At 46.1% G+C, this 71,887-nt stretch overlaps 1 protein-coding gene across 1 annotated transcript; it reads left to right on the top strand.

The window, feature by feature from the left end:
• Positions 1–40,129: 40,129 nt before the first annotated feature.
• AP2S1 (adaptor related protein complex 2 subunit sigma 1) lies at positions 40,130–59,020 on the top strand (the record flags this gene model as incomplete). The annotated part of the gene is made up of 5 exons (XM_080703632.1): positions 40,130–40,213; positions 48,704–48,853; positions 57,186–57,299; positions 58,660–58,719; positions 58,884–59,020. The coding sequence occupies 5 exons, from the start codon at positions 40,130–40,132 to the stop codon at positions 58,983–58,985; spliced, it is 510 nt and encodes a 169-aa protein (XP_080559758.1). The 3' UTR covers positions 58,986–59,020.
• Between the last annotated feature and the right edge of the window lie 12,867 nt (positions 59,021–71,887).

Here is a 71,887-nt window from a genome sequence, read left to right as displayed (position 1 = left end):
TCCATGCCAGTCTGGTATGGAGCTGTACCCATCCTCTATATTTCTATCTTTTAATAAACTTCTTTAAATCTTCAGCAACTGTCCAAGCTATGCATATTTATTCTTAGCTTAGGACAAGAACCCGCGGTAATTTTCTGGTTTTGGTCATTTTGGGTTTTGTTGTGGTTTGAGGGAAATTGCATCCGGGACCCTAACAGGGGTCCCCGGGAACAGTTTCCCCATGACCAGACTCTCCCCAATCCGTAATATAAAGTATAAAATAGGCTTGGAGGTAGAATGCCTCTGCCCCTGAGTCCCATCCCCAGTACCGTAAAAAATAAATAAATAAATAAAAATAAAAGATAAAACAAAGAATAAAAATAGGGCGGGGGGTATAACTCGGAGGTCAAATGCCCCTGGGTTCCTTCTATCCCCAGAGCTGCGAAAATAAATAAATAAATAAAAATAAAACTAGGCTGGGGTGTAGCTTGGAGGTATAATACCTCTAGGTTCAGTCCCTAGTACAAAAAGCAAGCAAATAAATAAATAAATTGCTGAGGCTGCTCTCCTACCTGTGACCCTCCTGTCTCAACATCCCAAGTACTAGGATTACAAGGATGTCACTACACCCACAAGGAGATAACCTGCCTCTAGAGTATTATAATGAACAATTTTAATTTTAGCATCAAAGTTACCAATAGTGGTTCCATACCCATAAGATAGTCAATTAAGCCAGGTGTGGTGGTACATGCTTTTAATTCCAGTACTAGGGAGATTAAATAGGAAGATCACAGATTTTTAAGTCAGGCTGAGCAATTTAGTGAGGCTTCTAGCAACTTAGGGAGTCTTCCTTTCTTTTTTTTTTTTTTTTTTTTTTTTTTTGGTGGTACTGGGGGTGGAACCCAGGGGCTTTTCTACCTCCGTGCTATACTCCCAGACCTTTTTTATACTTAATTTGGAAACAGGGTCTCACTAAGTTGCTGAGAGCCTCTAAGTAGCTGAGGCTGGCTTTCGAACCTGCGCGATCCTCCTGTCTCAGCCTCCCAAACGCTGGGATTACAAGCATACGCCACCATGCCCGGCTTGGGAGACCCTGTTTCTAAATTTAAAAATAGAAACTAGGGCTAGGAGTGTAGATTAGAAGTAGAATGCCCCCCTGGGTTCAATCCCTGGTACCAAAAAAGAAAAAGAAAAAAAGATAATCAATTAACCAATTCTTAAAATACACTTTTTTAAAAAATCAGGAACTTTAGTTAAGAACCTTTACCCTACCCTAGTCAAACTATGTAAAAAAAAAAAAAAGGTAAAAAATATAAACTGGCCATGGTGGTACATACCTATAATCCCAGTACTTGGAAGACTGAGAGAGGAGGATTGTAAAAGGCTCAGCAATTTAGCGACATCGTTTCAAAACAAAATATAAAAAGGGGAGCCAGGCATGATGGTGCACACTTGTAATCACAGTATTTGGGGTGGCTAAGAGAGGAATGATCACAGGTTCACTGCCAGCCCCAGCTACTTAATGAGGCCCTCTGCAACTCAGTGAGACCCTGTTTCAAAAAAATAAAAAGTAGGGCAAGGGGTGCAGCTCAGAGGTAGAATACCCCTGGGGTCCATCCCCAGACCCCCCCCCAAAAAAAAGGAACTGGAGATTGAACCCAATCCAGGGGCATTCTACCTCTGAGCTACATGCCCAACCCCTATTTTTTCTTCTTTATTTTCAAACAGGGTCTTACCAAGTTATGGAGGGCCTCACTAAGTAGCTGAGGCTAGCTACGAAACTGCTATCCTCCTGTCTTAGTCTCCCATGTACTGGGATTACAAGTGTGTGCCACCACACCTGGCTCTGATTTTATTTATTTGGGAACAGGTTCTCACTAAATTGCAGAGGGCCTCGCTAAATCACTGAGGCTGGCTTTGAACCTGCGATCCTTCTGTCACAGCTTTCCAAGTGCTAGGATTACAATAGTGCACCACTACTCCCAGGCCACAGTATCTTCTATCATAGCATAGTCCTGTACGGCAGGTAATACTTATATGCTCATTTTACACATGAGAAAGCCAAGCCCTGACCAAAGCTAGACAGAATGCGGCAGAGATAGGTTTGGAACTCTATTCTGACATCCCACCAGGGAACACTATATTGATTACTGGGAGAGATCACAAGATATGGCCAAACAGACACAACCCAATCATCTTCATCTTCTCCTGGAGCAAGTAAACAGTCCCGTCCAAGGGTCCAGGTCAGTGTCACACACCCTCTCACAAGTCCAATAAATGCCTGTTGAGTAGTTAAGGACACATTTGTCCATAAAAAAGCAGAAAACAATCAGTAGTCTCCATAAAATGCTCAATGTGAAAGTATATGTCACAGCTAGGGCCTCCGTCACTGTGCTGTTTCCAAATGGACCACTCCATTTTGGCAATGGCCCTAACTAAGCACCTATTCTGTTACACTCTGGCAGGCAAAGGTTTGCAACATATCAAAGAAGTAATAAGTCAACAGTAAAATTCCAATAAAGCATAGAATAAGCCTAGATAACTCCCCCTTCCTTAGTTCTTACTCTCACATTCCTCATGTAGGTTTAAAAGGTTTTTTGTTTTCTTTGTTTGTTTGTTTGTTTGTTTATGTACTGGGGATGGAACCCAGGGGCATTCTATCTTCAAGCTATACTCCCAACCCTATTTTTTATGTAGTGAGACAGGGTCTCATTAAATTGCAGAGTTTCACTAAGTATCTGAGGCTGGCCAGGAACATGTGACCCTCCTGTCTCAGCTTCCCAAGTACTGGGATTATAAGCATGGGCCACCATGCTCAGCTAAATTTAGATTAAAAAAAAAAAAAAAAAGTTGGTCATGGAGGCCCATGCTTATAATCCCAGTACTTGGAAGGCTGAGACAGGAGGATCCAGGTTCAAGATCAGCCTCAGCAACTTAGGCCTTCCTCAATTCAGTGAGACCCTGTTTCCAAATAAAAGATAAAATAGGGGGCAGAGTGTGGTGATACACAGGTTTGTAATCCCAGCATTTGAAAGGCTGAGACAAGAAGATTGCGATTCATGGATACCTCAGCTACTTATTGAGGCCCTGTGCAACTCAGTGAGACACTGTTTCAACATGAATAAAAAAAGAGGGCTGGGGGAGTAGCTCAGAAGTAGAATGCCCCTGGGTTCCATCCCCAGTACTGCAAAAATAAATACATAAATAAATAAAATAGGGCTGGGGATGTATCTCAGAGGTAGAATACCCTTGGGTTCCACCCCTAGTGTACACACACACACACACACACACACACACACACACACACACACAGTGTTTACTAAACAATGAGAAAATATAGTTTCAAAAGCCAGAATGCCACACTCCTGAGAACAATTTACACATTCCTCCCTTGAGATTTCCACAGCAGAGTTCTTTGTAGAAAGGACCCTCCAATAAGTACCAGGAAGGAAACACACACACACACACACAATGCCCAATCTAAAGTAAAAGGGAGACAAAATGAGGCCATGGGGCTTGGTGTAATTCTAAACCAGTAGTTCTAATCGTTTTTGGGTCATGAAGTCCTTTGAGAATTTGGTGAAAGTTACAAATCTGCAATTTGTGCAAAATAAACAGTACCAAAATTCAGCATATAATCTGAGAGCATCATAGATATGTATCTCTTGCCCCAATTCCTTAAGGCTTCACCAGCTCTTAAATCCGTCTTTGCTTAGAATCTGCATTTCTAGCCACGTCTTGAGGTACGCCAGAGCCACCAACGTGGGGAACCTGAAGACAGCAATGGCTGTAGTATCTGTTAACATCTCATCACCTACCATAATGGCCCCTATTTCTGTTAAGTCACAGTAATAAATGCTGGGGTAGAGATGCTCTATCTTCCCCAACTAGAATGTAAGTAATTCACACCAGGAACCATATCTGATAGCATCATGTATTCTATCTAGGGTTGTACACATTTTAGATAATTAGTAGTTATTCACTGGTTTACTAAATAACAGGTTTTAAATTACGTACACATTATGTTGTATGGTAAAATGAGCTATAAATTCAAAGAGTACAGGAAAAGATAATGCTACATAACTAAACACATTTTCCAAAACAAAACATTTTCCTAAATTGGCCCCCCACAGAGCTTGAAATATAAGGACAGGCTAGTATAAGCGTGCTTTCCTCATCTCTAATGTGCTAAGCCCCACTTCCTGCAGGGATGCAGCCATCTATGGCACACATGCAGATACATAACAAACGCTAGCTATCACTGCCCACAGGTATGAAGGAAACCGCAAGCAGAACCTGAGAAGGCATGAACAGGAATCTTGCTTCTTATAGTGGGGGGGATATCTTTTACAAAAGTATTTCTTTTCTTTCTTTTCTTTCTGGTACTAGAGATTGAACCTAGGAGCATTTTACCTATAAACTATATCCCCAGCCTTTTTTTTTTTTTTTTTTTACTTTGAAACCGTCTCACTAGGTTGCTGAGGCTGGCTTTGAATTCGCCATCCTCCTCTCAGCCTCCCAAATACTAGTACTATACGTGTGTGGGGAAAGCCAGGTCCTTGGATGCTCTTGCTAGTCAAAGCTTTTTATTTATTTATTTATTTTTACATTTTCCATCAGTTTTAATATTTTTCCTCGTTATTTACATTGCATCTGGTGGGATTCTTTCTATCTAGGGTGAAACGGTTCTCATTTTAGTGGATGCCCAATGTGAAGTCAAAGCTTTTAAGTTCTTGTTTTGGAGCAACTTTAGGTTTTCAGAAGTTATAGATATTAAGCTGGGCACAGTGGTGCACACTTGCAATCCCAGCACTTGGGAGGCTGAGACAGAAGGATTGCAGTTTGCAGACAGCCTCAGCTATGTAGTGAGGCCCTTTGCAACTCAGACCTATTTCAAAATAAAGAGACCCTATTTCAAAATAAAGAGACCCTATTTCAAAATAAAGAATAAAAAATAGGGCTGGGGGTGTGGCTCAGAGGTAGAATACTCCTGGGCTCCATCCCCCTAACACACACACACACACACACACACACACACACACACACACACACACGACACCTAAGAAATTAAAGCTGGGCATGGTGGCACATACATAATCTCAGCATTTGGGAAGCTGAGATAGTGAGACCTTTTGCAACTCAGTGAGACACTGTTTCAAAATAAAGAAAAAAAAAAAAATAGGGCTGGGGATGTAGCTCAAAGGTAGAATGCCCCTGGGTTCCATCCCCAGTACTGCAAAAGAAAAAAAAAAAAAAAACTTAAGAAATTTACTTTAGAGCAAAATACTAAATAAACTGCAGACTTTGGATTTCATCAGTTCTTCCACTAATTCATTCCCCTTTCTGTTTCAGAATCCAATCCAAAATGCTACATCCCATTTCACTAATTCAAAGACTTTTTAAAATTCCTTCCTTTAGCCAGCCTCAGCAACTTTGCAAGGCCATCCACAACAGTGAGACTGTTTTAAAATAAAGAATAAAAAAATAGGGATGGGCCGGGCATGATGGTGACACACGCGTGTAATCCCCGCGCTTGGGAGGCTGAGACAGGAGGATCGCGCAGTTTCGAACCCAGCCTCGTTGCTGGCTTAAGAGACCCTGTAGGAGTGTAACTCAGAGGTAGAATGCTCCTGGGTTCAATTTCCAGTACCAAAAAAAAAAAAAAAAAAAAAATCCTTCCTTTAAACTGGGTATGGTGTCACACTGCCTGTAATCCCAGTACTTGAGAAGGATGAGAAAGGAGAAAGGCGGATTGCAGGTTCGAGGCCAGCCTCAGCAACTTGGTGAGGCCCTTTGCAACTTAGTGAGACCCTGTTTCAAAATAGAAAAATAAAATAGGTGCTGGAGGTACACTTCAGAGGTAGAATGCCCCCTGGGTTCCATCGCTAGTACACCCACACACACACTACCTTCCTTTAGCCAAATGAGGTGGTACACACCTGTAAATCCCAGTGACTCAAAAGGCAGAGGAAGGAGGATGGCAGGTTGGAAGCCAACCTAAGCAACTTAGGTAGACCTTGTCTCAAAACAAAAAATAAAAAGGGATGGGATACACGTAGCTCAGAAGTAGAGTCCCTGGGTTCAACCTCCATTCCTTTGCAGCCAGGTGTGGTGGCCCACCCTCGAAATCCCAGCATTTGGGAGGCCAAGACAGGAGGATAGAGCAGGTTCAAAGCCAGCCTCAGCTACTTAATGAGAGACTCAGCAATTTAGTGAGACACTATTTCCAAATAAAAATATAAAATAGGGCCGGATGTGGTGGCACATGCTTATAACCCCAGTATTTTGGAGGCTGAGACAGGAGGACACAGTTCGCAGACAGCCTCAGCTACTTAAGTGAGGCCCTTTGTAACTCAGTGAGACCCTGTTTCAAAATAAAAATAATAAAACCGGACTAGGGGTACAGATCAGAGGTAAAATGCCCCTGGGTTCCATAACCAGTATCGCAAAAAAATAAAAAATAAAAAAATAAAAAAATAAAAAGAGCCAGGGGTGTAGTTCAGAGGCAGAATGCCCCTAGGTTTCATCCTCAGTATCACAAAATAAATAAATCCCTTTGCTTCTGAGCACCAGTTTTTTTTGTTTGTTTGTTTTGTTTTGTTTTTTGGTGGTACTGGGGTTCCTGGAAGCCCTTCTACCTCCGGGATACACTCCCAGACCTATTTTATATTTTTGAAACAGGGTCTCTTGCGCCAAGGCAGCTGGTTTGGAACCTGCGTGATCCTCCTGTCTCCCCCTCCCAAGTGTGGGATTACAAGCGTGCGCCACCACGTCCAGCGATGAGCACCCGTTTTCTCATTGACCATAACTCTCCACCTATGGCTCCCCATTTCCCAATTTCCCCAGCATGCTTAGAAGATAAATAAATCCTTGGATAAAATCAGAAAATCTGGAGTAGAGATTACTATTAGAGATTCAAGAAATTCTAACAAAAAAACAGAAATTATGGGCATCATTACAAGAAAAAGCATGACTAAGGTACATAGACACACACCTACAAAATTAACTTTGTTGGCCTCAGATGCTACTCCCGCTGGAGAATAAGGGAATTCAAGCAAGCCTGCTTCGATTGTGCCAGCGAGTAGAAAGTCCTCTTTAACTGCTCTCTGACACGCTCAAGTACCCAAAGGGGCCAAAATTCCTCAACCCACCCTCAAAATAAAGTGCTAGCATGGCCATCTGGGATTTGGGAGGGGAAAGAAGGATGACTCATCGCTTCCCTACATTTTTACGAAAGCCTCTAATTGTTAGGACAGAATTTCATCACATCTCAATCTTTGTATAGGGAGTTTACGGTATTAGTCATCCTTTTGTTATACCCGTGATCTGCACTCTTAAGTTTCATCTTCTTAAAGTCCCACACCTACAACCTTGGGTAATGTGCACTTTCTAGAATCAAAGATAAATTCTACGGAGTAGAAAATAAAAAATTTTAAAAATTTTAAAAAATGCCCGGGGTGGTGGCACGTGGCACACGCTTGTAATCCCAGCATTTGGGAGGCTGAGATGGGAGGATCACAGTTCAAGGACAGCCTCAGCTACTTAGTGAGGCCCTCCGTAACTTAGTGAGACCCGGTTTCAAAATAAAGAATAAAAACCAGGGCAGGGGGTGTAGCTTGGAGGTCGAATGTCCCTGGGTTCCATCCCCAGACCCCATCACCCCAAAAAACAGGAGCTGGGTGTGGTGGCGCACGCTTGTAATCCTAGCATTCAGGAGGCTAAGACCAGAGAATCACTGTTCACAGACAGCCTTGGCTGTAAAACATTAATGTAAAACATTAATCACAGTAATCATGTAAGAGCATACTAAACTGTTCATATTTACTTATTTGTATGTACATTAAAATATCTCTAGATGGAAAAAGTATTTCTGGCCAGGCTTGGTGGCACACTTTTGTAATCCCAGTATTTGGGAGGCTGAGACAGGAGAATCAAGAGTTTGAGGTCAGCCTGCTATTTAGTGAGGCCCTCTGCAACTTACTAAAACTGTTTCAAAATAAAAAATAGGCCGGGCGTGGTGGCACACGCTTGTAATCCTTGCGCTTGGGAGGCGGAGACAGGAGGATCGCGCAGGTTCGAAGCCAGCCGTGCTGGCCTAAGAGACCCTGTTTCAAAAATATAAAATAGGTCTGGGAGTGTAGCCCGGAGGAAGAAGGGCTTCCAGGAACCCCAGTACCACCAAAAAAAAAAAAAAAAGGTCTGGGAGTATAGCCCGGAGGTAGAAAGCCTCTGGGTTCCACCCCCAGTACCACAAAAACAAAACAAAAAAACAAAAAAACCCCAAAAACCATATAGGGTTCTATAGTGTATGTTCTAATGAGTCTGGACTTTGACTTAAAAGCAATATAGAAACCCTGAGGATTTTAAGCAGAGGAACCGGTGCAATAGTCAAGGGTTTTTGGGGGGACCCTAGTAGCTTGTGGAGAATGCGAAGACAAAAAAAAGGACAAATAAGGATAGCTTGGGGGTTTCTTTCTTTGAGATTTATGCAAGCAAGTACAACATCCTGCTTTTACAAATTCCCAGAAGAACACAACACAATGAATTCCACTTAAAGGACCCAATGAATATTCTCCCTTTATCAATAGGATCTCTAACACCTACTATATGACAAAAACTTTTCATCTGTTCCCTTGGTTTCTCACAACTCTAAGAAGTATCAATATTAATGTTGTTATTTCATAAATGAGGAAGCGGAGGCTCAGAGAACTAACACAGTTTGTTGAAGGTGACAAAGTCAGTCCAGGAACATGAACAACAATCTGTGTGTGTTTATCTAAATACTGTCTGCAACCAAGCATGTTGGAGCACACCTGTAATCCCCGCACTTGGGAGGCGGAGACAGGAGGATCGGCGCAGGTTCAAAGCCAGCTGTGCTGGCTTAAGACACCCTGTTTCCAAATAAAAAACAAACAAAAAAAAAAGTATAAAATAGGTCTGGGAGTGTAGCCTGGAGGTAGAAGGGGTTTCCATGAACCCCAGGACCCTCGGCTACTTAGTGAGGCCCTCCGCAACTCAGTGAGACCTGATTTCAAAATAAAGAATAAAAAATAGGGTGGGGGAGTAGCTCAGAGGTCGAATGCCCCTGGGTTCCATCCCCAAACCCACCAAAAAGAATTTAAAAATAATTAAAAAATAGGGCTGGGTGTATCTCAAAGAGAATGCCCCAGGGTGGTTCAATCCCCAGTAAAACACACACATACACCCTGTCTCCATATTAACACAACCCTCATCTGCATATTGCTGGGGCTAGGCAGTGGCAAAGCTTTCTGTGATATAAAATGAGAATGAGGAACACATAACCACCTCTGTCCATCCAATGCCATCAACTTCCTTGGGAAGGACCATCTTTTGTTCTAACATTGGATTCTACTTTTTTTTCTTTTTTTGTAGTACTGAGGATGGAACCCAGGGGCATTCTACCTCCAAGCTACACTCCCAGCCCTATTTTTTATTCTTTATTTGGAGACAGGGTCTCACTGAGTTGCAAAGGGCCTCACTAAAGTAACTGAGGCTGTCCATGAACTGTGATCCTCTGGTCTCAGCCTCCTAAATGATGGGATTACAAGCGTGTGCCACCATACCCAGCTGGATTCTACGTTTTATGGAATAAAAGTTTTCTTTTCTTCTCTTGGCAGAACTAAAAAACTTGTGTTTGGTAAACATGGTAAACCAATATTTGTTTTTCTACCACTGTTTGCTCTAACTGGTCTATAAAGTCAAGTCTAGGTATGAGGGCACTAATAATGTCATTTAATGAACATTTCCCATGACTTTTAAGCTTCTTTTTCTATTTTGTACTAGGATTGCACCAGATACATTCTACCTCCAAACTATACCCCAGTCTTTACTTTTTTTTTTTTTTTAAAGAGTCTCCCTTCATTGCTGAGGCTGGCCTCACCATGCCCAGCTTATTTTAAACTTTTAGTTTTTTTTTTTTTTTTTTTTTTTTTTTTTTTTGGTGGTACTGGGGTTCCTGGAAGCCCTTCTACCTCTGGGCTACACTCCCAGACCTATTTTTTTAATATATTTTTATTTGGAAACAGGGTCTCCTAAGCCAGCGTGGCTGGCTTCAAACCTGCACGATCCGCCTGTCTCCGCCTCCCAAACCCAGGGATTACAAGCATGCGCCACCACGCCGGCGAAATAATTAGTTTTAATTTGCAGAGACCCTATGAGGAGACACTGCTATATCCCCTTTTACAGAAGCAACATAAGTTTAAGTGCCTTGTCTGAGTGTAGTGTATAAGAGTTCGAAGAACTGAGGCTCGGGCTGCGTGTTCCAATGAGAGAAGTAGGAATGCTAAACAAACTGGACCACAGCTATGTGACCTATGACCTGGAGTTAATGTTTAGATGTGGGAGATACTGATAAGATCTTAAAACTGAGTGCTACCTGGGGGCAGTTACAAGCTGTACAAAGACCAAGAGATACTAAATCAATACCATGTGCTGCTGCACTTACTGAACCAAAATTTCATCATGTTGTCTATATAACACTAACATATTCCCTTACCTGAACAGTTTCATTAGCCAAACTGTTCCTTCATTCTATCAACAAATTCAAAAGGTTTTCCAATTTTACAGAGTTTTTCACCCTCATTCTTGGCATTTCATTTTTAAAAATATAAAAACAGAGCTGGGCATGGTGGTGCACACTTGTAATGCTGGTACTTGAGAGGCTGAGATTGGAGGATCCGGGTTGGCGGCCAGCCTCAGCTACTACTTAAGATCCTTTCCAACTCGGTGAGACCCTGTTTCAAAATAAAGAATAAAAAATTGGGCTGTGGGTAAAGCTCAGAGGTAGAATGCCCCTGGGTTCCATCCCAGTACTGCAAAGAAAATAATAAAATAAAAAAGTATATAAGCAAGTCATGATAGTGCATGCACTCCTGTAATCCCAGTACTTGGGAGGCTGAAATAGGAGGACTGCAGGTTCCAGGACAGCCTCAGCAATTTAGCGGGACAGTTTCAAAATAAAAAGGCCTAGAGTGTAGCTCAGAGGTAGACTACCTGTGGGTTCAATTCCCAGTACCACAAACTAAAAATAAAATGAGCGAGAGAGAGAAACAAAGAAAAAAAGAGAGAAGAGTCAGGCATGGTGAAAGCAGATTTGTAATTCCAGTCAGTGCTGGCAATGCTGAGATAGGAGGATCCCAGATTCAGGGCCAATCTCAGCAGCTTAGCAAAGCCCTCCACAACTTAATGAGAACCTGTTTCAAAATTTAAAAATATAGAGTTGAGGGTGTAGTTCGGAGGTAGAATGGCCCTGGTTTAATCTCCAATACAACTGGGGGGAAAAAGAAAGAGAAAAAGCATAACAGAAGGCTATTCTGTTCTTGACTTTAACCAGTGGCTTTAAAGCAAGTACATTTGCAAGGGAGGACTTTGCTGAACAGAGAACTGAGCTCCGGCCGTCAGCCTTGCAGTAGACAGTATTTCTCTTCATCTCTGGAGCATAATCACCTTGCGTGGAAGAATTCTGGAAAATGGAAAACGTACCAGAGAAGGCCATGAAGAGCAGAGGCTCTGGGCCAGACTGCCTAAAGGAACTGACAGCTATGTGGCCTTGACTAGTCCCTCTCAGTGTTTTAGCTCCCCATCTAGAAACTGAAACTATGATCTATCTTAGAAATGAGGGAGACGGCCAGACGTGGTGGCACACACTTGTGATCCCAGTGCTTGGGAGGCTGAGACAGGATCATAGTTTCAGGGACAGCCTCAATTTGTGAGGCCCTAGGCAACTTAGTGAGACCCTGTTTAAAAATAAAAAATAAAAGCCTACTGGGCTTGTTGGCGTGCTCTTGTAATCCAGCATTTGGGAGGCTGAGACAGGAGGATTGTGGTTTGCACACAGCCTCAGCTACTTAGTGAGGCCCTTTCCAACTCTGTTAAAAAAAAAAAAAAATAGGGCTGGGGGGTGTAGCTCAAAGGTAGAATGCCCTGGGTTCCATTTCCAGTACCACAAAAAAATAAAAAATAGAGCTCGGAGCCAGGGGTACACACTTGTAATCCCAGCATTAGGGAGGCGTGGACAGCCTCAGCTACCTAGCGAGGCCCTCTGCAACTCAGTGAGATCCTTTCAAAATAAAGAATATAAAAAAGAGGGGCGAGCTGGGCATGGTGGAGCACACTTGCAATCCCAGCATTCGGGAGGCTGAGACCCGAGGATCGTAATTCGCAGGCAGCCTCAGCTACTTAGTGAGGCCCTCTGCAACTTAGTGAGACCATGTTTCAAAAATAAAGAATAAGGCCGGGCGTGGTGGCGCACGCTTGTAATCCCCGCGCTTGGGAGGCAGAGACAGGAGGATCGCGCAGGTTCGAAGCCAGCCGCGGGCCCTGGCTTAGGAGGAGACCCTGTTTCCAAATAAAAATGTAAAAATAGGTCTGGGAGTGTAGCCTGGAGGTAGAAAGGCTTCCGGGAACCCCAGTACCACCAAAAATAAATAAATAAATAAATAAAATAAATAAAGAATAAAAAATAGGGCAGGGGGTGTAGCTCAGAGGTCAAATGCCCCTGGGTTCCATCCCCAGACCCAGAAAAAAAAAAAATAGGGGCTGGGGTGTAGCTTAGAGGTAGTATGCCACTACACTCAATACCTAGTACTGAAAAAATAAAAAATAGGGCTGGGAATGTAGCTGGGAGGTAGAAAGCCCCTGGGTTCAATCCCCAGTACTGGAAAAAAAAAAAAAAAGTTTAATTATCCCAAACCCTACACAGACATATATATTTTAACATAACTGAACTCATACTGTTTATAGTTCTATATCTTGCATTTTCTCACACTTCATTTTTTGTGTGTGTACTTTCCCATGTCAAGTATTCCCCCAAAGCATGCTTTTTAATGACTCCATACTTTTCCATAAAGCAACCATGTCCTAAGGTGAAAACATTTCTATTATTTTTCTTTTTTTAATTTGTAAACAGCATTATGGCTAACATCATTATATACAATCTTGATTTGCATGAGCATCACTACTCCTTGTTCCATAGTTATATGTGGATGAAGGACTACATGTCTCTTAAAATACTGTCCAACTGCTTTCTAGGAAGTTCACAGAAAGCCGGGCGTGGTGGCGCACACTTGTAATCCCCGCGCTTGGGAGGCGGAGACAGGAGGATCGCACAGGTTCAAAGAGACCCTGCTTCCAAATTAAAAAAATATAAAAAATAGGTCTGAGAGTGTAGCCCTAAGGTAGAAGGGCTTCCAGTACCACCCCCCCAAAAAAAAGAAAGTAATCCAAGTATTTGGGAGGCTGAGGCAGGAGAATCACAGGTTCAAAGCAAACCTCAGCAATTTACTTAGGCTCTCAGTAATTTAGCAAGACCCTACTTCTAAATAAAAAATAAAATAGGGCTGGAGGTGTGGCTCAGAGGCAGAATGCCCCTGGATCCAATCACCAGTACAATAAGTAAATAAATACACAAAGCTGGGCTTGTTGGAGCATGCTTGTAATCCCGGCATTTGGGAGGCTGAGACCAGAGGATGGGAGGATCGCAGTTTGTGGGCAGCCTCAGCTACTTAGTGAGATCCTTTGCAACTCAGGGAGACCCTGATACAAAATAAAATGAGCCAGGAGTGGTGGCACATCCTTGCAATCCCCTGGGCTTGGGAAGCGGAGACAGGAGGATCGCGCTGGTTCGAAGCCAGCCACACTAGCTTAAGAGACTCTGTTTCCAAATAAAAATATAAAATAGGTCTGGGAGTGTAGCCAGGAGGTAGAAGGGCTTCCAGGAACCCAGTACCACCAAAATAAAATAATAATAATAATAATAATAATAATAATAATAATAGTAGTAGTAGTAATAAAGAAAAGAAAAAGAATGAAAAATAGGGATGGGGGTGTAGCTCAGAGGTAGAATGCCTTTGGGTTCCATCTCCAGTACTACACACACACACACACACACTAATAATAATAATAATAATAATAATAATAATAATAATAAAAAATTAAAAACTGCACTGGGGAGCTAGGCGTAGTGGTGCACGCTTGTAATCCCAGTATTCGACCCAGCATTTGAGAGGCTGAGACTGGAGGATCACGGTTCATGGACAGCCTCAGCTATTTAGTGAGGCCCTATGCAACTCAAGTGAGACCCGGTTTCAAAATAAAGAATAAAAAATAGGGCAAGGGGTGTAGCGTGGAGGTCAAATATCCCTGGGTTCCATCCCCAGACCCACCAAAAAAAAAAAAAAAAAAAAAAGCACTGGGGTATATTCCAGCATAAATAAAAAGGGCTGGGGGTATAGCTGAGGAGAATACCTCTGTGTTCAATCCCCAGTACAAAAAAAAAAAAAAAAGCAAAAGCAGCAGCAACATCCACCAGTCTTCCACCTACAAATTTAATAGGCATTTTTGAAAAATTAACACCTAGTGATACTTTTATCACCAAGCATTTAGGTACGCTATTCCCAGTGAAGTAATTCCCTTGAAGTGAAAGCCTCTCTAGCTGAAGATGCAAATTTTAAGAATCTAATAATCTTGTATTAATGCAGTGCTGACTTTCATTTGTACACAATCAATTTGTTACTGAACAAAGAACCCTTTTTAATTGCCTGTGGCAATTAACAGTGATAATTTTCCTTTGTTTCATCCCTAAGTAACACAGACTGCAAGAGATAAAGCCAGTCTTGACCTTTTAAGTGGAAATAGAGGAAAATCCAAATACTTTATTTTTTTTTAATTTTACAGTACTGGGGATGGAACCCAGAAGCATTCTACCTCCAAGCTATACTTCCAGCCCTATTTTTATTCTTTATTTTGAAACAGGGTCTGAGTTGCAAAGGGCCTAAGTAGCTGAGGCTGTCTTCGAAATGCTGGGATTACAAATGTACGCCACCAAGCCCGGCTACTTAGTCTTTTTATTTTTTCAGTACTGGGGATGGAACCTAGGGGCATTCTACCTTCTAGCTACACCCCTACCCTATTTTTTGTTCTTTATTTTGAAAGAGGGTCTAAGTTGTGGAGGGCCTCACTAAGTAGCTGAAGCTGTCTGAACACCCTCCTAAATGCTGGGATTACAAGCCAGTAAAACGCCCAACTCCCAGCCCTATTTTTTTAATCCTCCTGTCTCAGCCTCCCAAACGTTGGGTTTACAAGTGTGTGCCACCACCCCCTGCTCCAATTTAAATCAGGCGTAGTGGCGCATGCTTATAATCCCAGTACTTGGGAAGCTGAGACAGGAGGATCATAGGTTCAAAGCCAGCCTCAGATATTTAGTAAAGCCCTCTGCAATTTAGAGACCCTGTTTCAAAATAAAGAGTTAAAAAATAGGGCTGGGAGCTGGGCGTGGTGACACACACAATTGTAATCCCAGTATTTGAGAAACTGAGACAGAATAATTATAGGTTCAAAGCCAGCCTCAGCTTAGTGAGGCCCTCCACAACTTACTGAGACTCTCAAAAATGAAGAATAAAAAATAGGGCTGAGAATATAGCTCTGAGATAGAATGACCCTGGGTTCATTCAAAAAAAAAAAAAAAAATTTTTTTTTACTACTAGCAGAGTATGGTGGCCCGTGCTTATAATCCTAGTACTTGAGAGCCTCAGACTGGAGGATCATAGGTTCAAAGCCAAACTCAGCCACTTTATGAGGCTCTCATCAACGTAATGAGACTCTACTTCGAAATAAGAAATAAAATAGAGATGGAGGTGCAGGTGGAGGTGAATGCCTCTGGGATTAAAAAAAAAAAAAAGGTGATAATAATTGGGCTGGGGGTACAGCTCAGTGGTAGAACACCTGCCTAGGATGTGTGAGGCCCTGAGTTCAATACCCACCATCACAAAAATAAAAATAGTAATTAGAGTGAGTTCCACAAAAGTATCTTAGGAGCAAAATGTTTTTCTATCCATATATCTATATATTTCTATCTATACACGTTTTTTTTGTGTGTGTGCAGTACTGGAAATGGGACCCAAGGACATTCTACCTCTGAGCTACACCCTCACCCCTGTTTTTTAATCTTTTTATATTTATTTAGCAGTACTAGGGATGGAATCCAGGGGCATTCTACTTCCAAGCTACACCCCCAGCCCTATTTTTCATTATTTTGAAACAGGGTCTCAATGAGTTACAAAGAGACTGAGTGAGTGAGGCTGTCCCTGAACTGCAATCTTCTTGTCTCAGCCTCCCAAATACTGGGATTACAAGTGTGCGCCACGATGATTGGCTATCTATACACTTTTTAAGCTTTTATTTTTTATTTTATTTATTGAGTTTTTTGGCAACAGTGGAAAATGAACCCCAGAGTACTCTACCAGCAAGCTATATTCCCAGCCCCCTACCCTTTTGGTGGTACTGGGGTTCCTGGAAATACTTCTACCTCCGGGCTACACTCCCAGACACCTATTTTTTATATTTTTATTTGGAAACACGGTCTCTTAAGCCAGCGAGGCTGGCTTCAAACCAGTGCGATCCTCCTGTCTCTGCCTCCTAAGCGTGGGGATTAAAAGCGCGGGCCACCACGCCCGGCTTCCTTAGTCCCTTTTCTAGTTGTATTTTTTGTTTTTGATTTTTGTGGTACTGGGGTTCCTGGAAACCCTTCTACCTCTGGGCTACACTCCCAAACCTATTTTATATTTTTATTTGGAAACAGGGTCTACTAAACCTGCGCGATCCTTCTGTCTCACCTCCCAAGCGCGGGTGATTATAATCGTGCGCCACCACACCTGGCTTAGTTTTTATTTTGAGACAGAGTCTTAAGTCACCCAGGGGAAGCAAGAGTAGGATGTGCAATTAGGAACTACTGGAATTTTTCTATTTGCTAAAGAAAATATAAGTTAAAAGGATCATTACGTGACCATATATTTCTTTTTTTTCTTTTCTTTTGGTGCTAGACATTAAACTTAGAAGCATTCTCCTTCTGAGCTACAGCCCAGCCCTTATTCTTTATTCTGAAGCAGGGTCTAAGTTGCTCAGCATCTCACTAAGCTGCTGAGGCTCTCCTTGAACCTTGGGAGCCTCCTGTTTTAGCCTCCCAAGTACCAAATATTTCTATCTTCTTTTTGTTAAGACTATATTCTTAGATTTGAATCCAGGTTAGAAATAAAACGCTCACCAGGCATAGTAGCTAGCTCACGCTTATTTATTTTTTTGTGGTACTGAAGGTGGAACCCAGGGGCTTTCTATCTCTGGGCTATAATCCCAGACCTATTTTATACTTTATTTGGAAACACTTATAATCTCAATTACTGGGATTATAAATGTGAGCTAAACTGGGCGTGGTGGCACATTTGTAAACTTGTAATCCCAGTATTCAGGAGGCTGAGACCAGAGGATTGAGGTTTGTGGACAGCCACAGCTACTTAGTGAGGCCCTTGGCAATTAGTGAGACCCTGTTTCAAAATAAAGAATACAAAATAGGGCAGGGAGTGTAGCTTGGAGGTCAAATGCCTCTGGGTTCCATTTCTAGACACACACACACACACACACACACACACACACACACACACACACAGAGTAAAAAATAGGGCTGGGTGAGCGGGTGTGGTGGCAAACACTTATAATCCCAGCATTTGGAAGGCTGAGACAGGAGGACTGAGGTTCAATGACAGCCGTATCTACATAGTGAGGCACTTTGCAACTCAGTGAGACCCTATTTCAAAATGAAGAATAAAGTGTGTATTCATTTCGAGTCACCCCCCCCCGTGCCATTTTGGCATGGGGCTGTATTTCTATTTTCTGTATTTCTATCTTTTTAATAAACTTCTTTAAATTGAAAAAAAAAAATAAAGAATAAAGCCAGGCATGGTGGCACATGCTTGTAATCCCAGCACTCAGGAGGCTGAGACAGGAGATCCTGGTTTGCAGACAGCCTCAGCTATTTAGTGAGGCCCTTTGCAACTCAGTAAGACCTTGTTTAAAAAAAAAAAAAAAAAATAGGGCTAGGGGTGTAGCTTGGAGTAGAATGCCCCTGGGTGCCATCCCCAGTACTGCAAAAGAAAAAAAATAAAATAAAGAATAAAAACTAGGGCTGGGAGTGTAGCTCGAGGGAGAAAAATAAGGACTGAGGGTGTAGGCTGAAGGTAGAATGCCCCTGGGTTCTGCCCCTGGGTTCTACACCCGAGTAACACAATAAATAAATAAATAAATAAATAAATAAATAAATAAATAAATAAATAAATAAATAAGAGCTGGGATGTAGCTCAGTAGTAGAACACCCCTGGATATAATCCCTGGCCCACCAAAAATACCCCCTTATATGGAATACACTGTGTGTTAAGTCTCTGAATATTAACATCTTTACGATTATTAAAATGAGCTGGTCGTGGTGGTGCACGCAGGAGGCTGAGACCCGGAGGATCACGGTTCACGGACACCCTCAGCTACTTAGTGAGGCCCTCTGGAACTCAGCGAGACCCAGTTTCAAAATAAAGAATAAAAAATAGGGCAGGGGCTGTAGCTCAGAGGTAAAATCCCCCTGGGTTCCAACCCCAGACCCGCAAAAAAAAAAAAAAAAAACAAGTTATTAAAATGGAACTTCTTCTTCTCAAGGAGCCAGACACTAACCAGAATAGTCTATTCAACATTTACTTCCATTTACTCTATATAACTGTTTACAATTAACCATAAATTCCTTAAGGGGATGAAGTATAGCTTATTCTTATATCCCAGAGTGGTGAGGTAACCTAATAAATACTAATTTTGAAGTCAGACACATCTGGATTTATAAACCTGCCACTTATTAACCCTGTCACCTGGGTCAAGACATTGATACAAAAAGCAAGTGGACTACATGCTGCCCCAGAGCATGCCATCTACAAGTGTAAAGGCGTCAGCAGCCAGGCACAGTGGCCCAAGTTTGTAATCCCAGTACTTGGGAGGCCAGGACAGGAAGATCACAGATTAGCAGCCAGCCTCAGCTATTTAGTGAAGCCCTCCCCAACTTAGTGTAGCCTTGTTTCAAAATAAAGAATTAAAAATAGGGCTAGGATTGTAGCTCAGAGGTAGAACATCCCTGGCTTCAATCCCCAGTACCAGAAAGAAAATAAAGCCACACCAGGCTCAGTGGCACATGCTTGTAATTCCGGTACTTGAGAGGCTGAGACAGGAGGATTACATGTTAGAGGCCAGCCTCAGCTACTTGGTGAGAATCTCAGAAACTTAGACCCTATTTCAAAACAAAAAATAGAAGGGCTGGGGGGCCAGGTGTGGTGGCACAGGCTTGTAATCCCAGTACTTGGGATGCTGATATAGGAGGACAGCACATTTGCGGCCAGCCCTAGCTTCTTAGGTCCTCTGCAACTTCATGAAACTCTGCTTCGAAATAAAGGATTAAAACTAGAGCTGGGCCTAGTGGCGCACACTTGTAACCCCAGTACTTGGGAAGCTAAGACAGAAGGATCGCAGGTTCGCTGCCAGCCTCAGCTACTTAGTGAGGCCCTCCCCAACTTAGTGAGACCTTGTTTCAAAATAAAGGTGTATAGCTTGGAGATAGAATGTCTTGGGTTCAATCCCAGTACTGGAAAAAAAAAAAAAAAAAAATGAGCTGAGGGTGTTCAATCCCTAGTAACATTAACACACACACACTCAGTTTAGAGCCAGAAACAGCTTTTATAACTGGTATGCAATCTCAAAAAAAAAAGAGGAGGGTGTTCTGGCACCTGTTTAGGTTTAATCATTATGAATGGGGGCCTGCCAAGAACAAGGTATTTTGCATATGAGTGAGTCCCCAACCTTAAGGAGCCTACTATCTAGAAAAAGAAGACAATCAAGTATTATCTATAAAATAATACAAAATGGAAACCAATCAGCAAAACCCCTTCATTTTTCAAATGAAGAAACTACAGTAATGGAAGTGATTTGGCCAAAACCACATAACTAGTGAACAGAGCCAGAGCTAGGAAGGGATTTTCATCATTCTTTATAACACGGTAAGCTGCTTCTCAATTGTTCAATTTTCAGTACCAACTTACAACAGTGAGCAGGAAGAAGACATCAGATACGAGGAGAGGCAAAATTAGTATGAAATACTACAGAGGGGTAATGCAACACTCACAAACAATGTAAAATTTATAAAATACCAATGTTAGCCCAGCATGGTGGCTTGTCATCCCAGCATTCGGAAAGCTGAGACTGGAGGACCGCGGTTCGCGGATAGCCTCAGCTACTTAGTGAGGCCCTCTGCAACTCAGTGAGACCCGGTTTCAAAGTAAAAGTAAAAAAAAAAAGGGCAGGGGGTGTAGCTCGGAGGTTGAATGCCCCCGGGTTCCATCTCCAAACCCGCAAAAATAAATAAATAAATAAATAAACAAATAAATAAATAAAATACCAATGTTTCTTTCAATAGGGAAGATGAAGGAGATAGGTAAGTCTGGCTATTCTCAGTAAAAATAAATATCGCTTCTCTGTCATGATGCTCCATGTTGCCAAAAGTACCTGGTTCTCTGTCAATACATCAACTTAACGGACGGCTTCTCTCAGTATCAGAGAAGCAAATAAACAAAACTTAGGCCAGGTGAGATGGTGAAGGCCTGCACTTGGGAGGCTGAGACAGGAGGATTACAGGTTTGAGGATAGTCTCAGCAATTTAGTGACACTGTTTCAAACTAAAAAATAAAATAGGCCTTTGGGTGGGCCTGGGTTCAATTTCCATACCATGAAAACAACAAAACAAAGAAAATTAGATTGACAGATGACAAAAGTTATTTTCAAGACTTTTTTTTATAGATGAAGCCTGATAAAACAAAGTTAAATAGAAATAAACTTTGGAGAAGAAGAACATGAATGATTTGTTTGCATTTCTTAATACCAGCAATTCAAGTGCTATTCAGGCCATTGCTATTTGAGTGCCTAGGTCAACAATGACTCAGCTTGAAAAATTCCATAGTGTTTTTAAAAGAGGTGTATGGTTTTAGTTATGTAGCTAATACAATCTGGATAGACCATCCCCCAAAATTATAAACTAATTTCCATGTAAATAATGTTTATTTTGTACAAGAAAAAGTATTCAACAAAGGTAATCCAATTCATGCTCCTGAGCCCACAGGGGAAACGTCCCTCCCTCCCCATTGGGTTCACATGATTTGATGAGGGGCAGTAAGAAGGGCAGCACCTGGAGGCCAGGTCTAGCTCTAGTCCTAACTTAACATGTGACTCAAAAAGACTATCATCCAGGCTGGGACAGCCCACCAGACTTCAGAAAATGTAAAATCCACCCAGGATTTAAAACATAAACTTGGACCAGTTTTTCAAAAAGTTTTTATCAAAATAAAATGAAATCCAGCTAGTCATGGTGGCACACGCTTGTAATCCCAACATTTGGGAGGCTGAGACAGGAGGATCCAGTTCCCAGACAGCCTCAGCTACTTAGTGAGGCCCTTTGCAGCTCAGTGAGACCGTTTCCAAATAAAGAATAAAAAATAGGACTGGGATTGCAGCTCAAAGGTAGAATGTCCCTAGGTTCCATCCCCAGTACCTAAATAAATAAATAAATAAATAAATCCAAAGTGGAAGCCATTTGTCCAGGCAAGCCCCCTGCCCTTATGTTCAGGATTCTTTCTTCCTGGCAGAAGCCTGTCAAGATGTTCCAGGCATGCCCTCCATTCTCCCACCTGTAAGTGAGGTAAGACTAGGCACTGATTTTCTTTTCTTTTTGTGTGTGGTACTGGGGGGTGGAACCCAAGGGCTTTTCAGCCTCTGGGCTATATACCCAGACCTATTTTATACTATATTTGGAAACAAGATCTCACTAAGTTGCTGAGAGCCTAAGTAGCTAAGGATGGCTTTGAACCCATGCGATCCTATCTCAGCCTCCCAAGTGTGTGTGTGTGGGGGTTGTTAACAAGTGTGCAAGTTGAGTGTTGGTGGCGCATGCTTGTAATCCCAACATTTGGGAGGCTGACAGGAGGATTGCGGTTCGAAGACAGCCTCAGCTAGTATTTAGTGAGGCCCTTTGCAATTCAGTGAGACCCTGTTTCAAAATAAAGAATAAAAAATAGGGCTGGGGAGTGTAGCTCGAAGGTAGAATGCCCTGGGTTCCATCCCCAGTACCACACACACACAAAAAAAAGTGTGTACCACCACAGCCAGCGCTTTTTTTTTTTTTTTTTTTTTTTTTGCGGTACTGGGGATGGAACCCTGGGGCATTCTACCTCCAAGTGACACCCCCAGCCCTATTTTTTATTCTTTTTTTTTTTTTTTTTTTTTTGCTTTTTGTGGTACAAGGGGTGGAACCCAGGGGCTTTCTACCTCCAGGCTATTACTCCCAGACCTATTTTTTTTTTTTACTTTATTTGAAAACAAACAAAAAAAAAGAGCCTCACTAAGTAGCTGAGGCTGGCTTCGAACCTGTTCTTCCATCCTCCTGTCTCAGCCACCCAAACACTGGGATTACAAGCATAAACCACCATGCCCAGCCCTGTATTCTTTATTTTTGAAACAGGGTCTCACTGAGTTGCAAAAGGCCTAAGTAGATGAAGCTGTCCTTAAACCATGATCCTCCTCTTTCAGCCTCCCAAATGCTGGGATTACAAGTGTGCACCACACCCAGCTTGGCACTGATTTTCAAACTGAGTTTCCATAAACCCAAGAAGCCAGAAGCATTTTTGCTCATTTTCCCCTCTTAAACAAGAATCTCAATTTTACCTATTTTGTATATTATGAAAAAAATATTTTTAATTTTTGTGGGTCAGAGGATGGAACCCAGGGGCATTTGACCTCCGAGCTACACCCCCTGCCCTATTTTTTATTCTTTATTTTGAAACAGGGTCTCACTAAGTTGCAGAGGGCTTCACTAAGTAGCTGAGGCTGTCCACGAACCTCCAGTCTCAGCCTCCCGAATGCTGGGATTACAAGCGTGCGCCACCACGCCCGGCCTGAGAAAAGATTTTATTTATTTATTATTTTTATTTTTATTTTTGGTGGTTGGGGATGGAACCCAGGGGCTTTTTACCTCTGGGCTATACTCCCAGACCTATTTTTTATATTTTATTTGGAAACAGGGTCTCACTAAGTTTCTGAGAGCCTCACTAAGTAGCTGATGCTGGCCTCGAACCTGTGAGATCCTCCTGTCTCAGCCTTCCAAGCGCGGGGATTACAAGCGTGCGCCACCACGCCCGGCTCGAAAATAAAAGATTTTAAACAAACTAGATGATCGGTCACACTGACTATGCAAAACTAAGAAACTGTTTAGACTGCTAGATGGTGAATGACACTAGTCAGTCACAGAAGATCACAGGAAAGCCCTGCAAAAGATCTCAGGTGATCACAGCAGACCAAAGAAGGGAAGGTAGGCCAGGCAAGATGGGAGTCACAGAGCCACTCCCACCTTCCCCATCTCCAACAGTACTGGCCAGATATGCTGCCTCATCACACACAGAATGACCATGTGCACTGTATGAAACTACAGCTCAGTTATCTGTGTAACCCTTGCCCCTCCCAGACTGTCCTTGGCCAAATATCACAATCAGGCCCAAGGATCTACTCTCAAACAATGTCTTCCATTTGTCTGATATCAAGAAGAATGACCTCCGGGGTGTGATGGCCCAAGCCTGTAATCCTAGTACTTAAAAGGTTAAAAAAGGAGGATTGCAGGTTGGAGGCCAGCCTCAGCAACTTAAGCAAGACCCTGTTTCCAAATAAAAAATAATAAGGCAGGCTGTGGTGGCGCAGGCTTGTTATCCCAGTATTTGGGAGGCTGAAACAGGAGAATTGCAGGTTTGTAGCCAGCTTCAGCTACTTAGTGAGGTTCTCTGTAATTCAGTGAGACCCTGTTTCAAAACGAAGAATAAAAAATAGGGTGGGGTGTAGCTCAGAGGTAAGACACCTCTCTGTTCAATTCCCAGTACCAAAATCTTTAAAAAAAGAATGACTATTTCTTATTTTTATCATCATGCCAAGAAAAGGGGAGGTAGTAAGGCAGAGGGCCTCAGCAAAAACAAAAAGTTTGCCGGGCATGGTGGAGCACGCTTGTAATCCCCACACTTGAGAGGCGGAGAAAGGAGGATCGTGCAGGTTCGAAGCTAGCCTCACAGGCTTAAGAGACGCTGTTTCCAAATAAAAAGTATAAAATAGGTCTGGACGTAACCCCAGTACCACACACACACCAAAAAAAAAGTTTAAAAAAAAAAGAAAAGCTGGACAAAGTGGCATGCCCTTGTAATCCTAGTACTTGGAAGCCTGAGACAGGAGGAGCGCAGGTTCACAGCCAGCCTCAGCAACTTAGTAATGCCCTCTAAAACTTAGTGAGAGCCGGGCGTGGTGGCGCACGCTTGTAATCCCCGCGCTTGGGAGGCAGAGACAGGAGGATCGCGCAGGTTCGAAGCCAGCCGCAGGCGCTGGCTTAGGAGACCCTGTTTCCAAATAAAAATGTAAAAATAGGTCTGGGAGTGTAGCTCGGACGTAGAAGGGCTTCCAGGAACCCCAGTACCACCAAAAAATAAATAAATAAAACTTAGTGAGACCCTGTTTCCAAATAAAAAATAAAATAGGGCTGGGGGGGGTGTGGCTTAGAGGTAGAATGCCCCAGGATTCCACTCCCAGTACCACAAACAAAAAAGAATAAGAAAGGCTAGTTTCTAAATGTATAGGCAGGGTAAGAGCCCTAGAAGACATGTCACTAGGGTGAAAATAGTCTACTGCCACCTCCTGCTCCACACCCTACCCCCACTGGCACATTAACTGTTCCAGAAGGCCAAGACTACCACCTCACATTTCTGCAGCACCCAATTCAATCACAAACGCAAATGTCAATGCTGGGATTGGAGCCTCTGCTACCATCAGGGAAATCTGACAGTCTTTGGAACATCAGTTATCAGCTGAGGAAGAAAATCAGCTCTTTGTTCTTTCTGTCTCCTCTCTTCCTATTATGTAAACTTCGGTTTGGGGCATGCAGGAACTTTTTATGCTGCCAGTGATATTAAAATTCTGGAACACACATATTTAAGCCACTACTGCATATAGTTATTTTTATTAGTTATCTCCACATTAAAAATAAAAAGCAAAAAAATTGTTTATATGAACATAAAGAACATAAACTCTAAAATAAAGTGAATTACTCATAACACATGAGGCCAAAGACTCACCACTGGAAATGAACAATAATTCTTTAAGTAATGATGAAAATAAATGCCATACATAGATCATTAAAACTGCCAGACTGCTTGTCAGAAAATCTAAGGACTTAAAAATGAACTGAAAGCGCCATACAGATCTACTGTGCTATCCCCTTCACTGTCTCATATACAATGCCCCAACATTTAATGAGTCAATGGTCCAATTCTGTGGATGACAGTGAATGCTTTTTACTTCAAATATGTTCACACAGAACTATTTCTAAATAAGTGCTGAAATAAACAGTTTGATCATAGCTCAGTTAAGAAAATCCTTCCAGTAAATGCTCTTTCATAACAAATAGCTGCTTTGGGGTGGGGGGAGGGGGGTAATGGGGATTAAACCCTGGAGGCATTCTACTACCCAGGAGCCATACCCCCAGCCCTATTTTATTTTTTATTTATTTATTTTTTATTTATTTATTTATTTTTTTTTTTTTTTGGGTGGTATTGGGAGTAGAACCCAGGGGACTTCTACCTCTGAGCTATATCCTCAGCCCTATTTTTTTTTTCTTCAAATTGGAAATAGCCTCTTGCTCAGTTGCTAAAGGGCTCACTAAATTGCTAAGGCCGACTTGGAACCTGCAGTCCTCCTGGCTCAGCCTCCCAAGCACTGGGATTACAGGTGTGCACCACCATGCCTGGCTATTTTTTTATTTTGAAACAAGGTCTCACTAAATTGTGAGAATCTCAGTAGGTTGCTGAGGCTGACCTTGAACCTGTAATTCTCCAGTCTCAGTCTCCCCAATACTGGAATTACAGGAATCTGCTGCCATACTGGGCTTGAATAGCTGTTTTAATACGCAATTGTCCTGGACCACAAGAATAAGAAAAGTTAGGTTTTTGACATACTTAAAAGTAAGGTATGAGCTTGGGAGGCTGAGACAGGAGGATCGTACAGGTTCGAAGCCATCCTCAGCTACTTAGTGAGGCTCTCAGCAACTTAGTGAGACCCTGTTTCCAAATAAAAAAATATAAAATAGTTCTGGGGGTATAACCCAGAGGTAGAAAGCCTCTGGGTTCCACCTCCAGTACCACCAAAAACAACAACAAAAAAAGTAAGGTATGATGGTACATGTCTGTAACCCCAATACATGAGAGGCTGAGACAAGAGGATTGCAGGTTCATGGCCAGCCTTAGAAAATTTAGTGAGCCCTTCAGCAACTTAGTGAAATGCTCTTTCAAAATAAAATAGGGTTGGGAGTGTAGCTCAAAGGTAGCATGTCTCTGGGTTCAATCCCCAGTACTACCAGTATCACAAAACAAGAAAATAAAATAATCTGGAACATGACAAAGTCCTCTTCCAAGTTAAGGAAGGCAAATGGTTGGATGGCTGTTCTGTTAAAAAAAACCATCTCTACCTCAGAACAGATTTTCTTAACCCCATCCCAATACAAGATCACTAAAAAATGTAGGCTCAGGAAAGGCAGCAAAGGCACAGTTCCAAGCTAACAAGACCAAAACTCCACTCATGTCAGCCAGTTCCTACCACCCCTTCCCAACTCTACCCATTAAGGTCCTTCAGAAGGCTTAGGTAATACCAAGGCCCACCCGCACAACCCTTGCACACTAAAGAGCCCCCAGAACCCAGTGCGGATCTGCCCAGAAGCACTGGGCTCCTGCAGCTGGGAGTGCCTGCAATACCAGAGGGCAGAAATCTGAGTGACACTTGGCATTCTCTCTTTCAACAAACCACCACAAAATGCTTTCCAAACCCAGACCCTCACAATTTTGGAGACCAGGAAGCTAGACTGTTCTGGGGCAGAGGTGAAAAAGAAATAAACGCACCTTGCCCAGCCCCTCTTGCAAGGTCACAGTGCAAGCCAGAAAGTCTGGGCTGTTACTGTAGGCCCGGAGGGTAGAAGGCCACATCGCCCCCTGGGATTGGGAAGAACTTGAGAACTGGCATTTCCCTAGCCAGGGTAAAACAAGAATATGACTCGTCAGCTAGAGGAGAAAAAAAATAAAAGCACACTTAAGTTCTAAGTTCTCCCAAGGGGTGCTGACTTGGAGGTAGAAGGCAGGCCAGGTGGGAGAGGGTACAACTCTCCCTACAATAGCTCAGAGGAGGAAGGGAAAGTGAGAAAGAAAAAGACCTATGAGCAGCTGCAGTCCCCATTTCCAAAGGACAAAAAGCTGCAAAGCCCAGATATCTGGGGGAGGAAGGGGAGCAAATAAGAGCACAGAAAAGAAAATGGGGAAATGGAAAGAGCTCAACTGCCCCCTAATAACCTTGGTAGAGTGGAAGAAATGGGAGAGATGATGGAGACACTCCCAGACTCTAGAGAGTGGTAACCAATTTACCAGATTTCACAGGATCCCAAGGGTAAACCCTCTGGCACAGGTCCCTGCGAGAAAGTCTGCAGCCTTGATCAGTGTCTAGAGAACTCAAGGTGCAACCTCCCCCATTTGCCTGTGAGGCTCAGGGGTGGGAAACAGAAGACATGCTTGAGAAGGGAAGCCCTCAGTGGGGAATTGGCAGGCCACAGTGGGGAAGCCCTGAGAAGCAAGCCTAGTAGAAACTACATGCAAGAGAAGGAGCCTGAAAAACAAGGGGAGAGGTGATGGGCGAGGAAGAAAAGAAGCTAAGGAGGAAAAGAATTGGGAGGGGGGTATCCGAAGGGAGCGAGCGAGCATCTATCAAAGAACCGGGGCAGTGCCAAGAAGCAGATGGGGGTAATAACAAGGAATAATTAAGGAGACATCTTAACAGGCAGGCATGGTGGCACATGCCTGTAATCCCAGTAGTTGGGAGACTGAAACAGGAGGATCGCAGGTTTGAGGCCAGCCTCAGCAACTTAGCCTGACCCTCAGCAACCTAGGAAGACCCTGTTTCAAATTAAAAAATCAAAAAAGATAGCCGGACGTGGTGGCGCAAGCTTGTAATCCCAGCATTCTGGAAGCTGAGACTGGAGGATCGCGGTTCAAGGACAGCCTCAGCTACTTAGTGTAGCCCTCTTCAACTCAGTGAGACCCAGTTTCAAAATAAAGAATAAAAAAAATAGGGCAGGGGGTGTAGCTCGGAGGTTGAATGCCCCTGGGTTCCATCCCCAGAGCCGCAAAAAAAATAAAAATAAATAAAAATAAAAAGAGCTGAGTGTGCAGGTTAGGGGTAGAACACCCCTGGGTTCAATCCCCAGTATCATTTAAAAAAAATTTTAAACCCTTAAAGTCGCCGGGCGTGGTGGCACACACACTTGTAATCCCAGCATCCGAGAGGCTGAGACAGGAGGATCTCGGTTCACGGCCAGCCTCAGCTACTTAGTGAGGCCCTTTGCAACTCAGTGAGACCGTTTCAAAATAAGAATAAAACACAAGGCTGAGGGTGTAGCTTGGAGGTAGAATGCCCCTGGGTTAGCCATCCCCAAAACCACAGGGGGAAAAAAATAACATTTAAAGGACTCAAAAACGAGGTAAGAAGCAGGGCAATGGAGGAAATACACAAAAAGAGAACGGACAGTGACAGTTCAATCAAAATGGTGAGAGGAGAGCATATCAGGCAAAAAAAAAAAAAAAAAAAAAACGAGAGGGAGCCCCGACATGATGGCACACGCTTGTAATCCTAGCATTTGGGAGGCTGAGACAGGAGGAACCCGGTTGGCAGACAACCTCAGCTACCACTTAGAGAGGCCCTTTGCAACTCAGTGAGACCCTATTTCAAAATAAAGAATAAAAAATAGGGCTGGGGGTGTAGCTTTGAGGTAGAATGTCCCTGGGTTCCACCCCCAGTACCGCCAAAAAATAAAAAATAAAAAAACTGAAAGGGACCAGAGGTGGGATGAAGTTACGAGATCAGGGTCACTTCAAAAAGGACAAAGATAGGAAAAGTTAAAAATGGGAATAAAAAATAGGAAGGCAAGTGGACAGCTCCAAAAGGCACTGAGCTGGGGGTGAATAGGCACTAAAAAAGAGGATGGAGACATAATGAAACAAATGAAGGAAAAGAGCAGGTGGGAAGAGCCTGGAGGCAGGTGTGTAAGATGTGGACTGAGAAAGGAATGGGTGACTGGTTTAAGTTGAGAGACAGTGAGGTAAGGGCAAGTCTTCAAAGACCTCCAATGGAGATGAGAGGCCTTGGGGCAGAAAAGAGGCAGGAAGCAAGTATGGGGCAGAAAGGAACTGAAGGAAGGGAAGACAGGCCAAAAGGGGAACAAATGAAGCTCAGAAGAGTGCCAAAACGAAGGTGAGGAGGAGAGAGAGCACTGGGTCGGATCTATGGACTGCTGGAGTTAGGGAGAAAGGTCTGGCTAAGTGAATGGCAGAAATGAAAGTCCTGCAGGGCCAGACAGTGAGGAAAAGGCCGCTTCCCTGGAAGGCAGAGGCAGAAAGCAAACAGGCCACAGAGGCACTGTGAGGTGTGAGCTCAGGGGCAAAGGTGGAAAGCAGCAAGGGCTGAAAGAGAGGAAAGGACTGAATGGCAAACAGGAGCTTTAAAAGCTACTAAGAGGCAACGGGCAAGTTCAGTGCACCTAAGTCAGAGAAGGGCTGTGGCTGCCGAGGAGCATCCTCGGGTGCAGCAGTAAGAGGGCCATGACAGAAACGGGGCGTAGTTAGGCCCCAGGAGGATGGAATTAAGTCCAAGGGGCAGACTGGAGGAAGAAGTACCTAGACCAACTGGGCTCTTGGGCCGATCTCCAAGAAGGTGGAACCACAGGTCCTAAAGGGACAGCTCCTGGGGGGTGCAAGATTCTGAGACAAAAATAGTTGAAAGGTCACAGAAGAGGCCAGGGGAGACAGACCCCGAGGGTGGTGATAGCAGAATCAGAGAGAAGGCAGAAGGGTCACGGATCTCCAAAAGTGGGAGGCAGAATGAAGGGATGCAGCAGGGTCACTGAGGAGGTGGGCCCCAGGAGCACTGCAGCGTCCAGGGGCAGAGAAGGGCACTGCTGGGCGCGGAGGAGCGGAGCCGGGAGGCTCAGAATCCGGGGCAGGGTGGCTGGGGATGGGGAGGGGGGCGAGACAGACACTGAGACCCCAACGGGTCGGGGACGGAGAGGCTGGGCCGGACGGGGCCGAGTCGGAGCAGCGGGCCGCCGCGCCATCCGGGCTCGGGCGCCGAGCGGCGGGCACCGCAGGGCCCGGGGCGCCGGGGGGCCGCTCCCTCCCCTCCCCCTCCGGCTCCTCCATTGTTCGCGGGCTCCGGGCCCCGCCGTCCCCGCCTCCCCCGGACCCCGCAGCGGGGCGGCGCCCGGCCTCGCCGCCCGGGCCCGCGAGCTCGCGCACTCACCAGCTGGGCGCCCTCAGCGCGGCCCGGGGCTCGGGGCTCGCGGCCGCGGCGACGGCGGCCCGGGCGCCATGTTCCCCACTCCGGGTCCGGCGGCGGCTGAGCGCAGGCGGCGGCGGCGGCGGCTCCGGCGGCGGGGGGCCGGCGGACCCTCCCTCGCGGGCTCCCTCCTCCGCCTCCTCCTCCCGCCGCGCCGCGGCTCTCCCTCGGGGCGGGGGGCGGGGAGGGAAGGGGGAGGGGCGGGCCCGGGAGGGCGGACCGGCCTCGCGCGCGCCCTCCTCCCGCCCTCGGCGCAATGGCGGCGGCGCCTCCTGCCGCGGCCGCCGCTCCCGCGCGCGCCCCCTCGCTGTCGCGCGCGCGTGGCGCGAGGACCGCCTCGGGGTACCGGCCCCCGGGCGCGCCGCGAGGGGCTGACCTGCAGCGGCGGCGGCGGGAGCGCGCGTGCCGGAGGGGCGGGGGCCGGGGGCGGGCGCGCGGAGCGCAGTGCGCGTGCGCTCCGAGGGAACGCCGCGGCTGCGGCGGCTGCGGCGCGAGGCTGCGCGCGAGGAGACCCGCGGGCGGAGGGGCCGCGCCAGCGGGGTGGGCTCGGCGCGCGTGCGCAGCAGGGGCTGCCGGGCGGCGCGGGCGCGGGCGCGCGCAGAGGGCGTGGCCCGCGAGAGCGCGCGCCAGGAGCCGCAGCTCCCCGGCCTCGCGCGCAGGCTCTGCGAGAAAGCGGGCGCGGGGCAGCGTGGCCTGGCTTCGGAGGCGGGGATCCGGGGCGCGATCCCGCTCGCGCGGGACCTGGCCAGCCAATGGAAAGCAAGGGGAGGTGGGTTTGCCGCGCGAACCGCAGCCCCCGGGATAACGGCGGAGGAGAGAAGGGGCGACGTAACGTGGGGCAGTGGGGCGAGGCCGAGAAGGAGGGAGCACACCCAGAGAGCGAGTTGATTGGGGAGCGGAGGGGGCGTGGCTCGCCTCAACCCAATCTGAGCCTCGCAATTCGTCGTCGCGGAGGAAGGGGCGGGGCCGGAGAACGCGTGCTCGGTGCCCCGGCGGCGAGGAAAATCCGTAGCCTCTGCGCGCGTGGATACGAGCTGTTCCTGCTTGGCCCTGGGCGGGAGGTAGACGGCCCAGTCCTGCAGACAGGCCTGGCTTCCAGTTAAGCATTGCGTAAATTATTGCAAAGCAGTTTGAGAGGGCAACTAGTTCTGGGAGAGGGCACCACTGTAACGTTGGATTCCTCCCTGTGGGACTCCTCCGGAAATACGGATTCTGGAAGTTGAGTTCTCCAGGCGCCAAGTCTATTTTAGGAGTGCTGGAAGAAAGGCTATGTTTCCTATTGCATTTTGTCTTTCTTATCTCAGTCTCTTCATCTATAAAATGGAAAATAATCGTACCTCCATCAGAGGGGTGGTCTAAGAATTGAAACACACCTGTAATCCTAACACTTGGAAGGCTGAGACAGGAGGATCACAGGTTCGAGAACAGCCTCAGCAACTTAGCGAGACCTTGTTTCAATATACAAAATTAAAGGAGCTGGGAGTATTACTCGGAGGTAGAACGCTCCTGGGTTCAATCACAAATATATATATAGCAGTTCCTACTTTCCCAAGACCTCCACTGGGTGCCCAAAGCCACCCAAGCCATTTGTATATATACTTTTTTATTCTTATAATAAAGTTTTATTTCTGAATTGAGCACAATAACATTAGCACAATTATAAAAATAATTACACTGGGCTACAATGAAGATAATGTGAATGTGGTCTTTAATTTGAAGAATTCAACACAAGCATATATAGAAATATATACGTGTATATATAGAAATATATACATATATATTAGAGTGTGTGTGTGGTGCTGGGGATTGAATCCAGGGACATTGTACATTGTACCTCCGAGCTACACCACCAGTCCTATTTTTTAGTCTTTTTATTTTCTTGGCATTGTACCTCTGAGCTACACCAGCAGTCCTATTTTTTAGTCTTTTTTATTTATTTGTGCGTGTGTGTGTGTGTGTGTGTGTATGTTTGGTACTGGGGGTGGAATCCCAGGGACTTTTCTAAGTCTGGGCTACACTCCCAGACCTATTATTTGGAAACAGTCTCAGTAAGTTGCTGAGAGCCTCACTAAGTAGCTGAGGCTGACTTCAAATCTGTGTGAGCCTCCTGTCTCAGCCTCCCAAGCGCAGGGAATACAAGCCTGCGCCACCACGCCTGGCTAGTCTTCATTTTTTTTTGGTAGTCCTGTGGGTGGACCCAGGGGCTTTTCTACCTCCAGGCTATACTCCCAGACCTATTTTATATTTTATTTGGAAACAGGGTCCCACTAAGTTGCTGAGAGCCTCACTAAGTAGCTGAGTCTGGCTTTGAACCTGTGCGATCCTCCTGTCTCAGCCTCCCAAGCGCGGGGATTACAAGCGTGCGCCACCACGCCCGGCTCTTTTTTATTTTTGAAACAGGGTCTCATTGAGTTATGAAGGGCCTCACTAAGTAGCTGAGGTTGTCTGCAAACCAAGCTGCTCCTGTCTCAGCCTCCCGAATCCTGGGATTACAAGCGTGTGCCACCATGCCTGGCTGTCTCAACACAAATATTAATATTGTCCTCCTGGCTGTCCACCAGTAATTGAAACTTGGGAAAGCAAAACCAGGGGCAAAGTAGGATCACTGGATATTTGTATAACGCTAAAAATCATGCTTTGCACATAGTAAATGTTCTATAAGTATTGAAAAATTACATGGGCTCAAGTTTTAAAACTTGAACCTTTAAGTAAAGCTTTCCTGACTAAATATTGCCATCTTTTTATTTTCTTTGGTTTTTCTCTTTTTCCTTTTTTATTTATTTATTTATTTATTTGTGGTACAGGGGATTAACCCAGAGAATTCTACTTCCCCAGCCCCTCCCATTTTTTCTTTCTTTTTTTTTTTTTTTTCCCAATACTAATGGTTAAACCCAGGGGCATTCTACCTCCAAGCTACACCCCAAGCACTATTTTTTTTTTTTTTTTGAGGTACTGGGGATAGAATCCAGGGGCATTTTACCTCTGAGCTAAACCCTCAACCCTATTTTTTATTTTTTATCTTGAAACAGATCTCACTGGGTTGCAAAGGGTAGCTGAGGCTTTCTGCAAACCGCGATCCTCCTGTCTCAGCCTCCCAAATACTGGGATTACAAGCGTGCACCACCATGCCTGGCTCCTAATGTCTTTTTTAAAAATTGGATCAAACAACCAGCCAGCTAGGCGTGGTGGCTCATGCTCATAATCCCAGTACATGGGAGGCTGAGACAGGAGGATTGTGCAGGTTTGAAGCCAGCCTCAGCTACTTACTGAGGCTCTCAGCAGCTTAGTAAGACCTAGTTTCCAAACATAATATAAAATGGGTCTGAGAGTATAGCCGGGAGGTAGAAAGCCTCTGGGTTCCATCTCCAGTACCACACACACAAAAAAAATTAATGAGCCAGGTTGGTAGCACAAGCCTGTTATCTCCGAACTTGAGAGGCTGAGACAGAAAGATTACAAATTTGAAGACAGTTTCAGCAATTTTGTGGGAGACTCGGCAACCTAGCAAGACCCTGTTTCAAAACCAAAAATTAGAAAAAAGGCTAGGAATGTAGCTAGATTTTAGAATGCCCCTGGGTTCAATCCCCCCTAGTTGAGAAAAAATAAAAATAAAAAGAGTATAACACATATGTGCTGTTTCAGGTCCTTCACTTCTTGGAAATTTGTGAATCACCCTGGACCCAGCCTTCTCTGTTTTAGAGCCAATCAACTCTACTTTCTCCTTTAAGCCTCCAATTGAAGTCAATTCCTCAGAGTGACCTCTCAGATTTGGCCTGAGCCCTCTGCCTTCAATAAGGGTGGATACATAGCCAGGCATGGTGGTGCTCACCTGTAATTTTTAGTACCTGGGAGGCTGAGACTGGAGGACTGCAAGTTGGAGGTCAGTGTCAGCAATTCAGCAAGACCTCAGCAACTTTAGTCCCTGTTTTTTTGTTTTGTTTTGTTTTTGTGGTACTGGGGTTCCTGGGAGCCCTTCTACCTCCAGGCTACACTCCCAGACCTATTTTTTATATTTTTATTTGGAAACGGGGTCTCTTAAGCCAGCACAGCTGGCTTCAAATCTGCGCAATCCTCCTGTCTCCGCCTCCCAAGCGCGAGGATTACAAGCGTGCACCACCATGCCACGCAAGTCCCTGTTTTAAAATAAAAAATAAAATGGGGCTGGGGTGTAGCACAAAAATGCCCTTGAGTTCCACCCCCAGTACCAGAATAAAAATAATAGTAAAAATAATAAAGCAAATCCTTTGTGTTGGGCAACATTCTAAAGCACTTGAAACATACCAACCCCATACAACAACCTTATGGGTAAATTAAGATGCACAGAGAGGTTACAGAGCTAGTAATAAGTGGCAAATTCAAACCCAATGATTAAAGGTCAGGTGACTACACACCTATTACTTCCTGGCACTCCACCGAGGTGCTGTGTTAGCAACCGCATCTTATGTGAGTCCTTTGGAGGCAGACTCTGGCCAGATTTGGAAAATAGCAACAAATCAATAAATGAATCCTAACAATGCCTAACAAAAAGGGACAGTAAGTACTGGTGAACACAGAGGCCAAAAAGACAACTTCCTGCCGGTCACGATGGTGCACACCTCTAATCTCAATACTTGTGATGCTAAAACACGAAGATCAGAGATTTAAGGCCAGCCTCAGCAATTTAGTGAGACCAGATGAAGCCCTGGGGTATTCTACCTCTGAGCAACACCCCTAGCCCTGTTTTATATTCTTTATTTTTGAAACAAGTTTTCACTGAGTTGCAAAGGGCCTCACTAAGTAGCTGAGGGGCAATCCTCCTGTCTCAGCCTACCAAATGCTGGGATTACAAGCGTGTACCACCACGCCCAGCTGAGAGAAAAATAAAGGGAGTTTGGGGTGGTATCTTTGAGGTAGAATGCCCTTAGATTTGACACCCGGTATGAAAAAACGATAAATTCCTAATTTGCTAACTCCTATCCTTTCAGATGCTAGCTCAATTACTCCCTCCTCTTCCAAGAAGCCCTCCTTCGTCAAACAGACGAGAAGACATAGCCCCTCCAGGATCCCACAGCCCATGTAGGTTCCCATTGCAAGTGCTGGCTACCCTGTGCCATTCCTGCCCGATCATAGGTCTTTCCCTCCCTAGGGCTCAAGCGGAGGATGTCCCTAAGACAAACCCAGGCGCCGGGCAGGGACTTAGGCAGCGTTTTGTTGGAAGAACTGAACCTAGGAAAGCCTTCCCAGCTCCGCAATTCGTTCCAGTGAGCTAGAGGGCGAAAGGTAGCTGAGCAAGCCAGAGACAGGAAGCAGGCTTCCCTAGAGGCAGCCACCCCCGCGGGCCCGGCGAGCCTCCTCTGAAGGATAAATAAACAATCGAGTAAACAATTAGCCGACTGAGAGAAGTGCCGGCTGCTGCGGGCTTGGGCCACTATCAAGATTTCCCAAGCATTGCCTTCGGGGCCGGAATGGCTGGAGGTCACACCAACCACAGGGGCCCAGTAAGTAGGAGGCTTAACGGGTGTGGAGTTCTGGACCCTTATCTGAGAGATGCAAAGGCGGAAGAAAATCCACACACGAATTTTGCAGAGAGCGTGGGGGTGTCGTCTCCATTCTTGGGAGCCTGAAAGATTCAGAGGGAAGGTGGGGACCTAGTCAGCGGGGGACCAAGGAGTCAGTGGGCCCACAGCGCCGCCTACAAGCCAAACAGTGGAAGCTGCCGGCATCCGAAGCCGGCGAGGAGGGGGAGATGTCAGTGAGCGGGGAGCTCTTCTGCCATTGGTTAGGGAGACAGCCAATCACGAAGAAGGAACAGAAGGCAGGGATGCGCGGGTTCGCCTAGCCTCTTGCTCCGCGATTGACACACAGTGGATATTTGATAGAAGCCTGCAAAATGAACCTCTCTAATTTTATAAAATTTAAAAATTGGCCGATCGTGGTGGCGCACATTTGTAATCCCAGTACTTGGGAGGCTGAGACAGGATGATCACGGTTCGCGGACAGCCTCAGCTACTACTTAGTAAGGCCCTGTGCAACTCAGTGAGACCCTGTTTCAAAACAAAGAATTTAAAAATAGGGCAGGGGGTGTAGCTCGGAGGTAGAATGCCCCTTGGTTCCTTCCGTCCCTGGTACCGCAAAATAAATAAATAATTATATTTTTTAAATTGGCCGATCGTGGTTGCGCACGCTTGTAATTCCAGGACTTGGGCTGAGACAGGAAGATAGCAGGTTCGCTGCCAGACTCAGCCACTTAGTGAGACCATCCACAACTTAATGAGACCCTGTTTCAAAGTAAAAATATTAAAAATCGGGCTGAGGTTTTTTTTTTTTTTTTCGGTACTGGGGATGGAACCCAAGGGCATTCTACCTCCGAGCTACAACCCTAGCCCTATTTTTTATTCTTTATTTTGGAAAAGTGTCTCGCTGAGTTGCAAAGAGCCTCACTAAGTAGCTGAGGCGAACTGCAAACCGCGAGCCTCCGGTCTCAGCCTCCCAAATGCTAGGATTACAAACTTGCCACCATGCCGGAGTTCTGAGGAAGTGCCTAGGAGGTAGGATGCCCCTGGATTCAGTCCCCAGTACATAGAAAAGAGAGGAGAAGAGAGGGAGAGGGAAGAGAAGAGAGAAGGGCTGGGGCTGGCCCTTTGCAACTCAGTGAGACCTTGTTTCAAAATAAAGAATAAACTGGGCATGGTGGCCCAAATTTGTAATCCCAGAATTTGGGAGGCTGAGACAGGAGGAGGATCACAGTTCAAGGACAGTCTCAGCTACTTAGGCTCTCAGCAACTTAGACCGTGTTTCCAAATGAAATACAAAATAAAAAATTAAGCCGGGCATGGTGCACACTTGAAATCCCCGCACTTGGGAGGCGGAGACAAGAGGATCATACAGGTTCGAAGCCAGCTTAAGAGACCGTTTCCAAATAAAATATAAAATAGGTCTGGGAGTGTAGCCCGGAGGTACAAGGGTTCCATCCCCAGTACTACGAAAAGATAAATAAACAAAAATAAAATTAATAAAAATTAAGCCAGGCGTGGTGGTGCAGGCTTGTAACCCCAGAGCTTGGGAGGCTGAGACAGGATTGCACAGGTTTGAAGCCAGCCTCAGCTACTTAGTGAGGCTCTCAGCAACTTAGTGAGACCCTGTTTCCAAATAAAACATAAAATAGGTCTGGGAGTATAGCCGGGAGGTAGAAAGCCCCTGGGTTCCACCCCCAGTACCACCAAAAAAAAATAAATAAATAAAAGAAGCCGGGCATGCTGGTGCATACTTGGAATCCCAGTATTTGGGAAGCTGAGACAGGAGGATTGCAGGTGAGACCCTCCACATCTTAATGAGACCCTGTTTCAAAATAAAAAATAAAAAATAGGGCTGGGAGCCGGGCGTGGTGGCGCATGCTTGTAATCCCCGCGCTTGGGAGACTGAGACAGGAGGATCACACAGGTTCAAAGCCAGCCTCAGCTACTGAGTGAGGCTCTCAGCAACTTAGTGAGACCCTGTTTCCAAATAAAATATATAAAATTGGTCTGGGAGCAGAGCCTGGAGGTAGAAAGCCTCTGGGTTCCACCCCCAGTACCACCAAAAAAAAAAAAAAAATAGGGCTGGGGATGTAGTTTGAAGGTAGAATGCCCATGGGTTCAATCCCCATTACTACACACACACACACACACACACACACACACACACACACACACACATTTCTAAGCTGGGCGTGGTGGCATAGGCTTGCATCTCAGTATTTGGGAGGCTGAGAAAGGAGAATCGCAAGTTCATGGCCAGCCTCAGCTACTTAGTGAGGCCCTCCACACTTAATGAGACCCTGTCAAAATGAAGAATAAAACAGAGCTGGAGATGTACCTCTGAGGTAGAATGCCCCTGTACTACATATATATATTCCAGCTAGGTGTAGTGGCTCACACCTTTAATCCTAGTACTTAGGTGGCTGAGACAAGAGGATAACAGGTTTGAGGACACCCTCAGACTCTTATCAACCCAGTAAACTAGTAAGATTCTGTTTCAAATAAATAATAGACCTGGGAGTGCAGCTCAGAGGTAGAACGATCCTAGGTTCAATCCCCAGTAACACACACACACACATACACACAAACACAAAATATGTCTGCCAAGCATGGTGGAGGCACACTTTGTAATCTCAGTACTTTGGAGGCTGACACAGATTCACCGCCAGCCTCAACTACTTAGTGCGGCCCTTTGCAACTCAGTGAAATCCTGTTTCAAAATATAGAATAAAAAATAGGAGCCAGGCATGGTGGTGCACATTTGTAATCCCAGCATTTGGGAGGCTGAGACAGGAGAATTGTGCTTTGGTTTGAGGACAGCCTCAGCACTTAGTGTGGCCCTTTGCAACTCAGTGAGATCCTGTTTCAAAATAAAGAATAAAAAAAAAAATAGGGCTGGGGGTGTAACTCAGAGGTAGGATGCCCCTGGGTTCCATCCCAGTACAGCAAAAATAAATAAGGAATAAAAAATAGGGCTGGGGATATAACTCGGAGGTAGAACGTCCCTGGTTCAATTCCCAGTTCCGAAGGGAAAAACAAAACAAACCAAAACAAACAAACAAACAAAAAAAAAAACCCTATTCCCAACCTGTTCTCCCCTAGGAGTGGAACTGGAGTGTGGACTACCAGAACTACATTTCCCTAAATACAAGCTCCATACTGTGTACCTCTAGCTACACCCCCCAGCCCTCTTTTATTCTATTTATTTATTGTTGTGTTACTGGGGATTGAACCCAGGGGCATTCTATCGCCAAGCTACACTTCCAGTCCTATTTTTTATTATTTACTTTGAAATAGGGTCTCATTAAGTTGTGGAGGGCCTAAGTAGCTGAGGCTGGCTAAGAACCTGCAATCCTCCTGTCTCAGCCTCCCAAGTATTGGAATTACAAGTGTGTGCCACCATGCCTGGCTATTTCATTCATTCATTCATTCATTCATTCATTCATTGTGGGGGGGTACAGATTGAACGCAGGTGCATTCTACCTCCGAGCTACACCCCCAGCCCTATTTTTTCTTTTCTTTTTTTTTTTTTTTTTTTTTGCGGTACGAGGGATGAAATCCAGGGGCATTCAACCTTCGAGCTACACTCCCAGCCCTATTTTTTATTCTTTAATTTGAAATAGGGTCTCACTGAGTTGCAAAGGGCCTCACTAAGTAGTAGCTGAGGCTGTCCGCGAAGCGCCATCCTCCGGTCTCACCCTCCCGAATGCTGGGATTACAAGCGTGCGCCACCATGCCCAGCTATTTTATTTTTTGTAGTATTGGGAATCAAATCTTAACTACACCCTCAGCCCCCCCCCCCTTTTTTTCGGTACCGGGCATGGATGGAACTCGGGCATTCTAACTTCGAGCTACACCCCAGCCCTATTTTTTATTCTTTATTTTGAAACAGGGTCTCATTGAGTTGCAAAGGGATTCACCAAATTGTAGCTGAGGCTGTCCACGAACCGCGATTTTCCTGTCTCAACCTACCAAATACTGGGATTACAAGCGAGGACCACACCGGCTCTCCGCACTACCGCTATTAAACAAGCCGGGAATCGCAGTCCCGCGTTAAGATCTAGTCCAGGGCTCCCAGCATGCATTTGGACTCTAGCTAGATCGGTGGGAAAAGGGCAGTCGCTGAGCATGCTGGGAAGCGAGCCAGCCCCTTTCTCCTAGCCTGCCGCCTGGAAGAACGAACCCATTTGAGAAACTACAACTCCCGTCGGGCTGTGCGCGAGCAGGCGGGCGGGTCTTTCTGCCGGAAGTCCGCTCCAGCGCTGGGCGCCCTAACTATCCAGAGCCCGAGCCGCCCAGTCGCCGGGACCGGGGCCGCAGTGGTCCGGACAGGGGTCGCCATGGTAACGGGGGCGCGCCAAGCCGGGAACTGGATGAGGGAGGGTCCTTGTGCGAATAGCCAAGGCCTGGAGGGGCTCCGACAAGTACCCTTCCTGCCGTGGATGGTCTGGACCAGGCGCGGGCTCTCGGGATTGTGGCCGATCAGGGCTGAGAAGCAGGGAACTGGGCCTGGATCTTTAGCTTGGGTGTGTGCTGGGATCTTCAGGAAAGGGGATAGTGGAGGAGTACCGAGGGGAAACGGTTGTGCGGGTGGGAGACATTGAGGGTTGTCGCGGGCTTTTGAAACATAATTGGCAACTCAGCAAGGTACGATCTCGAGGTAGGGAGAAGGTATTGGCCGTGGGGAGAAGGCGTTGAAGAACTGGGGGCCCTGGGACAGTGGAGGGAGGTCCCTCTTATGGAGAGGTTTTCAGAGGCAAGGAGCGGGCATTGCGGTGGGAGAGTAGTTGTTGGAACTGGAGCTGGATACTGCTGAGGAGAGAGGATCTCGAGGGGAGAAGTCTTGGCACTGGTGACTGGAAGAAGGCACCCGTAGGGAATGGGCAGCCGGTGAGAGCGTGCTGCAAAAGGAGAGAAGGCAGCCGGGCATGGTGGCGCACGCTTGTAATCCCAGCATCTGGGACGCTGAGACAGGAGAATCTCGGTTCGAAGACAGCCTCAGCCACTTAGTGAGGCCCTTTGCAACTCAGTGAGACCCTGTTTCAAAATAAAGAATAAAAATTAGGGCTGCCGGTGTATCTTGGAAGTAGAATGCCCCTGGGTTCCATTCCAGTACAATAAATAATAATGATGATGATGATGATGATGATGATGATGATGATGATGATGGTAGAATCGAGGCAAAATGCCTCTGGGTTCGATCCCCAGTACCAAAAAAAAAGGAAAGAAAAAAAGTGGATTCCTGGCAGTGGAGAGATTGTGATTGGGAGGAGAAGCAAGCATCGGTGTTGAAGGATTTTGGGGGAAAAGGCAGAGAGCTCTCAACCCTCGAGCTCTTCCCTTCCCCACTCTGCCCCTGTCTGTGGCTGCCTACTATGGCCACTCTGCTCCCTTCCTTTCCCTGACTGAACCCCAGCCCTGCTAGGAAGTGGTTTTCCCTGACTCAGCAGAGGGAGTTCTTAAAAAGAGAATGCAATATCCCGTTCCTGTCTAGCTTGGTGAGTTGGGGGAGGGAACAGAGAGTGTGGTTTAGGAAAGGGAATGAGCTCTCCCTGGGCATGGTGGTGCACGCTCAGTACTTGGGAAGCAAAAACAGGATAAGACAGGAAGGTCACAGGTTTGTGGCCAGCCTCAGCTACTTAGTGAGGCTCTCTGCAACTTACCGAGACCCTGTTTCAAAATAAAGAATAAAAGCCGAGCGTGGTGGCTCATGCTTGTAATTCCCGCGCTTGGGAGGTGGAGACAGGAGGATCACGCTGGTTCAGAGCCAGCCTTTCTGGCTTAAGAGACTCTGTTTCCAAATTATATATATAATTAGGTCTGGGAGTGTAGCCCGGAGGTAGAAGAGTTTCCAGGAACCCCAGTGCCACCAAAACAAATAAAATAAAGAATAAAAAAAGGACTGGAAATATAGCTCGGAGGTAGAATGTCCCTGGGTTCAATTCCCAGTACTTTTTTTTTTTTTTTTTTTTTTGGTGGTACTGGGGGTGGAGCCCAGAGGCTTTCTACCTCCGGGCTATACTCCCAGACCTTTTTATATTTTATTTGGAAACAGGGTCTCACTAAGTTGCTGAGAGCCTCACTAAGTAGCTGAGGCTGGCTTCAAAACGGCGCCATCCTCCTGTCTCAGCCTCCCAAGAGTGGGGATTACAAGCGTGCGCCACCACGCCCGGCTCAATTTCTAGTACTTAAAAACAAAGAAAGAAAGAATGAATGAGCTCTCATTAAAGGGCAAAGGCACACACAAGTTGGAATGAGGGGTTTCAGAACAAAGCCGTTGAACTTGCTTCCCTACTTTCTACCTCTGAGGCATCCTTATCCTGAACCTCATTTTTCTCATCTGTGAAATAGTCATGCCTGTCCCAGACAGAACTGGCCCAAAGCCAGGCTTCCTAAATGGATGAGTTTGGGCCATGGTTTTCTCAAAGTCAAATGACAACAAATTAGAATGGTATTAAGAGCTAGTATGTATATGACACTTAGTATATGCTAAACATTGTCCTATATCCCTTATGTTTTGTGTATGATGGGGTATACTCAGTATTGAACCCAGTGTGTTCTACCTCTGAGGTACACATCCCCAACCTTTTTTTTTTTTTGCTTTGAAACAGGGTCTCACGAGGTAGCTGAGGCTGGCCACGATTGTGATGCTCCTGTCTCCCAAGTACTGGGATTACAAGTGTGCGCCACCACACCTGGCTCATGTTTTTAAACTACACACTAGAATTATGAAGACTGTGGAATTATGTACATCATATACAGAACTGGAGCCGGGCGTGGTGGCGCACGCTTGTAATCCCAGCATTCGGGATGCTGAGGCCGGAGGATCGCGGTTGACGGACAGCCTCAGCTACTTAGTGAGGCCCTCTGCAACTCAGTGAGACCCTGTTTCAAAATAAAGAATAAAAAATAGGGCAGGGGGGTAGCTCAGAGGTCAAATGTCCCTGGGTTCCATCCCCAGGCCCGCAAAAAAAAAAAAAAAAAAAAAAAAAAAAAAAAAAAAAATATATATATATATATATATATATATATATATATACACACACACACACACACACACACACACACACACACACACACAACCGGATGCCGAGGCCCAGAGAGGTTAAGCGATCCGCCCATAAGAATGCCAGGATTTATTCTGGCTCTAGAGTCTGTTCCTTTAGCTGCTTGATTGAACACCTCTCAGCCATAATGAGAATTAATTTCATTGAGAACTCAGTAATAAGCACTATGCTGAATACTTCATTTGGTTTTCTCAGTAGCCCAAGATTTTTTTTTTTTTTTTTTTTTTTTTGCAGGTCTGGGGATGGAACCCAGGGGCATTCTACCTCCGAGCTACACCCCTGCCCTATTTCTTATTCTTTATTTTGAAACTGGGTCTCACTAAGTTGCGGAGGGCCTCACTAAGTAGCTGAGGCTGTCCGCAAACCGCGATCCTCAGGACTCAGCCTCCCAATTTTTTAACAATAACAAACTTCCTAGCTGCCACTGATAGTAATCATAGATAACACAGAGCTCATAATCTGAGCTGTTCTGGGTATTTCTCATATATTGTTTAGCATTCACAGTAAACTGATGCACTAAGCAGTTGGGTCACTTTAAGAAGTAACAGAAGCCGGACGCTCACTCGTAATCCCCGAGCTTGGGAGGCTGAGACAGGAGGATCGCACTGGTTCGAAGCCAGCCTCAGCTACTTAGTGAGGCTCTCAGCAACTTAGTGAGACCCTGTTTTCAAATAAAATATAAAATGGGTCTGGGAGTATAGCCTGGAAGTAGAAAGCCTCTGGGTTCCACCCCCAGTACCACCAAAAAAAAAAAAAAAAAGAAGAAGTAACAGAAATGGCTGGGTGTGGTAGCATGTGCCTAACATCCCAGTACTTGACAGGCTGAGACCAGAGGATCCCAGGTTTGAGACCAGTCTCATCAAATTAGTGAGGCCCTTAGCAACTTAGTGAGACCCTGTTTCTTTTTTTACATTTTTCTTTCTTTTCTTTTCTTTCTTTTTTTTTTTTTTAATTTTTGTGATACTGGGGTTCCTGGAAGCCCTTCTGCCTCCGGGATACACTCCCACGGGCTACACTCTCAGACCTAGTTTTTTTTTAACTTTTTTTTTTTATGTGGAAACAGGGTCTCTCAAGCCAGCAAGGCTGGCTCCGAACCAGCGCGACCCTCCTGTCTCTGCCTCCCAAGTGCGGGGATTATAAGTGTGCGCCACCACGCCCAGCTTGTGTGTGTGTGTGTATGTGTGTGTGTGTGTGTGTGTGTATGGTAATGGTGGTAGAACCCAGGGAATCTTCTACCTCTGGGCTCTACTCCCAGACCTATTTTATACTTTATTTGGAAACCATCTCACTAAGTTGCTGAGAGCTTCACTAAGTAGCTGAGGCTGACTTCGAACCAGTGCGATCCTCCTGTCTCAGCCTCCCAAGCACTGGGATTACAAGTGTGCGCCACCACACCTGGCTATTTTCTTTCTTTCTTCTATTTTTTTTTTTTTTTTTTTTTTTTGGTGGTACTGGGGTTCCTGGAAGCCCTTCTACCTCCGAGCTACACTCCCAGACCCATTTTTGCATTTTTTAAATTTGGAAACAGGGTCTCCTAAGCCAGCGTGTAGCTGGCTTCAAACCTGCGCGATCCTCTTGTCTCTGCCTCCCAAGCGCGGGGATTACAAGCGTGCGCCACCACGCCCGGCCTATTTTTTTTTTTTTTTTATGGTACTGGGGATGGAACCCTTCTACCTCTGGGCTATACTCCCTAATTTATACTTTTTTATTTGGAAACAGGGTTTCTTAAGCCAGCAAGGCTGGCTTTGAACCTGCGCAATCCTCCTGTCTCCGACTCTCAAGCACAGGAATTACAAGCGTGCACCACCATGCCCAGCCTTCTTTTTTTTTTTTTTTTAAATGTGATACTGGATTTAAGCTCGGGCATTCTACCTTTGTGCTATACCCCACCACTAATATTTATTTATTTATTTATTTATTTACAGTACTGGAGATTGAAAACAGGGATGTTCTACCTCTGAGCTACACCTTCTGGCCCTGTTTTTTGTTGTTGTTGTTGTTGCTGTTGTTGTTTTTTTGAAACAGGATCTGACTAAGTTACAGAGGGCCTCACCAAGTAGCTGAGGCTAGTTATGAACCTGTGATCCTCCTGTTTCAGCCTCCCAGGTACTCGGATTACAAGTGTGTGCCACCGCGCCAGCTCTGACTACTAATTTTTATTTTATTTATTTATTCATTTTGGTTCTGGGGATGGAACCCAGGGGCATTTTACCTCCAAACTACAGCCCCAGCCCTATTTTTTATTCCTTTTTATGTTTGAAACAGGGTCTCACTGAGTTGCGAAGGGCATTAGCAAGTAGTAGCTGAGGCTGTCCGTGAACCATGATCCTCCTGTCTTTGCCTCTAGAATGCTGGGATTACAAGTGTGCACCACCATGCCTGGCACTAATTTTTTTTTTTTTTTGAAACAGGGTTTCACTGGGTTGACAAGAGTCTCATCACTTGCTGAAGCTATCCTCAAACCTGTGATCCTTCTGTCTCATTCTCCCAAGTACTGGGATTACAAACTTGTGCCATCAGGCCCAGCTATGACCTTGTTTCAAAATAAAAATAAGAGCCAGGCATAGTGGCACACACTTGTAATCTCAGTAGTTGGGAGTCTAAGACAGGAGGATCATACCCAGTACCAATACCCGCCCTCAGCAACTTGGGTCACCTGCAAGTTAGTGAAACCCTGTTTCAAAATAAAAGAATAAAATAGGGCTGGAAGTATAGCTCAGAAGTAGAATGCCCATGGTCTCCATCCCCATTATCACCAAAAAGTTAAAAAAATAGTACGGCGTGGTGGCGCACACTTGTAATCCCAGTGCTTGGGAGGCTGAGACAGGAGGATCACTTAGGTTCAAAGCCAGCCTCAGCTACTTAGTGAGGCTCTCAGCAACTTAGTGAGACCCTGTTTCCAATTAAGTATAAAATGGGTCTGGGAGTATAGCCCAGAGGTAGAAAAGTCCCTGGGTTCCACCCCCAGTACCACACACACAAAAAAAGTTAAAAAATAAAAAAATAAAGAGCCAAGCTTGGTGGTGCACACCCATACCTGAGAGGCTGAAACAGGAGATTGCGGGTTCAAAAACAGCTTCAGCAACATAGCAAAACCCTGTTTTCAAATAAATAGAGAGCTGTAAGCCAGGAATGGTGGCGCACACTTGTAGTCCCAGCATCTGGGAGGCTGAGTCAGGAGGATCTCGACTCGTAAACAGCCTCAGCTACTAAGTGAGGCCCTTTGCAACTCAGTGAGACCCTGTTTCAAAATAAAGGAAAAAAAAAATAGGGCTGGGGGTGTAGCTTGGAAATAGAATGTCCCTGGATTCCATCTCCAGTACCGCAAAAAAAAAAAAAAAAAAAAAAAGTATGCCAGTACTCACAGCAGCATGATAGCCAGAAAGTAGGAACAGCCCAAATGTCAATGACCTGGTGAAAAGGTGAAGCACTGTTCAGCCATACAAAGAAATAAGGTGCCAGAGGTGGTGGCACAGTCCTGTAATTGCAGTACTTGGGAAACTGAGACAGAAGGATCACAGGGCCAGCCCCAGCAACTTAGTGGGGCCCTCTACAACGTAGCAAAACCCTGTTTCCAAATTTATTTAGGGATGGGGATATATCAGATTCTATACCCAGTCTCTCTCTCTCTCTGTCTCTCTCTCTGTCTCTGTCTCTGTCTCTCTCTCTCTGTCTCTCTCTCTCTCTCTCTCTCTCTCTCTCTCTCTCTCTCTCACACACACACACACACACACACACACACTCTTTCCATCCAGGCGTGGTGGCGTATGCTTGACCACAATCCTCTGGTCCCAGCCTCCCGAATACATGTGCCACCATGCCCGACACCCTATTTTATTTTATTTTATTTATTTTATTTTTGCGGGTCTGGGGATGGAACCCAGGGGCATTTGACCTCCGAGCTACAGCCCCTGCCCTATTTTTTTATTTTATTTTATTTTTTTTTGGTGGTACTGGGGTTCCTGGAAGCCCTCCTTCCTCCGGGCTACACTCCCAGACCTATTTTATATTTTTGAAACAGGGTCTCTTACGCCAGCATGGCTGGCTTCGAACCTGCGCGATCCTCCTGTCTCCGCCTCCCAAGCGCAGGGATTACAAGCGTGCGCCACCACGCCCGGCTTATTTTTTATTTTGAACAAGGTCTCACTGAGTTGCAGAGGGCCTCACTAAGTAGCTGAGGCTGTCCACAAATCGCGATCCTCCAGGTCTCAGCCTCCCGAATGCTGGGATTACAAGCGTGTGCCACCACGCCTGGCTTTATTTTTTATTTTGAAACAGGGTCGCACTAAGTTGGGGAGGGCCTAACTGCTGAGGCTGACCTTGAACCTGCAAATCTTTCTGTCTCCGCCTCCCAAGTATTGGGATTACAGGCTTGCACCACCATGCCCAGCAGCAAGACCCTGCTTTGTTTATATTTTTCTTATTTATTTATCTATTTATTTTTGTGGTGCTAAGGATGGAATTCTGGGGCGTTCTACCTCTGAGCTGCACCCCCCAGCCATATATTTTGTTCTTTATTTGGAAGCAGGATCTCACTGAGTTACAGAGGGCCTCATTAAGTGGCTGAGGCTGGCTGCAAACCTTCAATCCTCCTTTCTCAGCCTCCCAAGTACTAGGATTACAAGTGTGTGCCACCATGCCCGGCTTAAGATCTGTTTTAAAATTTTACTTTGTGTGTGTGTGTGTGTGTGTGTGTGTGTGTGTGTGTGTGTGTGTGTGTTACTGGGGGTGGAGCCCAGGGGCTTTTACTACCTCCGGGGTATACTCCAAGACGTATTTTTTTATAGTTTATTTGGAAACAGGGTCTCACTAAGTTGCTGAGAGCCTCAGTAAGTAGCTGAGGCTGGCTTTGAACCTGTGAGATCCTCTTGTCTCAGCCTTCCAAGCACTGGTATTACAAGCATGTGCCACCATGCCTGGCTTTAAAGTGAAATTTTAAAAAAGAAGGAGCTAGGCCATGCCTGTATTCCCAGGCTCGAGGTATGCCTCAATAATTTAGTGAGGCCCTCCGCAACTTTGTGAGACCCTGTTTCAAAATAAAGAATAAAAATTAGGGCTGGGAGTGTAGCTCGAAGGTAGACTGCCCCTGGGTTCCATCCCCAGTACAATAAATAAATAAATAAATAAATAAATAAATAAATAAATAAATAAATAAATAAATAAGCCAGGCATAGTGACACAGGCTTTTAATCCCAGCATTTGGGAGGCTGAGACCGGAGGATCATAGTTCGAGGACAGCCTCAGCTACTTAGTGGGGCCCTTTGGAACTCAGTGAGACCCTGTTTCAAAATAAAGAATAAAAAATAGGGCCGGGGGTATAGCTCAGTGGTAGAATGCCCCTGGGTTCCATCCCCAGTACCGTGCAAAAAAATAAAATAAAAAATAGGGCCGGAGGTGTACCTCGGAGGTAGAATGCCCCTGGGTTCAATTCCCAGTTCTGAAGAAAACAAAAAAATTAGCTGAAAAGCTAAAAAAGTAGTAAGCCAAAAAAGAAGTGAAGAGAAGCAGAAGTCAGATGAAAGTAGAAAAGTAGAGACGCAAACATACCAGCCTCTGAACTGCATTATAAACGTATTTAACCTTCCAAACACCCTGGAGAGATGGGTCTTCGTGGGAAATGTGTTTCACCTGTGAGGGAGCCGGCCTCGAGAGCAAAGGAGAAGCGGTGGGACCCGGGCCCCTGCGCGGAGCTGCCTCCTGAAGGGCCGAGGGGCCCGGGGACCCGCGTGGTCCCTGCCCGGGAGCCCAGAGCCCTGCACCGCAGGCGGCTGGGCCTGCGCCTGTGCGGGCGGGCTGCGTGCACCCTCCGCCACCCTCACCTCCTCCTCCTCCTCCTGCTGTCCGCAGATCCGCTTCATCCTCATCCAGAACCGGGCGGGCAAGACGCGCCTGGCCAAGTGGTACATGCAGTTTGACGACGACGAGAAGCAGAAGTTGATCGAGGAGGTGCACGCCGTGGTCACTGTCCGCGATGCCAAACACACCAACTTTGTGGAGGTGACGCGTGCCCCGCAAGTCTCCCGCAGCCCGCCTCCTCCCCCAGCCAGCCCCTCCTCATGGCCTCTTACCTTCCCTCCTCCTGCGGCCATTTGCCCAGCTTGCTTTCTTCTTCCTTTTTCAGTACTCTTCGTTGTGAAAAGTTAGAAATGTAAAGCTTCCCACTACCCAGATTTTATCCCTATTTATTTATTTATTTATTTATTTATATTGTGGTCCTGGGGATGGAACCAGGGGCTTTTATTTATTTATTTATTTATTTATTTATTTATTTATTTGTGGTACTGGGGGTGGAACCCAGGGGCTTTTCTACCTCTGGTCTACACTCCCAGACCTGTTTTATACTTTATTTGGAAACAGGGTCTCACCTAATTGCTGAGAGCCTCACTAAGTAGCTGAGGCTGGCTTCAAACCTGTGCGAGCCTCCTGTCTCAGCCTCCCAAGCGCTGGGATTACAAGCGTGCACCTCCACGCCTGACATTTTATTTTTGAAACAAGGTCTCAACTAAGGTGCTGAGAGCCTCACAAAGTAGCTGAGGCTGACTTCGAACCTGTACAATCCTGTCTCAGCCTCCTATGTACTGGGATTACAAGCGTGTGACACTACGCCCAGCTATCACCATTTATATTTTGCCTTTTTGTTCTACCTTATTTATTTATTTAAGGTGGTTCTAGAGATTAAACTTAGAGGTATTCTTAGAGCTACACTCCCAGCCTATTTTAATTATTTTTTTATTTTTTGCGTGACTGAGGATGGAACCCAGGGGCATTCTATATCCAAGCTACACCCACTGCCCTATTTTTTTTTTTTTTTTTGCGGGTTTGGAGATGGAACCCAGGGGCATTCGACCTCCGAGCTACACCCCTAGCCCTATTTTTATTCTTTATTTTGAAACCAGGTCTCACTGAGTTGCAAAGGGCCTCACTAAGTAGCTGAGGCTGGCTGCAAACTGTGATCCTCCGGTCTCAGCCTCCCGAATGTTGGGATTACAAGCCTGCGCCACCACGCCTGGCTAGTATTCTTTATTTTATTGTTTTTTATTTTTTATTTATTTATTTTTGGTGGTACTGGGGTTCCTGGAAGCCCTTCTACCTCCTCCTACACTCCCACGGGCTACACTCCCAGACCTAGTTTTGTACTTTTTTATGTGGAAACAGGGTCTCTTAAGCCAGCGCGGCTGGCTTTGAACCTGCGCAATCCTCCTGTCTCTACCTCCCAAGCGCGGGGATTACAAGTATGCGCCACCACGCCCGGCTAGTATTCTTTATTTTGAAACAGAGTCTCACTAAGTTTCAGAGGGCCTCACTAAGTAGCTGAGGATGCTCTCGAACCACGATCCTCCAGCCTTAGCCTCCCAAATGCTGGGATTACAAGCGTATGCCACCACGCCCAGCCCTTAATTATTTTTATTTTGAAATAGGGTCTCACTAGTTTGAAGAGCATCGCACTACTTTCTAAGGGTGTTCTTGAACCTGCAGTCCTCTTGTCTCAGCCTTGCAAGTACTGGAATTACAGATGTGTACCATCACGCTGGTTTGTTGGGTTTATTTTGGAGGTACTAGGGATTGAACCCAGGGGCATTCTACGTCTGAGCTACACCCCAGTGTCTCATTTTTTATTCTTTTTTTTTGCGGTACTGGGAATGGAACCCAGGTGCATTCTACCTCTGAGTTAGTTACACTCTCAGCCCTATTTTTTAGTCTTTTATCTTTTTGAAACAGGGTCACACTGAGTTGCAAAGGCCTCACTGAGTAGCTGAGGCTGTCCGCGAACCGCGATCCTCCTGTCTCAGCCTCCCAAATGCTGGGATTACAAGCGTGCGCCACCACGCCCAGCTTCATTTTTTATTCTTTATTTGGAAACAGGGTCTTACTGAGTTGCAGAGAGCCTCACAAGTTTCTGAGGCTGGCCTTGAACCTGTGATCCTCCTGTTTCAACCTCCCAGGTACTGGGATTACAAGCGTGCACCACCACACCTGGCTTCCTGAATACTTCAGAATGCATTTTAGAAAATAAGGACATTTCTCAAGCTGACATGGTGGCGCACACTTGTAATCCCAGCATTTGGGAAGCTGAGGATTGCGGTTTGCGGACAGCCTCAGCTACTTAGTGAAGCCCTTCGCAATTCAGTGAGAAGCTATTTCAAAAATAATAAAGACTAAAAAGTAGGGCTGGGGCTGTAGCTCAGAAGTAGAATGCCCCTGTGTTTCATCCTCAGTACCACACACACACACAAAAAAAAAGGCCTTTTTCAATTACGGTTCACAGTATTGAGAAAATCACAATACTGTTCTCAGATCTAATCAAACTAGTAATATTTCTTTAACAGAACATCCGTAGGTTTAATCCCCAGTACCAAAAACAAAAAAGAAAGAAAGAAACAAAGAAAGAAAGAAATTGAGACCAGGCGAAGGTCTGGGTTACAGCTCTTACTTGCCACGCAAGAGGCCCTCGGCCAGGTATGGTGGCACATGCCTGCCATCCAGGGAGGCTGAGAAAGGAGGATCTCAGGTTCAGAGCCAGTCCCACCAATTTAGCACGGTTCTCAGCAACCTAGTGAGACCCTGTTTCCAAATAAGAAATAAAATAGGGCAGTGAGTATAGCTTAGTTATAGAATTCCCCTTGGTTTAGCCCCCAGTGCGAACCAAATAATAAAAAGGAGGCAGCAGAGCTAGAACGTAAATGAATGTCCCTGGGTTTATCCTCCACAACCCCCCTCCCAAAAAAAAAGGAATCACTACCTTTGTATCTGGTGGCGAATTAAATAGCAGAAAGAATAACAAGCAGCTAAAGCAGGCGTGGTGGCGCACGCTTGTAATCCCAGCATTCGGGAGGCTGAGACCGGAGGATCGCGGTTCGCGGACAGCCTCAGCTACTCAGTGAGGCCCTCTGCAACTCAGTGAGATCCCGTTTCAAAGTAAAGAATAAAAAATAGGGTTGGGGGTATAGCTCAGAGGTAGAATGCCCCTGGGTTCCATCCCCAGTACTGCAATAAATAAAATAAATAAATAAATAAATAAATAAATAAATAACAAGCAGCTGAGGTGAGCAGGAGGCCCCAGCCATGCACACTGGGAGTGCAGTGCCACTTTAATTGTTTTTTGGAAGGCATCGCTCAGAAGGTGACATCTGAGCCAAAACCTGAAGGAGTTAAAGGAGTGGCAGAGACGCTCTCTCAGATAGGAACTTTCCAGGCCAGAAGAGCAGCAAGTACCAAGACCGTAAGGCAGGAACCCGTGAGGGCATTCCAGGAATGCCAAGACAACCTGTGTGTCAGATGGAGGGAGGGCAGGAGGGGCAGATGAGGGTAGCAGAGTAACAGGTGCAGAGCTTCGCATTAATGCAAGATTGAGTGAGGTGGGAGCCCCGGGAGGAGCACTTTTTTTTTTTTTTTTTTTTTTTTTTTTGGTGGTGGTACTGGGGATGGAACCCAGAGGCTTTCTACCTCCAAGTTATACTCACACAGACATATTTTATATTTTATTTCAAAACAGAGTCTCATTAAATTGCTGAGAACCTCACTAAATAGCTGAGGCTGGCTTTGAACCTGTGCGATCCTCCTGTCTCAGCTTCCCAAGCGCGGGGATTACAGGCGTGCGCCACCACGCCCGGCTTCCAGCTTAAGTTTTTGTTTTGTAAAAGGGTCTTATTAGGATGATGATAATCTCACTAAATTGCCAAAGCTGCCCACGAACCTGCAATCCTCCTGTCTCATCCGCCCAAGTACTGGGATTAAAAACCTTCCCCATCACTCCAGTTTGGAAGAATAAAATTTAAAGCCCATGTAGATACCCACAATTGCCACCAGGTGGAGCCACATCCCCCCCCAAAGAGCTGGAATTTTTCAGACTGGCCAGACATGCTTTGTACCTTAAAATGCCCACTTGTCTCCTCACCCCCCCCACCCCCGCCTCTCTCCTCCTTCTCTCTCTCTCTCTCTTTCTCTCTCTCTCTCTCTCTCTCTCTCTCTCTCTCTTTCTGTGGTGGTGGTGGTGTGTGTGTGTGTGTGTGTGTGTGTGTGTGATACTGGGGATTGAACCCAGAGCATTCTACCTCCAAGCTACCTTTTTTATTCTTTTTCTTTATATTTATTTATTTATTTATATATCTTTATTATATTTATTATATCTTTGTATTTATTTATATTATATAATTATATCTTTATATTTGTTTATTATATATTTATTTATTTATTTATCTTTGCTGTACTGGGGATGGAATTCAGGAGCATTCTACATCTGAGCTATACCCCCAGCCCTTTTTTTTTATTCTTTATTTTGAAACCAGGTCTCCCTGAGTTACAAAAGGCCTCACTAAGTAGCTCAGGCTGTCCTTGAACCACGATCCTACTGTCTCAGCCTTCCAAATGCTGGGATTACAAGTGTGTGCCACCACGCCCAGCTATTTTCATTTTATTATTTTATTGATTGATTGATTGATGCTACTGGGGGTGGAACCCAGGGGCTTCCTACCTCCTGGCCATACTCCCAGACCTATTTTATATTTTATTTGGAAACAGGGTCTAAGTTGCTGAGAGCCTCACTGAGTAGCTGAGGCTGGCCTTGAACTTGTACCATCCTCCTGTCTCAGCCTCCCAAGTGTGCACCACCACGCCCAGCTATTTTTATTTTTTATTTTATTTATTTATTTATTTGCAGTACTGAGGCTGGAGCCCAGGGGCATTCTACCTCTAATCTATACCCCCAGCTTAATTTTTATTCTTTATTTGGAAACAGAGTCTAAGTTGCAGAGGGCCTCACTAAGTAGCTGAGGCTGCCACAAACCTGTGATCCTCCTCCCAAGTACTAGGATTACAAACATGTGCCACCTATCCAGCTGCTTCTCCATCCTTCCTCTCTTCTTTCTTTCTTTCTCCCTTTCTTTCTTTCTTTCTCTCCTCCTTTTACTCCTTTTTCTTCTCTTTCTCTCTCTCTCTCTCTCTTACTCTCTCTGTTTCTCTCTTCTGACACAGGGAATTGAACTCAGGGGCATTCTACCTTTGAGCTACACATCCATTTTTTTTTTCTTTTTTTTTTTTTTTGTGATACTGTGGGTGGAACCCAGGGGATTTTCTACCTCCAGGCTATACTTCCAGACCTATTTTATATTTTATTTGGAAACAGGGTCTCACTAAGTTGCTTAGAGCCTCACTAAGTAGCTGAGGCTGGCTTCAAACCTGTGCAATCCTTTGTCTCAGCCTCCCAAGCGCAGGGATTACAAGTGTGTGCCACCACACCGGCTCAATCCTTTTTATTTTTTGTTTTGAAATAGGATCTTTGTAGGTTGCTGCAGGTCTCGCTAAGTTGCTGAGGCTGGTCTGGAATCTATGATCTTCCTGTCTTAGCCCCTCTAGTACTGATATTACAAGTATACGCTACCATTCCAACTTTATTTTATTTATTTATTTATTTATTCATTCATCCTGTGTGTGTGTGTGTGTGTGTCTATGGCACTGGGGATTGAACCCAGGGCCATACTACCTCCAAGCTACATACCCAGCCCTATTTTATTTTTATTTTGAAACAGGGTCTCGCTAGATTAATTAAAGTCTCACTCTTTTCTGAGGCTATCTTCAAACATGCCATCCTCCTATCTCAGCTTTCCAAGAACTGGATTACAAGAGTATGCCACCATGCCCAGCTTATTTTTCATCTTAAAGTAGAGTATCGCTAAGTTGGAAAAGACCCTTCTAAAATGCCAAGGCTGGCCTTGAACACGCAATCCTTCTTTCTATCTTAGTCTCCTAAATACTTAGGGTTTTTTTTTTTTTTTTTTTTTTTGCGGGTCTGGGGATGGAACCCAGGGGCATTTGACCTCTGAGCTACACCCCTGCCTTATTTTGTATTCTTTATTTTGAAACCGGGTCTCACTGAGTTGCAGAGGGCCTCATTAAGTAGCCGAGGCTGTCCACGAACCATGATCCTCCGGTCTCAGCCTCCCAAATGCTGAGTTTGCAAGTGTGTGCCACCACACCTGTCTAATACTGAGTTTTTTGTTTGTTTGTTTGTTTGTTTGTTTGTTTGTTTTGTGTGTGTGATACTGGTGATTCCAACCAGGATCCTCCTGTCTCATCCTCCCAAATGCTAGGATTACAGGAATGCACCACCATGCTCAGCTCTGATGAATTTTATTTTTTTATTTGGAAACAGGGTTTCACTAGGGTGCTGAAAGCCTCACTAAATTGCTGAGGCTGTCTTCAAACCTGTGATCCTCTTGGGGTACTGGGACTACAGACATGTGCTACCACACCTGGCAGATTATTTTTATTTATGCGTGTGTGTGTGTGTGTGTGTGTGTGTGTATTTCTGGGGATTGAACCCAGGACCATTCTACCTCTGAGCTACACCTCCAGCCCTATTTTATCTTTTATTTTGAAATAGAGTCTCACTAAACTGCAAGGGCCTTGCAAAATTGCTGGGGCTGGCTATGAACCTGTGATCCTCCTGTCTCAGCCTCCCAAGTACTGGGACTACAAGCATGAGCCACCACACCTTGTTAAGCTCTTACTTTTTATTTTGAGATAGGGTCTCATTAAGTTGCCAAGTTTGGTCTTGAACTTGTGATCCTCCTGCCTCAGCCTACCAAGTTGCTGGTATTACAGGTTTATGCCACCACACCTAAATCTATCTTTCTTTCTTTATTTCTTTTTTTCTTTCTTTCTTTCTTTCCTTTTTGGTACTGTGGATTGAACCCAGGGGCATTCTACCTCCAAGCTACACCCCCAGCCCTATTTTATTCTTCCTTCCTTCCTTCCTTCCTTCCTTTCTTTCTTTCTTTCTTTCTTTCTTTCTTTCTTTCTTTCTTTCTTTCTTTTTTATTTTTTGTGGGTCTGAAGATGGAACCCAGGGGCATTCAACCTCCAAGCTACACCCACTGCCCTGTTTTTTATTCTTTAATTTGAAACAGGGTCTCACTAAGTTGCAGAGGGCCTCACTAAATAGCTGAGGCTGTTTGCGAACCGGGATCTACCAGTCTCAGTCTCCCGAATGCTGGGATTACAAGCGTGCGCCACCACACCCGGCTTATTCTTTATTTCGAAACAGGGTCTCCCTAGGTTGCAGATGGCCTGACTAAGCAGCTGAGGCTCACCACAAATCTGCAATCCTCCCATCTCAGCCTCTCAATTACTGGGATTACAAGTGTGTGTCACCATGCCTGGCTACATATTTCAAAATCTAGACAGAGTTGGGCATGGTGGTGCACACTTGTAATCCCAGCATCTGGGAAGCTGAGATAGAAGGATTGTGGTTCTAGGACAGCCTCAGCTACTACTTAGTGAGGCCCTTTGCAACTCAGTGAGACCCTGTTTCAAAATAAAGACTAAGCTGGGTATGGTGGCGCACTTTTGTAATCCCAGTGTTTGGGAGGCTGAGACAGGAGGATCGCACAAGTTTGAAGCCAGCCTCAGCTATTGAGTGAGGTTCTCAGCAACTCAGTGAGAGTTAGTCGGGAGTATACTCTGGGAGTATAAAAGTCCCTGGGTTCCACCCCCAGTCCCACAAAAAAAGAAAGGAAGGAAGGAAGGAGTAATGGCAGGGGTTGTAGCTCGGGGGTTGAATGCTCCTGGGTTCCATCCCCAGACCTGAAAAAAAAATCTATATGTGTTGTTTTGCACACCTGTCATCCCAGCATGTAGTAAGCTGAGACAGAAGGATCACAGGTTCAAGGATGGCCTCAGCAACTTAACAAGACCCTGTTTGAAAGTATAATAATAATAATAGGGCCAGGCGTAGTGGCACACACTTGTAATTCCAGCATGTGGGAGGCTGAGACAGGAGGATCGCAGTTCACAGCCTCAGCTACTTAGTGAGGCCCTTTGCAACTCAGTGAAACCCTGTTTCAAAATAACTAGGGCTGGGGGTGGAGCTTGGAGGTAGAATACTACTGGGTTCTATAGTACTGCAAAAAAAATAAATAAAAAAAGGCTAGAGGGTGTAACTCAGGTTGAATGTTGAATGTTTAATTCCCAGCACAAAAGAGAGGTGACAGAAATTTGCAGAGGGCCTGATGAGGTTGTCTGGATACTGTCAGACACTCCAGGCTCCCTCTCAGCCCCTGGCCTTTGCATAGACTGTCTCCTTGCCTCCCTGACTCGAAGCTCAGAAGGATTGGCTCCCCTGTGGGGATGTCCGTCCTACCACCTGCAGCTGAGCCTCCCTCCCTGGGAGGGCAGAGCTGGCCTGTCTCTGTCACCTGTGTGCCCCAGCACAGGACCCAGCCTCAGGGACCACACACAGGGTGACCAACTGAATGTTTTGGCCCCACTGTGCCCAACAACACCAGGCCTGGGTCCAAGGCCTGCTCGGTTCTGACAGCCTCTCTGTCCGCAGTTCCGGAACTTTAAGATCATCTACCGACGCTACGCCGGCCTGTACTTCTGCATCTGCGTGGACGTAAATGACAACAACCTGGCCTATCTGGAGGCCATCCACAACTTCGTGGAGGTGCGTGGGGAGCGGCAGCCCCAGGGGAGCCCTCCAGCCCCCCCCACCTCCTCAGCCCCGTATGGGCGGGCCCCTGTCTTTCTCTTCCACCTCTGGCTTCTGTCTCTGTCACTCTTTGCATCTTGCCAGACACATCTCTGTCCCCTTCCTTCCCAGCCTTCCTTGCCATCAGCTTGGCCTTTGTCTTTTGTTTAGTTTAGTGTTTTTTTTTTTGTTTTTTTGGTTTTTTTTTTGCAGTACTAGGGATGGAACCCAGGGGCATTCTGCCTCTGAGCTACACCCCCAGCCCCATTTTTTATTCTTTATTTTTCTTTATTTTTGAAACAGGGTCTCACTAAGTTGCAGAGGGCCTCACTAAGTAGCTGAAGCTGTTCGTGAACCATGATCCTTGTGTCTCAGCCTCCCAAATGCTGGGATTCCTATTTATTTATTTGTTTGTTTGTTTATTTATTTATTTATTTATTTATTTTGTGGTACTGAGGATAGAACCCAGGGGCTTTTCTACCTCCGGGCTATACTCCCAGACCTATTTTTATACTTTATTTTGAAACAGGGTCTCACTAAGTTGCTGAGAGCCTCACTAAGTAGCTGGGGCTGGCTTCGAACCTGTGTGATCCTCCTGTTTTAGCCTCCCAAGCACGGGGATTACAAGCCTGCACTAGCATACCGGGCTCCTATTTTATTTATTTATTTATTTATTTATTTATTTGGTGGTACTGGAGTTCCTGGAAACCCTTCTGCCTCCAGGCTACACTACCAGACCTATTTTATACTTTTTTTTAAATTTGGAAACAGGGTCTCTTAAGCCAGCACTGCTGGCTTCGAACCTGTGCGATCCTCCTGTCTCCGCCTCCCAAGCACAGGGATTACAAGCGTGCGCCACCACGGCCGGCTTTATTTTTATTTTGAAATGATCTCACTAGGTTACAGATGTCCTCACCAAGTTACTGAGACTGGCCTTTAACCTGTGTTTCCCCTTTCTCAGGTATTGGGATTGCAGGGATATGCCACCATGCCTGGCTCTGTTTTTATTTATTTTTATTTTGGGAGGGGGTCTAGAGACTGAACCCAGGGGTTACCTCAGAGCTACATCCCCAGCCCTCTTTAATTTTTTATTTTGAAACAGGGACTCATTAAGTTGCTGGGGGTCTCTTTATGTTGCTGAGACTGGTCTCAAACCAGCAATCCTCCAGTCTCAGCCTCTCAAGCACTGGCATTACAGGTGCGCCACGGTGCCTGGCTGACCCTTCGTCTGGTTACTGTCCCTCACTGTCTTCCTCTGGCATTCTCGGTGTTTGTCTCTTCCATAATCTTCCTTCCTCTTTCCCTCCTTGCCTGACCACCTGTCTTCCTCTCCCAGGTCTTAAATGAGTATTTCCACAATGTCTGTGAGCTGGACCTGGTGTTCAACTTCTACAAGGTAGGCTCCTGCCAACAGGGGAGGAGGCAGCCAGGTCTGTGTGGCCCGGAGCCCCGACCCCGGCTTCCGCACATCTGACTCCGGGCCCGTGGGCCCTCTGAGCCCCACTCCCGTGGTCCCCTCCAGCCGCCAGGGCCTTTCTCTCACAGGCGCCCTTCACTCAGGTTTACACGGTCGTGGATGAGATGTTCCTGGCCGGCGAAATTCGCGAGACCAGCCAGACCAAGGTGCTGAAGCAGCTGCTGATGCTGCAGTCTCTGGAGTGAGGCGGCCAGCCCATCCCGCAGCCCTCGGACTCACCTGCTCGCCCCCTGCCAGGCCGCGGCCCCCCGGCACCCCCTCCCTCAGTTGCCCTGGAGGAAGGGACCCAGCTGGGCCTGGGCCACCAGGGAGGAGACTGCACCCTACTGCCTCTGGGCCCAGCATGGGCAGAGGCCACCTCGCGTGTCCCGAGTAACCGTGTCATTGTCGTGTGATGCTGTAAGCGTGTGTGTGTGGAGCACCCAATAAACCTGTGGTCCTGCCTGGCCTTGCTGTCTTTGAGGTGTTGCCTGTCTTCCTGGGAACCAAAGACCCTCTGGGATGCCATGTCTTCAGTCCATCAGTGAATCAACAAAAAACCCCTTGTGCTAAGCAAGACTGGTGAACCAAAGCACATTCAGACCTTATCCTACTCACAAAGGGCTCCTCAAGTTTACACTCCAAGCACTTTGTTTGTTTGTTTTTGGTGGTACTGGGGTTCCTGAAAACCCTTCTACCTCCGGGCTACACTCCCAGACCTATTTTTATACTTTTTTACTTGGAAACAGAGTCTCTTAAGCCAGTGCGGCTGGCTTCAAACCTGCACGATCCTCCTGTCTCCGCCTCCCAAGCGCGGGGATTATACGCATGCACCTCCACACCCGGCCTTTTTTTTTTTTTTTTCCCCCAGGTCTGGGGATGGGACCCAGGGGCATTCAACCTCTGAGCTACACCACCCCCTGCCCTATTTTTTTTTTTTTTTGTGGTACCGGGGGTGGAACCCAAGGGCATTCTACCTTCAAGCTATACCCCTACCCCTATATTTTTTATACTTTATTTCGAAACAGGGTCTCACTGAATTGCCAAGGGCCTCACTAAGTAGCTGAGGCTGGTGGCAAACCCAGATCCTCCTGTCTCAACCTCCCAAATGGTGGGATTATAAGGGTATGCCACCATGCCCGGCTCCTTTTTTTTATTCTTATATTGAAGCAAGGTCTCACTAAGTTGCAGAGGGCCTCACTAAGTAACTGAGGCTGTCTGTGAACTGTGATCCTCCTGTTTCAGCCTCCCAAATACTGGGATTACAAGAGTGCGCCACCACACCCGGCTTCCAAGCACTTTCTATTAAAATGATATTCAGAGCTAAGCCTTAAACTGGAGGTGGTGCACACCTGTAATCCTAGTACTTGGGAGGCTGAAGCAAGAGGATCATAGGTTTATGGACAGCCTCAGCTGTCCTGGCAGGGGGCGAGAAAGAGAGGCTTTCTCTCTGCAACTTAGTGAGATCCTGTTTCAAAATAAAAAATAAGATAGAGCATGGGGTATATCTCAGGCAGGATGCCCCTGAGTTCAACCCCTAGTACCACAAAAGAAAAAACAGTAGGCCCTTAACAGCACTGAGACTCTTCTAGCCCTTGACATAGATTCCTGTATGTGATGCTCATAAGAGTATAAGGAGCCAGGCAGCCTATGCCTGTAATACCAGTACTTAGGAGTCTAAGACAGGAGGATCACAGGTTTGAGGACAGCCTCAGCAATTTATTGAGACCTTCAGCCACTTGTCAGCACACGGTTTCAAAATAGAAAGTAAGAAAGGGCTGGGGATACAGCTCAGAGGTAGAAAGAATGTTCCTGGGTCCAATACCCAAAACCCAAAACAAACAAAAACCAAAAAGATAAGGGCAGGACTATTGTCTCCATATTTCAGGTGCAATTGCTAAACCCAGGAAGATTAAAGACTTCTTAGGTTGATGTAGCTGGTCAGTAGCCAAACCAGGTCTGTCAGGAGCCGGTTTTGAGTCTGGGAAAGAGAGCTCTATGGTGCTTGTTTTTAAGCCAACAGACCCAGCGGTCACTGGAAATGTACCCACCATGCTCAGTATTTTGCATTTCTCAGCAACAACCCTGTTGGCATTTGGGGTAAGACAGTCCTTTCTGAGATTTTCCAAGCACGAATGGTTTAACCTACCAAGTGCCTAACATGACCATGTATCCAGTGTGAACAGAAAATACCCCCCCCATGTTTCCAGTGCCCTGTGGAGTTGTGCCCCTCCTGCCCACTGAGAGCATTGTGCTGGCTGCTCACAGCCCCTGTGACAGGCGCCCTGGGCAAGCCAAGGCCAGCTCAGGGTGGTTTGTTTGTTTGTTTGTGGTTCTAGGAATGGAATGGGGCATTTGACCTCTAGCTACACCCCCAGCCCTATTTTTTTATTCTTTATTTTGAAACAGGGTCTCACTGAGTTGCAGAGGGCCTCACTAAGTAGCTGAGGCTGTCTGTGAACCGCGATCCTCCTGTCTCAGCCTCCCACATGCTGAGATTACACGCACGCACCACCACGCCTGGCTTCAGGGTGGGTTTGGGGTCTTGCTAAGGTCATGGAACTTCTCCTGTGGCTCCTCAGCGCAGGAGGTAGGTGCACCCAGCTCCTGCACTTAGCAGTGAGACTTATCCTCCCTTGCCTCAGTTTCTTTTTCTGGGAAATGAGTTGGTAACAGTTTTTATCTCACCGGGTGTTTGAGGATCACATGAAATAGCCTCTTGGAAAGTTTTTTTTTTTTTTTTTTTGGTGGTACTGGGGGAGGAACCCAGAGGCTTTCTACCTCCAGGCTATACTCCCAGACCTTTTTTTTACATTTTATTTGGAAACAGGGTCTCACTGAGTTGCTGAGAGCCTCACTAAGTAGCTGAGGCTGGCTTCGAACCCGTGAAATCCTTCTGTCTCAGCCTCCCAAGCACGGGGATTACAAGCGTGCGCCACCACACCCAGCTCTCTTGGAAAGTTTTAAATCATGCCTGGCATTAGTATGCGCACATCCATTCCACAGGCATTACATAAGCGTCTGCTGTGTGCAAAGCACCAGCAACAACACCAGAGAAAACTACAGGGGTAGACAGTAAGCGCTAGCCATAATTGTCATTTTGCACATGGAGAAGCTGAGAGGTGAACCAATTCCTTTATATGGGGTGTTTTATAGACATAATTGTTGCAGGGGATAGGTTGGGGGGGGGAAAGGTACGTGGTGTGTAGTAATCCCCCCCCTACCACCAGACACACAGAGACAAACAGAAAAACCGTGGATTCTTGTCCTAAGCTAAGAATGAGTATTCATCGCTTGGACAGCTGCTGCAGATTTAAAGAAGTTTATTAAAAAGATAGAAATATAGAGATAGTTAAAGCCCTGTGCTGGAGCAGACACAGGGGGGCAATTCGAACGAAAATGCCAAAGACCTCCAGTTTACTTGAGTTTTTATCCTGTCTAAGTCCGAGGAAGGTCCTTTGATCTGTAGATATGCTAGCCCTATCTCTAGTGTGAAATTGTTTCTCCGGCATCTGGGATTTCTTCAGATTTCCCTTAGGCCATTTGTTTCTCTTTCAGAAATGTAAAGGAGCCTCTCAGGCTTCCTTCCCTTCCCTTTAGAAATGTAAATTACAAGTCCCTCCTTTCTGCTAGCCCTGGCCTTCTTAGTATAAAGGATATATTTTTAAAATTGGAAATCTTTTCCCAATACTTATACCTTAATACCTTTCAAACCCTCTTCCCAATACCAGTACAATAATCATATAACAGTATCACTTGTCCATTGCTGCCAGAACAAATTACCATAAACTGCCAGGCATGGTGATACATGCCTGTAATCTCAGTACTAGGGAGACTGAGCCATGAAGATCCCAGGTCTGAGGTCAGCCTCAACATCCTTGTGAGACTTTGTTTCAAAATAAAAATAGGGCTAGACTGGCGTGGTGGCCCACGCTTGTAATCCCCATGCTTGGGAGGTGGAGACAGGAGGATCGTGCAGGCTCGAAGCCAGCAGTGCTGGCTTAAGAGACCCTGTTTCCAAATAAATAAATAAAAAGTATAAAAATAGGTCTGGGAGTGTAGCCCAGAGGTAGAAGGGCTTCCAAGAACCCCAGTACCACACACAAAAAAAATAATAATAATAAAAATAAATAAAAATAAATAAATAAATAAATAAAAATAAAAATAGGGCTGGAGCCAGGTGTGGCACACGCTTGTAATCCCAGTGCTTGGGAGGCTGAGGCAGGAGGATTGCACAGGTTTGAAGCCAGCCTCAGCTACTTAGTGAGGTTCTCAGCAACTTAGTGAGACCCTGTTTCCAAATAAAGTATAAAATATGTCTCGGGTTAGCCGGGTGTGGTGGCCCACGCTTTGTAATCCCCGCACTTGAGAGGCTGAGACAGGAGGATCACACAGGTTTGAAGTCAGCCTCACTGGCTTAGAGAACCTGTTTCCAAATTTAAAAATAATATAAAATAGGTAGAAGGGTTTCCAGGAACCCCACTACCACCAAAATAAATATAAATAAATAAATAGGTCTGGGAGTATAGCCCAGAGGTAGAAAAGCCCCTAGAAATTTTTTTTTTTTGGTGGTACTGGGGCTGGAACCCAGAGGCTTTCTACCTCCGGGCTATACTCCCTTTTTATATATATATTTTTGGAAACAGGGTCTCACTAAGTTGCTGAGAGCCTCACTAAGTAGCTGAGGCTGACTTCAAACCCGAGCAATCCTCCTGTCTCAGCCTCCCAAGCACGGGGATTACAAGCATGTGCCACCACGCCCAGCTTTAAAATTTTGAAGATTTTTTTTTTTTTTTTTTTTTTTTTTTTTGGTGGTACTGGGGATGGAACCCAGAGGCTTTCTACCTCCGGGCTATACTCCCAGACCTTTTTTATATTTTATTTGGAAACAGGGTCTCACTAACTTGCTGAGAGCCTCACTAAGCAGCTGAGGCTGGCTTTGAACCTGTGCGATCCTCCTGTCTCCACCTCCCAAGCATGGGGTTTACAAGCGTGCGCCACCACGCCCGAAAAATTTTTAAATGTAAAGAAATACCTGGCGTGGTGGCGCATGCTTGTAATCCCCGTGCTTGGGAGGCTGAGACAGGAGGATCTCACAGGTTCAAAGCCAGCCTCAGCTACTTAGTGAGGCTCTCAGCAACTTAGTGAGACCCTGTTTCCAAATAAAATATAAAATAGGGCCTCTGAGGCCAGGATAAGAGCCTGCTGAGGGGTTAGGCCGGTGCCGGGGCCAACGGCCGGCATCGGAGCCTGCCGTGAGGCAAGGCCGCTACTGGGGCCTCCGAGGCTGGGATCAGAGCCTGCCGAGGGGTTAGGCCGGTGCTGGGGCCAGGAGGACTGGCATCGGAGCCTGCCGTGAGGCAAGGCCGCTACTGGGGCCTCCAAGGCCAGGATCGGAGCCAGCTGAGGGTTTAGGCCGGTGCCGGAGCCAATGGCCGGCATCAGAGCCTGCCGTGAGGCAAGGCCGGTGCTGGGGCCTCCGAGGCCGGGATCGGAGCCTGCCGAGGGGTTAGGCCGGGGCCAGGGCCAATGGCCGGCATCGGAGCCTGCTGTGAGGCAAGGCCACTACTGAGGCCTCTGGAGGTCAGGATCGGAGCCTGCCGAGGGGTTAGGCCGGTGTCGGGGCCAGCGAGACCAGAATCTGGGCCTCCCATGAGGCAAGGCCGCTGCTTGAGCCAGCGAGGTCTGGATCAATCCACCGGGTATCCAGGCCACTACTGGGGTCATCAAGAGTGGGATCGGTACTTGCAACACGGCATGCACAGAGAAATATCACAGAAAATAAAAATCAGACGCTTTCCCTAATCAGTAAAAACTAGGAGGAAAGGGGCAACAGGAAGAGGTCGAGCTATAGAAAGGGCCCTATAGTGAAGCAACTAAGGTGACCAATCAGAGGATATGGAGTAGGGGAGGATGGAGCCTCTTTAAAACGCAGGAGGTACATAAACAAAAGTGTCGAAGTTAAACACCAAACAAGCATGGGATCGAGGAAGGGGGAGGGAATGGGATGGGGGCTGAATGAGGGCTAATTGGATGATGTGTGCTTGTACATCTCTCAAGTCTTGTATTCCAGTGTGATATATGATTACAATGCACCAATAAAATTGTTTTAATAAATAAAAAAATAAAAAATAAATAAAACAAAATAAAATAGGTCTGGGAGTATAGCCTGGAGGTAGAAAGCCTCTGGGTTCCACCCCCAGTATCACAAAATAAATAAATAAATAAATAAATAAATAAATAAATAATAAAGAAAGAAAGAAAGAAAGAAAGAAAGAAAGGTAAAGAAATAAAAAATAGAGCTGGGCATGGTGGCACACACTTGTAATCCCAGCACCTGGGAGGCTGAGACAGGAGGATCACACAGATTCGAAGCCAGCCTCAGCTACTTAGTGAGGCTCTCAGCAACTTAATGAGACCCTGTTTCCAATTAAAGTATAAAATAGGTCTGGGAGTATATCCCAGAAGTAGAAAAGCCCCTGGGTTTTATCCCCCGTACAAAAAAAAATTTTAAAAATAAGGCTGGGAATATAGCTCAGAGGTAAAATGCCCCTGTGTTCAATCTCTGGTGTCAAAAAAAAGAGAGCAAGATTTATCCAAGAGAAACAAGAGAAATAATTCTGTGTGTTGCAGGAGGGGGTTCCTGGAGCTTGAACTCAGGGGCATTCTACTTCTGAGCTACATCCCCAGCCCTATTTTAATCTATTTTGAAACAGAGTCTCAGTTGCAGAAGGCCTCGCCAGGTTGGGGAGGCTGTGAACCTGCAATCCTGTCCACTGTCCCAGCCTCCCAAGTACTGGGATTCCAAGTGTGCCACCATACACCGCTAGAAATAAAAACTTAAGTCTACACACTTTCCTGCATAGCATGCATGTCCATAGCAGCATTACTCACTGTGGCCACAAGGTGGAGACAACCCACATGTGCATTAGCTGCTAAGTGGAAAAATCAAACAAGCTCTACCAATGCAGTGGAATATTATTTGGCCATAAAATGGAATGAAGCAGCCAGGTGCAGAGGTGCCGGCCTATAATCCCAGCTACTCGGGAAGATGAGGCAGGAGGATCGAAGGATCCCAGATTCGAGGCCAGCCTGGGCATTTTAGCGAGGTCCTGCTTCAAGATAAAAAGTTCAAAGAACCAAAGATGTAGCATAGTGGTAGAATTGCAGCCTAACCGGAACCAGGCCTTAGATTTCTTTTGTGTGTGTGGTACTGGGGTGGAACCCAGGGGCTTTCTACCTCCGGGCTACACTCCCAGACCTATTTTATATTTTACTTGGAAACAGGGTCTCACTAAGTTGCCGAGAGCCTCACTAAGTAGCTGAGGCTGGCTTCGAACCTGCGCGATCCTCCTGTCTCAGCCTCCCAAGCGCAGGGATTACAAGCGTGCGCCACCACGCCCGGCTCAGGCCTTAGATTTAATCCCCGGTATGGGGGCTTGGAGGAGTCAACTGGGGGAGGAGAACACAGCTACAATATAGATGGACCTTGAAAGTGTGATTCTGAGTGAAAGAAGTCAGGCACAAAAGGCCACATACCAATTCAGTGACTAGAATAACCTATGATTCTGTGAGTGGCTGTGGAAAGCTGATGGATGGTTACTTAAGACTGGGGAGGGGCATGGAAGTAATTGTTTAAGGTGTATGGATTCTTTCTCTCTTTTATGTGGTGCTGGGGATTGAACCCAGGGGCATTCACCCTCAGAGCTATGCCCTCAGCCCTATTCCCTATTCCTTATTTTATTTTATTTTTTTGTGGTACTGGGGGTGGAACCCAGAGGCTTTCTACCTCTGGGCTATACTCCCAGACCTATTTTATACTTTATTTGGAAACAGGGTCTCACTAAGTTGCTGAGAGCCTCACTAAGTAGCTGAGGCTGGCTTTGAACTCGTGCGATCCTCCTGTCTCAGCCTCCCAAGCACTGGGATTACAAGTGTGCGCCTCCACGCCCGGCCTATTTTATTTTTATTTTGAAACAGGATCTCATAAGGTTGATGATGAGAGTCTTACTACTTGCTGACGCTGTACTTTATAACCTTGTGATCCTCCAGTCTCAGCCTCCCAAATGCTGAGATTACAAGAGTGTATCACCACGCGCCTCCCTCCGCCCCTCTCAGTACTGGGGATGGAACCCAGAGGTACTCTACCCCCGAGTGACACTCCCAGTCCTATTTTTTTATTCTTTGCTTTTGAAACAGGGTCTTTATTTATTTTGGTGGTACTGGGAGTGGAACCCAGGGGCTTTCTACCTCAGGGCTATTCCCCCAGACCTATTTTTTTTTTTTTTAATTTGGCAACAGGGTCTCACTAAGTTGCTGAGAGCCTCACTAAGTAGCTGAGGCTGGCTTCGAACCTGTGTGATCCTCCTGTCTCAGCCTCCCAAACACTGGGATTACAAGCATGCGCCACCACGCCCAGCTAAGTATTCTTTCTTTTTTTTTTTTTTTTGGGTGTGTGTGTGTGTGTGTGTGTGTGTGTGTGTGTGTGTGGTGTACTGGGGTTCCTGGAAGCCCTTCTACCTCCGGGCTACACTCCCGGAAACAGGGTCTCCTAAACCAGCGCGTGCGGCTGGCTTCGAACCTGTGCGATCCTCCCGTCTCTGCCTCCCAAGCGCGGGGATTACAAGCGTGCGCCACCACGCCCGGCAATTTTTGGAACAGGATCTCACTGGGCATTGGTGGCTCTGGAGGATGTTTTCTGTTCCTCAGTCCTGCCATGGAGGGTTGCTGCTCCGTGCAGCTCGCTGATAATTGTTCCGTGGTCCCTGCCAGGGAAGGCCGCTGCTCTAGGGCAGCTCCCCTTCTTTCTCACATGACAATGACACAAAGCCTGATATAATAATTTTAAGAGAATTTAATAATTGGGAGGTCGGAGAGGAGCTAGAGATGACAAGTTCTCCCACCCATCTGTAGCCAGACCCTTACTTCTGTAGAAACTTTAGACAAAGCATCATAAAAGTTAATCAAACACAGCCAAGGTGTGGTGGCGCACGCTTGTAAATCCCCGCGCTTGGGAGGCGGAGACGGGAGGATAGCGCAGGTTCGAAGCCAGCCTCGCTGGCTTAAGAGACCCTGTTTCCAAATAAAATATAAAAAATAGGTCTGGGAGTGTAGCCCGGAGGTAGAAGGGCTTCCAGGAACACCAGTACCACCACAAAAATAAATAAAAATAAATAAATAGGTCTGGGGGTGTTTCCATCCCCAGTACTGCAATAATAAATAAATAAATAATAAATAAATAAATAAATAAATAAAAACAAAAAACCTAATACCATAAACAAATGAAATGAGATATAGCCTATTAGGAGTTGTCAGAAACCTGGATAAGACAGGCCTGGCAAAAACCAGGCAAGCTTCATTAACCTGGATGAAAGGGAATTCAAGGTGGAGATGGGGGAGATTATTATTTCTCTCCTGGCCTGGGGACGGGAGAGACAGGCTGGGAGGCAGAGCATGAGGTTGGCTCCCGGCCCAACACCTGCGTGCGGCCTGGCCAGGTGAACTAGAGGGGGCCCGGCTCTTCCTCTCCAGTGCCGTGACCCAAGCTTGGCCGACAGCGTCCACTTTCAGTGGCAGAGCATGGGTGAGGCGCTTCCTCTGAGCATCCCCCCTCCTCGTGCTGCAGATACCCTACCACCCTTCCAGATGCTCAGTCTGGAATCTTGGAAAGGATTCCTGACTCCTGGCTTCGCACTCTGCGGCTGAGCCCCGCGCCAGCCCCAGCCTCCTGACTTGGCTTCTCACACCACACATCCCATCCAGCAGGAAAGCCAGTGGACTTGACCTTCAGAATGCATACAAAATCCCACTCTCACAGCTGGTCTGGCCGCCGTGATTCCCCACCTGCACTACTGTGGTCAGTGCCTTACTCCGTCCAACCTCACCTCTAATAGAAAGGTCCCCATATGGGAGCAGAAACCTTTTACAGAAGTGCGATGAGGTCAGTTTCCTCTTCAAACTCATTTTTGTTTTTGTTTTTTACACGGGTCTGGGGATGGAACCCAGGGGCATTGACCTCCGAGCTACACCCCCTGCCCTATTTTTTTTTTTCCTTTATTTTGAAACCGGGTCTCACTGAGTTGCACAGGGCCTCACTAAGTAGCTGAGGCTGTCCGCGAACCGCGATCCTCCAGTACCGGCCTCCCGAATGCTGGGATCACAAGCGTGCGCTGCCACGCCCGGCTCCTCTTCAAATTCTTCCTGCAGCTTCTCTGGCACTCAGAGTAGCCAAAGTTCTCAGCAGACCCACAGGTTTCCCATTTCTCTCCGACCTCATCTTCCGCCTGCTACCTCCCCCTCACTCTTTTCTACCTGCTTCCTTGCTGTTCCTTAACTTGTGTACGTGCGTGTAAATGTGTGTGTGTGGTGTGTGCTGGAGATTACACAGAGGGAACATTCTACTTCTGAGCTACTACACCCAGTGCTATTATTATTATTATTATTATTATTATTATTTTTTGGTGGTGATACTTGAGATGGAACCCTTCTATCTCCAGGCTACACTCCCAGACCTATTTTATATTTTATTTGGAAACAGGCTCTCTTAAGCCAGAGAGGTTGGCTTCAAACCTGCGCGATCCTCCTGTCTCAGCCTCCCAAGGGCGGGGATTACAAGGGTGCACCACCACGCCCCGCTTATTTTTTATTTTGAAACAGGGGCTCACTAAGTTGCTGAGGCTGACCATGAGCCTGTGACTCTGTCTCAGCCTTTCAAGTCCCGGGATTACAAGCATGGGCCACCATGCCAAGCTAATGTTCATCAAATTTTATAGTGTGTGTGTGTGTGTGTGTGTGTGTGTGTGTGTGTGTGTGTGACTGGGTATTGAACTATTGAACTATACACCCAGACCTTTTTATGTTATTTACATTAATTAATTAATTTATTTATTAATCATTTGCAGTACTAGGGATGGATCCCAGGAGCATTCTACCTCTGAGCTATACCCCCAGCCCTATTTTTTATTCTTTATTTTGAAACAGGGTCTCGCTAAGTTGAAGAGGGCCTCACTAAGTAGCTGAGGCTGTCCTCGAATCGTGATGCTTCTTTCTCAGCCTCCCAAGTGCTGGGATTACAAGCGTGCACCACCACACCTGGCTTTATTTTTTATTTTCAAAGAGGGTCTCTAGGATGCTGAGAGTCTCACTAAGTTGCTGGGGTTGTCTCAAATCTGCGATCCTCCTGTCTTAGCCTTCCATGTACTGGGATTACAGATGTGTGCCACTGCTGGGCGTGGTGCGCACGCTTGTAATCCCAGCATTTGGGAGGCTGAGACAGGAAGATTATGGTTCGCGGACAGCCTCAGCTACTTAGGCCCTTTGCAACTTAGTGAGACCCTGTTTCAAAAATAAAGAATAAAAAATAGGGCTGGGGGTGTAGCTTGGAGATAGAATGCCCCTGCGTTCCACTCCCAGTACCGCAAAAATCAAAACAGATGTGTGCGCTATGACTGGCTTAAATTTTTTTTTATGACCTATATCTGTTATAAACTCTCACATATCCCCTCTGCCCCCACCCAACTCCACTGACTTTTTATTTTGGTGAAACTGGGGGTGAAGCCTAGGCATATTCTAATTCTGAGTTACACTCTAGCCCTATTTTATTTTATTTTGAGACATCTCACTAAATTGACGAGAGTCTCACTACTGCTGAGGCTGTCCTCAAACCTGTGATCCTTCGTCTCAGTCTCTCAAATGCTGGGATAACAAGTGAGAACTAGCACACCGGCTTCAACTCCACTGACTTCTTCCTCCTCGGGATCAGGGATCCATGTGCTTGTAACCCCAGTACTTAGGAGACTGAGACAGGAGAATCGCAGGTTCACAACTGGCCTCAGCTACTTAGTGAGGCCCACTGCAACTCAGTGAGACCCTGTTTCAAAATAAAGAATAAAAAATAGGGCAGGGGGTGTAGCTCAGAGGTAGAATACCCCTGGGTTCCATCCCCAGTACTGCCAAAAAAAAAAGAAGGAAGAAGAAGAAGAAGAAGGAGAAGGAGAAGAAAGGGAGGAGGAGGAGGAGGAGGAGGAGGAGGAGGAGGAGGAGGAGGAGGAGGAGGAGCATGGTTCACGGCCAGCCTCAGCTACTTAGGCCCTCTGCAACTCAGTGAGACCTGGAGGAGGAGGAGGAGGAAGAGGAGGAGGAGGAGGAGGAGGAGGAGGAGGAGGAGGAGGAGGAGGAGGAGGAGGAAGAGAAAGAGGAGGAGGAGGAGGGATTCAGTGTAGAAGTCAGATTGAGCAGGGCCGAAGGATTCAGAACAGTCCTGGAAGGCTTCCTAGAGGGGTAAGGAAGGCTGGTGAGAGAAGGAATTCCAGACTAGGAAAGTCTTCCAGATGATGATCTCTTCCTCCAGCAGGTGGGCCTGGCTGTTTCCATGGAGATGGATGTCAGACCCTACCCCCTAGTGCAAAGTGATGATGTGGTTTCCATGACAACATCACATCCTCAGGATAGTGAGGTCTGCACAGCCAGATGCCCTCCGGGTGGAATTAGAGTGAAATAAAATAAAAATAGCTGTGCAGGGAGAGCTAACCCTTCGTGAGGAGGCTGGAGAACCAAGTTCTGCCAGCTGCGATTCTGACTCCTTTGATCAGTGGCTCCGCTCTCACCCCTCAATTTTCCACATATTGCTGTTCTTTCTTGTCTTGTTTATTTATTTAGATTTATTTTAATTTTATTTTTAGTATTGGGGGCTGAACTCAGGAGAATTCTACCTCCAAGCTACACACTCAGCCCCCTTTTTTTGTTTCACTTTATTTTATTTATTTATTTATTGTGGTAATAGGGATTAAAACCAGGGGCATTCTATCTCCAAGATACACCTCCACGCCTAATTTGTATTCTTTATTTTGACTATTTTTTTTTTTTTTTGGTGGTACTGGGGTTCCCAGAAACCCTTCTACCTCCAGGCAACACTCCCAGACCTATTTTAATACTTTTTATTTGGAAACAGGGTCTCTTAAGCCAGCGCATCTGGCTTTGAAACAGCGTGATCCTCCTGTCTCCGCCTCCCAAGCGCGGGGATTACAAGCGTGCGCCACCACGCCTGGCCAGTCTTTATTTTGAAACAAGGTCTCACTAAGTTGTGTAGGGCCTCACTAAGTAGCTGAGG

Source organism: Muscardinus avellanarius (genome assembly GCF_963383645.1).
Source record: "Muscardinus avellanarius genome assembly, chromosome: 10".
Lineage (NCBI taxonomy): Eukaryota > Metazoa > Chordata > Mammalia > Rodentia > Gliridae > Muscardinus > Muscardinus avellanarius.
The sequence above is the reverse complement of the archived record's forward strand: the minus strand, read 5'-3'. Positions and strand labels throughout refer to the sequence as shown.